General features: G+C 37.2%; 2 protein-coding genes across 5 annotated transcripts; one reads left to right on the forward strand and one right to left on the reverse strand.

Moving 5' to 3' along the window:
- Window positions 1-21,353: 21,353 nt before the first annotated feature.
- Window positions 21,354-47,675, forward strand: LOC127422289 (protein NipSnap homolog 2-like). Of its 4 annotated transcripts, none has more exons than XM_051665711.1 (11): window positions 22,405-23,915; window positions 25,271-25,531; window positions 26,078-26,217; window positions 26,320-26,365; window positions 29,577-29,671; window positions 30,260-30,330; window positions 42,245-42,385; window positions 42,672-42,703; window positions 43,118-43,212; window positions 45,835-45,918; window positions 46,014-47,675. In XM_051665711.1, the coding sequence occupies exons 2-11, from the start codon at window positions 25,443-25,445 to the stop codon at window positions 46,076-46,078; spliced, it is 858 nt and encodes a 285-aa protein (XP_051521671.1). In that variant the 5' UTR covers window positions 22,405-23,915; window positions 25,271-25,442; the 3' UTR covers window positions 46,079-47,675. The 4 variants fall into 4 exon arrangements, with proteins under 4 accessions (XP_051521672.1, XP_051521671.1, XP_051521670.1 ...); XM_051665710.1 differs by lacking the exon at window positions 22,405-23,915 and adding an exon at window positions 23,993-24,012; XM_051665709.1 differs by lacking the exon at window positions 22,405-23,915 and having other exon boundaries at window positions 24,620-25,531.
- A 623-nt stretch (window positions 47,676-48,298) lies between these two features.
- Window positions 48,299-54,929, reverse strand: psph (phosphoserine phosphatase). The gene is made up of 6 exons (XM_051665717.1): window positions 54,729-54,929; window positions 54,133-54,359; window positions 53,902-54,036; window positions 50,805-50,950; window positions 49,222-49,370; window positions 48,299-48,812 (listed from the first exon to the last, which is right to left on the reverse strand). The coding sequence occupies exons 2-6, from the start codon at window positions 54,270-54,272 to the stop codon at window positions 48,702-48,704; spliced, it is 681 nt and encodes a 226-aa protein (XP_051521677.1). The 5' UTR covers window positions 54,273-54,359; window positions 54,729-54,929; the 3' UTR covers window positions 48,299-48,701.
- Between the last annotated feature and the right edge of the window lie 6,019 nt (window positions 54,930-60,948).

Raw genomic sequence — 60,948 nt, forward strand, 5'->3', positions numbered from 1 at the left:
GATGGTGGCGCGGGGGATGTCAAAGGCCCTGGCAACAACACAGTATTATGTGAAATGTGAAAAAGAAACATGAGTGTCTCCACTACAGGACCCCAACCTTGGTCACACTATTTTCCCAGGGCTGTCATCAGACTGTGGAATGACCGCCTTGACAGGCGAAAATCTGGGCAGAGGTCACTGACACCATCAAAATATGTGATGCATAGTGATGTTCAGTTGGGTGTAGTTGTGTGGTCTGTCCTTCTATAAGTTAATAACAAATAATGTAATAAATGCAATGTCACATTTATTGGTTCTTTGTATGTTTGCGTTCACAATAAATATGTGTTCTTTGACCATGTTTTTCTACTTTTAAAGTATATATAATATCACATTAATGAAGTAGAATACAATATTCCAACAAATTAAATACAATGCTGTTTGACTATTTAGCTTAGGCTGTCAGGGTTCTGCCCTTAGTTTTGAGGTTTTCCCCTTTGTGGCAGAGCCCTGACATGTTCTGTCTGTTTTATGTCTTGTGTCTGGATTCAGCCACTTCAGTTGGTTTGATTTATTTACTCTGTGGCTGAATCCAGGCACTTGTGTTTTGTCTCATACTGTGTGAATGCACTTGGGTTTGTGTTTTCTCATTCCCTTGTGCATTTGTGTCTGTCTTCAGTGATAACCCTACCCTCTCATTTGCCTTGTGACCTAACTAATTATTAGTTGATTGTTTTCACTTCTCCTCCTCGTTATCTCGTTGTTTTCCCTCCCTATTTAACCCCATTGTGTTTTTGTCTTGTGCCAGTTCGTTGTGGATGTTTCCCGGTTAGGTATCTGTTAGTCGGTTCCTGTCCTGTCCTGTTTGTCTTATTCCAGCCTAGCCCATCATCTGGTTTGTCACCCTGGACTGTGTTTTTCCCCTTCAGGGCAGTTTTTGTTATATGTTTTTGTATTAATAAAAGCCCATTTCGCTACTCTGCATTTGAGTCCTGCCACTTCCTCCACAAAACCTGACAATGGCCTTGCCAACAGCCTCTACACAGTACTGTATGGTGCACCAGTGCCATCTAGTGGGGCAGCATGGATGTTTTTATGAGTTTAATTAATTTGAGCGAGACTAAACTTCTGACAAAACATAATAATTTATAATACGTTTTTTTTTAATAATTTTATTTATTTATCACACATTATACATTTGCACATATACAGTGAAATTCTTTTTTTTCACATATCCCAGCTAAGCTGGGGTCAGAGTGCAGGGTCAGCCATGATACAGCGCCCCTGGAGCAGATAGGGTCAAGGGCATTGCTCAAGGGCCCAACAGTGGTATCTTGGCGGTGCTGGGACTTGAACCCCCGAGCCTTAACCGCTGAGCCACCACTGCCCCATATGATTTATATCATGTGTTTGGTGATTTTAACACGAAGACAGCCGAAACTGAGCATATATTGTGCAAGTAAATTTCGTCTGCGGTGACAAAGACGCCTCCACCTGACAGTGATTGAGGACATGGTGGAGGAGAGAGGGTACATTAAAATTAACAGTACATGTATAAAAATTTTTTTAAAAAAAAACCTTTTGGGAAATCACATCGATTTTTTAAGGAGCGTTGCTGACTGGTTGTCAAGGCTGTTGTAGTATCTCATGCGTTTAAAACGTCATTTATGTCAGCTGAGAAAGACATCGGCGAATTCTTCCATTAAGTATAAAACCGTTAGTGTTCCACTTGGGAGAGTACTACACTTTGAAAATGTTTACACTATATGGCAGAGTGCGTAGTGTATAGTGTAAGTGCATAGTGTATAGTGCATCATTTGGGACACAGCTATATTGTTTGTTTTATTCCCATGTCATTAAACATAAGCCTACAGTCCACAGCAATCCATTTTTCAATCAAGTTCATCAAAATGTTTTGTTCTTATTTTCCATCTGCTCTATTTTAAATTCTTTTAATGTAATCTTTAAATCTATGTACAGTACATATGCGTCAGACAGATGCTTTTTGAGTGCTTTGCTAGTTTGTGTCATTAACGCCATATTTTAGGATACTGTGTCAAGTTAAAAGTAGTTGCAACTATGATAATCTCATCTCGAGATTCCTGCATTCTGTTGTGCTTCATCTACAGTAGCTGACAAGAATGCATCCTGTGTGAGCAGCTCTCATTCTGTGGCTGCGCTGCATATGAGGTTTTATGAGGCGCTCTTGACTGCCCCCTGCTGAAGCAGCTCGTAAATACAGAAAGTTACATGTACTTTAAGCTTGAATTTCTTAGATTATAGGAAAATACGCATGGAATGTAAGTACGGGTCAGGGTCAGAAACATTTTTTATATTAGTAATGAATTACACTAAATTAACATGTTAAATCGACAGCCCCACATTTCAGTGTCAACTATAAGCGAAATCTTGTGTGGCTAGATGCGTTTTTATTCACATACTTATGTTGGATAGACTGCATGCTTAAAGCCAAATGAACTTTACTGACATTGTGCATGAAACAGTGTTTTACCCAGACTGCAAAAGAGTGTTATATATCTTTGCAGTTCTCGTGAGTAACTCAGGCCAAATCACTCCCAGGTCCAGACCCGCATGTTTTCGGAGCCTTCAGTGGACCCATATGCCCAGCTGCACGCTGGGTTCAACCCGTGCCAGGCTCTTGATTGAAGCCTGCGGTTGCATGTGCCAACAATCACAACTGCAGGAATGCCACTCTGGACGGTTCTGCTCATCCCATTCCTTACTAAGTGACCATAAAAGGCTGAGAGGATGGTTCAAAAGAAACCAGAGTGCATACAGCAGGAAAGCGTTCAAAGCCGATTCTTCTAATCTAAGGTAACACGAACAAGGGTTTAACAGAGGCCCACTTCCGAACATGACATGTGAGTGATTCAACACTCCATTTTGATCCCACCATGAGTTGAAAGGTCGCAAAATGTGGAAATACACATTTTATATGGTTTTTGTTGCCAGAAAGGTGGTTTAGAGGGAGGCAGTTCATATAGCAGTGCCACAAACTGATCACCTCCATGCCACGCCAAATTGAGGCAGTAATTAAAGCAAAAGGAGCCCCTACCAAGTATTGAGTACATATACAGTAAATGAACATACTTTCCAGAAGGCCAACAATTCACTAAAAATGTTTTTTTTATTGGTCTTATGATGTATTCTAATTTTTTGAGATAGTGAATTGGTGGGTTTTTGTTAAATGTGAGCCAAAATCATCACAATTAAAAGAACCAAAGACTTAAACTACTTCAGTCTGTGTGCATTGAATTTATTTAATACACGAGTTTCACAATTTGAGTTGAATTACTGAAATAAATGAACTTTTCCATGACATTCTAATTTATTGAGATGCACCTGTATATGCAACAAATATTTCAACCAAGGGTTCAAGTTTTATCTGGTTAGCATGGACCAGTTAGCCCCTGCTGGTAGATGTCATAACTACACCATCTAGACCAAAAAAAGACTCTTTCTCTATTGACAGCTTTTCAGAAGTAGCCAGATATTCCGATTAAATTATTATTATTATTTTTTTTTTATTATTATTATTTTTTTGCAAGCAACATATTAATTGATATTAAATATTTCATTATATTATAAGAAATATTTTACAAGTCCCTTTTCTTAGGGCTCTTAAAACAATGAAATAGTATGAAATGGTGATTTATAATACAGTATATAGCCAATCACAGTGTACAGTGGCGCCAAAAAGTATTTGGACACTTTAAGCAAACTTAAAATTCTGAAAGTGTAACTTAGAGTAAGCATCAAAATACTTTTTGGGCCCACTGTACATTTCAAAATAGATATTTTTATCTTCAAAACAAAGATAAATAATGACTGATATAAGATATGAGAAGAATTCATACTGTAGGTAAATAATGATAACGTTCACACCTGATTCACATTTCTCCACAGTTCTATTTTTATATTTCATTTGTGCAGTCTTCTGATATAGATTTACCCTTCTGTATACATCTGCAGTGCATCTTCACATACGGCTGTGATGCAGATGTTCTGTAAGATGAAGTGGGTCACCTCAGTTAACTCTGGTGGATTTTTGGGCTGGTGCCGCAATTTTTCACATTCAAATTTAAAAGCTCACCATTCACACATACTGTGGACTAATTGCAAAAAAAATTGTCTAATTTTTCAGAAATCCCTTCAAATAATAATAATAATAAAGACTCCAATTATTCATAAACGATATTGTATGTTTAAAAATTTTTTGGTTGTTGTCCTAAATTTGTAAACATGTAATTCTTTTTTTCAGTCCCCTTTTCTCCCCAATATGGAATGCCCAATTCCCACTACTAAGTAGGTCCTCGTGGTGGCGCAGTTACTCACCTCAATCCGGGTGGCAGAGGACAAGTCTCAGTTGCCTCCACTGCTGAGACCGTCAATCCGCGCATTTTATCACGTGGCTCGTTGTGCATGACACTGCGGAGACTCCGCATGTGGAGGCTCATGCTACTCTCCGCGATCCACGCACAACTTACCACACGCCCCATTGAGAGCAAGAACCACTAATCGTGACCACGAGGAGGTTACCCCATGTGACTCTACCCTCCCTAGCAACTGGGCCAATTTGGTTGCTTAGGAGACCTGGTTGGAGTCACTCAGCATGCCCTGGATTCTAATTCGTGACTTCAGGGGTGGTAATCAGCGTCAATACTCGCTGAGCTACCCAGGTCCCTAAACATGTAATTCTGGTTCTGTTCACTCTACCTCAAATTGAAAAGTCTTATTTAATTCCACTAAAGGGCAGCAAGCACTAGAAAAAATAACATTTTCTCTATCAAATTTCATCACAATATACAGATGTGAAATATAGGTAGCGCTCTAAGGCATTTTAACCCCTTAAAGATGTGCTTGTCCATAGACATTCAGTCTAATTTGCACCACCCTTGTTGTTTCACAGAATATCTCAGCCTCTGAGTGGACTAGAAGCTCAATCTAAGTGTCATTAGTAAGCTGCAATTATATAGGCATATAACATTTTATCATCAATAGTCGAAAACATATTTTTCTGATGATTTGTTTAGCTTGCTTTTCCTGCTGGATGCCATATTTTGTTCTGGACATCTAAGATATAATGTTGAATTATTTAGCCAAGCAAGCTCCCAGACAAGTAAAATTGCTAATTTTTTAGAAAACTGCCTAAGGTACAAGCAGATATAAAGTTTTTAGCTATTTGGGGCTTACAACAGCAGTGATTGGCACATAAAAGGGACATTTGTATTTGATGACTTACAGAAATCATATTTCACTTTGTGATTCTTTTGAAAATCTTTTGAACTGTGGTATTAGGACAACAGAATTAACTATACAGTCACATTCATGAGAATGAGAGCTTTCATTTGATATATGACTTGTCCATTTAGGTGCTATGTGAAAGACTTTGATTTTCAGCTAAATAGTTCAACTCCATTACCTCTAGGGGGCGCTAATTTTCAATGCAAATGTTTTGAGGCCTTATTTTGTTATTTTTTAGTAACATAAATGCAGAAGTTATGGTTATCTCTGAAAAGTTCAGATTCTAAGATTTCAAATGATACATCATATGCCTGACTTATGTATACAGAGACTAATGTTTTAAGCGTAAATATTTTTCACATTATAGCGCATGCCATAATGCCATAAACATGCCATCTATAGGCTTATATACACTGCAAGTTTGTTTGTTTTTTACTCGTTTTCCAGTATAAATATCTAAAAGTTCTTAAAACAAGATACATTTATTTGAAAATCAACAGTGCATCATTTTTTTAATTTTTTTTCAGAGAATATATCTAAAACATATGTATATTTTGTCTTACTGCATTGGTAAGTTTAGTCAAAACTGCTTTTACTGTATAGACAAATGAAATGAATGGAAAAATCTATCAGTGCAGTAAGACAGAATACAAAATAGTAGTCTTTAAGCACTTTGCTTCTATGTTACTTTATTTATCCCTCAATGGATCACATTATGAAATAAATAAAAAAAAAAAATAATCAGCTGATATTCAACAACATCCCCAAATTAATATGAAAATATGTTTGTAATATATGACCTTTGACCTAAGCAAATTTCTTTAAAACATGATAATGGACCATAAATTATTAAACATTTTAATGAACATTGCATATTTTCAAATGCCTCATTTATAAAGAAGTTCATAGAATGATCTTAAATGTGAACATATATCAATTTCCTAATTGTTCTTACGAACGATTTATAAAATGTCCATATGCGTGAACATTTTTTCCTAAATGCATTCCACTTTATAAATAGCAATTCATCTTAAAATCATACGCACACGAAGAAGCACCTAGACTCCACCTAAAGAATGCGCATAAATATCCTAATATGGTGAGACAGAATTTTAAAAAGCACCTGCGCAAGTTATTCATTAGTTCATTCATTCATTCATTCATTCATTCATATGGAATGTTTTTGTGCAGTTGGCAAGGTTTTCTAAAAAAGCGTGTGCAGCTAACAATTTCTGCCCATATAATGTAACCTATTCAACAACTCATCAACAGTTATTAATTTTAATTTTCAATGATAAAATGTATTCATTCACCACGTTTACTGTAATTTAACATTATTCTTTAACCAATGTCCATATTCTTGCTAAACCTTAATTCCAAAAAGATGTTTACATGCTCTTTTACATACAGGATAATGAAATATGCATAATCTACATGGCAGTCATGTTCTATATAAACTACATTGTAACAAGGTTAAGGTTAGGAAAGGAGGAGGCGGGAACTGGCTGAACAGTCAAAATAATATTTAATTTAAACAAAAAGACATACAACACAAACACAAATGGCAGCTGCATGTGGCTCTCTCTCTCCCGAACTGCCACGTTCCACCACATTTATCCCTCTCCTCGGCTGATTAGGCCAGTTGAGGACCAGGCGTGCGTAGTCCCCCTCCCCAAAAACATTCCATATGTATGAATGAATGAATGAATGAACTAATGAATAACTTGCGCAGGTGCTTTTTAAAATTCTGTCTCACCATATTAGGATATTTATGCGCTCTAGAGAGGAGAGGGATAGGGCAAGGCGGAGCAATAGTGAAGGAGAGAGAGAAAAAAACTTGCACGCCGGTTTCCCAGACACGCCGTTGCCTGGTCCTCGATCACTCCTCCACCCTCTGGCAGATGACAGCCGCTCCTCCCTGGGCAGACCGGAGCCAGTCCTCCAACCCCTGGTGGATGGAACGCCCCTCCGCCTCTCTAGGGCTGGGGAGGGGGATGAGGTGAGGTGAGGGAAAAAACAAAAACAAAAGAGAGGATAGGGAAAGGGAAAGGTCAAGGTGGAGCGACAGTGAGAGAGAGAGAGAGGAGAGAGAGAAAAAAAACTTGCTCGCCGGTTTCCCAGACACGCTGTCGCCTGGTCCTTGATCACTCCTCCACCCTCTGGCGGATGACAGCCGCTCCTCCCCGGGCGGACCGAAGCCAGTCCTCCAACCCCTGGCAGATGGCCGCGGCTGCTCCTTTGGATGGATGGCAGGGTTGAGGACTCCACAACAGCGCATCCCTCCTCCTTCCCGGGCTTCAGCACCAATATAACAAGGTTAAGGTTAGGAAAGGATTAGCCGGGAACCTGCTGAACAGTCAAAATAATATTTAATTTAAACAAAAAGACACACAACACAAACACACATTGCAGCTGCATGTGGCTCTCTCTCCCCCGAACTGCCGCATTCTGCCGCATTTATTGCTCTCCTTGGCTGATTAGCCCAATTGGGGGCCGGGCGTGCGTAGACACAGCCCGGCCCCTCCCTCCTCCTCATCACATACATACACGTTCTTTTCCCACTATTCTCTTCTGCTTGCTCTTGCCATTGATTACGCTGCATTTTATTATTTTAGTCAAATTCGTTTTTTTAGGTCCTCAAAAACAGCAAACTGAAGGATGAATCGATAAAAATATTGGCGAGTTTTAAATATGAGACTGTCGCAGTTTTACAACAATTTACAGCCGTGCCTGATTAAAATGTAATCGTGTAATATATACAAAAGTAATTGTAATCTGATTATGAGTATTTTAAATGTAACTGAATCTAATTAAAAGTCATTTATTTTGTAATTTGATTACATAATACAGATTACATGTAATCTGTTACTACCCCACATTGATAAGAGGGCACTACAAATAGTCCTTTTCCACCTACATGGTTCAAGGATGAGTTTCTGGGCCGGTGTGGATTCTCTAACTTTTCTACACGTTTCCACCACTGTAAAGGCCATTCCGGGGTGGAAAATCTGATTCTGCTCTGGCCGCAAAAGCTTGCTTCTACACAGGAACCGATTATGTCAGAGGGTGGAAGGGCGTGATTCTGTTTCATCACCAGTAGCTGCCATCTGCAGCAAGGAGTACTTTTTCGATTCAAGGAATGCAAAAAACTTTTACATCAACGGAAGGTCGCTTTTGCACTGATATTCCCGGCCAAATTGAGAAAAGATGCTAAGGATGGCCGTAAAACATTCACATGCCCATAAATGTCCTTCATAATGTCAATGGAGTGAGTGGGTCGTATTGTGGTGCTCATGTTGTGGCCGGGTGGAACGGCTCACTGAACATTCGCTTGACTGTTTGAAGATTCTGCGCGCTCTTTTTGTGCTTATTCTGCCTATCGGCTGAAGTTTATTTTGTGGAGTATTTCTGCCAAAGTCATTGGAGTGAGTAAGTCATTTGCTTACACTCATGTTGCAGCCGAATGGGCCGGCTCACTGAAGATTGGCTTGAAGTTTGAGGAACCTGCACGTTTTATTTATTTTTATTTTTTTTTGCTGGTGCCGCCTATCAGCTGGAGGTTATTTTGTGGAGTATTTCTTGCGAAGTCATTGGAGTAAGTCATTTTCTTGCACTCATGTTGCAGCCAAATGGTCCGGCACACTGAACATTCATTTGACTATCTGAAGAATCTGCTCTTTTTGTGCTGGTTCCGCCTAGCGACTGGAGTTTATTTTGTAGAATAATATATCTTTAGGACAGTTTTATGGATGAAGCTACACACTCTTTATGTTTATTCTGCCTATTGGCTGGAGTTTGTTGTATAGATTATCTTTTGCTGTGTAATTCTATTTCACAAAATTTGTATAGAATCACTGGACTTGAGCAATCCGATGGCAAATTTGCCGCGGAGGTTCTCGTAGGTGTAAATGGACTGTTTGAGTTTGGAGGGATGGACGACAGTTGGCGCTGTCGTGTGCGGGGTAAATGCACGTTTTTCTTTTTTCTTTTTGTTTGGTTCTAGGGAATGTTTGGGGTTTGACTGTTGCACTAATGTTGGAATGTGGTCTTTATAAACCTGTTTTTGACACACAATCTATTTTTTCTTACATGTCAAAATGTCAAATGTTTTTATGAGTGGACTGTCTCTCTCCATGTGGAATGTGAATGGGTTGGGGTATCCCATAAAAAGAAGGAAGGTTATTTTTCTTCTTAAGCGTAAGAAATATGATATAGTGTTTCTTCAAGAAATGCACCTTTCTCCACAGGAAGCTGAAAAATTTGAAAAGATTTGGGATGGGCATTTTTTTATAGTGCTGGCTCGATTAAGAGCAGGGGAGTCATTACACTAAGTAAGCATCTACAGTTCAATTGTCTCAAACAGAGTAAAGATAAATTAGGAAGAGTCATTATTGTTTTAGCTCAAATTCAGGGACAAAGCGGAAAAATTATTTTGGTGAATATTTATGCGCCTAACGTCGATGATCAGGGCTTTTTTATAGATCTTGAAGGGATGTTGCAAGCCGCTGGCACCCCTCATGATATAATATTGGGAGGAGATTTTAATCTTTTTATGGACTCAGTCCTTGATCATAGTGAAGCAAAAGTGTGCAAGCACCCTAGAGCAACAGTGACGCTTCATATGATCACTATCCTTATATAAAATCACAATCAGTCATATTTTCAAAATCATATATATATATATATGATTTTGAAAATATGACTGATTGTGATTTTATATAAGGATAGTGATCATATGAAGCCATTTATCATCACATAGTTGTTTGGCTCCTTTTTAAATCATAATGATAACAGAAATCACCAAAATGGCCCTGATCAAAAGTTTACATACCCTTGAATGTTTGGCCTTGTTACAGACACATAAGGTGACACAAACAGGTTTAAATGGCAATTAAAGTTTAATTTCCCACACCTGTGTCTTTTTAAATTGTAATTAGTGTCTGTGTATAAATATTCAATGAGTTTGTTAGCTCTCACGTGGATGCACTGAGCAGGCTAGATACTGAGCCATGGGGAGCAGGAAAGAACTGTCAAAAGACCTGCGTAACAAGGTAATGGAACTTTATAAAGATGGAAAAGGATATAAAAAGATATCCAAAGCCTTGAAAATGCCAGTCAGTACTGTTCAATCACTTATTAAGAAGTGGAAAATTCGGGGATCTCTTGATACCAAGCCAAGGTCAGGTAGACCAAGAAAGAATTCAGCCACAACTGCCAGAAGAATTGTTCGGAAAACAAAGAAACACCCACAGGTAACCTCAGGAGAAATACAGGCTGCTCTGGAAAAAGACGGTGTGGTTGTTTCAAGGAGCACAATACGATGCTGCATGGTCGAGTTGCCAGAAAGAAGCCTTTACTGTGCCAATGCCACAAAAAAGCCTGGTTACAATATGCCACGCCTTGACACACCTCACAGCTTCTGGCACACTGTAATTTGGAGTGGCGAGACCAAAATAGAGCTTTATGGTCACAACCATAAGTGCTATGTTTGGAGAGGGGTCAACAAGGCTGTGGCAGCGGGGGCGTGGTCAAGCATCTCTCCGGAGAGAGAAAGCGGTAAGGGCGCTTACTCCTGAGCTAAATTATGTCTAACACCTGTCTCTAATTTCAGTGAGCACGGGGAGGGCGGCATAAAGAGAGTGACACAACGCTCAGGGTGGTGACTGGATATGACAGAGCTGAGCCAGAGTGACCATGCCCGAATAGTGGAAGTTATTTGTAGAAGCAGTGTGTGTGTTAGTCCTGAAAGAGTGTATAAACGTAACTATAAAGTGGTGTCGAGGAAGAGGGGAAATAAAAGCGTCACCTGAAAAAGGAAAACTGCTTCTCGCGTCCTCTTTTACAAAGGCCTATAGTGAAAAGAATATCATCCCCACTGTGAAGCATGGTGGTGGCTCACTGATGTTTTGGGGGGGTGTGAGCTCTAAAGGCATGGGGGATCTTGTGAAAATTTATGGCAAGATGAATGTAGCATGTTATCAGAAAATACTGGCAGACAATTTGCGTTCTTCTGCACGAAAGCTGCGCATGGGACGCTCTTGGACTTTCCAGCATGACAATGACCCTAAGCACAAGGCCAAGTTGACCCTCCAGTGGTTACAGCAGAAAAAGGTGAAGGTTCTGGAGTGGCCATCACAGCCTCCTGACCTTAATATCATCAAGCCACTCTGGGTGAGATTTCAAATGTGTGGTTCATGCAAGATGACCAAAGACTGCATGACCTGGAGGCATTTTGCCAAGACGAATGGGCAGCTATACCACCTGCAAGAATTTGGGGCCTCATAGACAACTATTACAAAAGACTGCATGCTGTCATTGATGCTAATGGGGGCAATACACAGTATTAAGAACTAAGGGCATGCAGACTTCTGAACAGGGGTCATTTCATTTTTTTCTTTGTTGCCATGTTTTGTTTTCTGATTGTGCCATTCTGTTGTAACCTACAGTTGAATATGAATCCCATAAGAAATAAAAGGCTTTTAAATAATTCTATCTTGATCTTTATAGTTCCACATCTTCGTCTACTGAAGAGGACTGAATTAGAAACTTTGTGGAACCATTAGAACTTCCTAAACTTTTGGCAGAGCAAAATAATTCTCTTGATTCTGAGATAAAATTGGAGGAGCTTGGTGAGGTAATTAAGGCATGGTTGGTGAGGTGCCAGACGGTTTTGCCGCTGAATTTTTTAGACCTTATGCTACAGAACTGGCTCCACTCTTGCTAGAAGTTTATACAGAATCATTAAAGAATGGAAAGCTTCAACCAACCATGACACAAGCCCGGATCAGTCTGATTCTTAAAAAGGACAAAGATCCAAGCGAGTGTAAGAGTTACCGTCCAATTTCCCTGATCCAGCTTGATGTTAAAATATTGTCAAAAATTTTGGCTAACCGATTAATTGAAGTTATGACATCTCTTATGCATATAGATCAGGTGGTGTTTATTCGGGGCAGTAGCTGTTCTGATAACACTAGGCGTTTCATAAATATCATGTGGCCAGTGGGGAATGATCAGATTCCGGTCGCTGCAATCTCACTTGACGCCGAAAAGGCATTTGATATGGTAGAATAGGATTATCTTTTTAAAATTTTGGAAATGTACGGGTTCAGGAATACTTTTATTGGATGGATTAAGTTACTTTATAGACACCCGGTAGCAGCGGTACAAACAAAAGGATTAATTTCAGATTATTTTACTCTGGATAGGGGAACCCAGCAGGGTTGCCTTCTTTCTCCATTATTGTTCTGTCTTGCCCTGGAACCATTAGCAGCTGCAATAAGAAAGGAGGATGATTTTCCAGGGGTGATGGCAGGAGGTGTGGAGCATAAGCTATTGCTTTACGTAGATAATATTTTATTATTCATCTCCGACCCCGCTAGATCTATGCCTTGCCTCCACAGAATAATTCCTTTTATTTCTCTTCAAGATCTATAAAAAAGCTCTGATTATCAGTTAGGTTCGTAAATATTAGCCAAAATCAACCTTTTCCCCTGAATTTCTGCTAAAACAATAATGACTCTTCCTAATTTATCTTTAATCTGTTTGAGACATTTGAATTGTAGATGCTTACTTATCAAAGTAATGACTCCCATGCTCTTAATCGAGCCAGCACTAAAGAAAACATGTCCACCCCATATCTTCCTACATTTTTCAGCTTCCTGTGGGGGAATATGCATTTCTTGAAGAAACACTATATCAAATTTCTTACATTCAAGAAAAGAAATAACCTTCCTTATTTTTATGGGGTGCCCCAACCCATTCACATTCCATGTGGAGAGAGACAATCCACTCATATTAACATTTGACATTTTGACATATCAGAAAAAATAGATTGTGTGTCCAAAATAAAATTATAAAGACCACATTCCAACATTAGTGCAACAGTCAGACCCCAAAGTTCCCCCTGAACCAAATGAATAGAAAAAAGAAAAAAATGTGCATTAACCCAGCGCACGACAGCGCCAACTGGCATCCATCCCTCTAAACTCAAACAGTCCATTTATGCCTACGAGAGCCCCCATGACCACTTTGCCGTTGGATTGCTCAAGTCCGGTGTTTCTATACAGATTTTGTGAGACAGAATTACATAACAGAAAATAATCTACAAAACAAACTCCAGCCAATAGGCAGAATAAACACAAAGAACGTGTAGATTCATTTACAAAACTGCATCGAAGGTGTGTTCCTCCACAAAACAAGCTCCAGCCGCTAGCAGAACCAGCACAAAAACAAAAAAAAAATCTGTTCAGTTTCCTCGGACAGTCAAACGAATATTCAGTGAGCCGGCTGTTCATGAGTACAGCAGATTACTTAATCCTTCCAGTGTCCTACAAAAAATACTCCACAAAACAAACTTCAGCCAATAGGAGGCATAAGCACAAAGATCGAGCAGTTTTATCCACAATTGTCCCGAAGGAGTGTTATTCCACAAAACAAACTCCAGCCGCTAGGTGGAACCAGCACAAAAAGAAACAAAACTGGCACCCAGTTTCCTCGGACGGTCAAGTGTGTTTTCATCAAGGCAAGTTCACTTGGAGGCAATGTGGGAAGCACACCATGACTTCCTCAGTCCATCAATTTTATGAAAAACATCGCTTGTTGTGGGCATGTAAGTATTTTGCGACCATCCTTAGTATCAATTCTTAATTTGGCCGGAAACATCATTGCAAAAGCAATCCTCCATCGATGCAAGAGTTTCTTGAAGGAGAGTTACTACACAAAACAAACTCCAACTGCTAGGCGGAACCAACACAAAAAGAAACAAAATGGCGCCCAGCTTCCTCAGACAGTCAAGTGTATGTTCAGTGAGACAAGCTCACTTGGGGGCCACTTGAGAAACACCAAATGGCTTACTCACCCCATTGTCTCTATGAAAGACAATGCTTAATGTGGGCATGTAAATATTTTGTGGCCATCCTTAGTATCTATTCTCAGTTTGGCCAGAAACATCAGTGCAAAAGTGATCTTCCATTGATGTAAGAGTTTCTTGCATTCCTTGAATCGATCACGTTTCTCTCTTGTTGAATTCGCAAAGTCTGGAAACAAGAAAATGCTGCGGTTCTTCCAAGAGAGCCTTCTTTTATTCCTCGCCTCGCGTAACACGAGATTTATCGGATGATCTTAGAAATTTGACCAGAATTGATCAGGGCCTGTCTCCCTTATTGGATCTCCGAGCCAGGACTCTGTGAGCTCACTCGATTTCCAGCTTATGGCTTGTTATGTCGAGCAGACTCGGCAAGAGCTCGTCTAGGAACTTCACCATATCTTGGCCTTCCTCATGCTCAGGAATTCCAACAATTTGGACATTGTTTCACCGATTATGATTCTCAAGGTCTTCCAGTTTTTCTAAAATGTGCTGCAAATCTGTCTTGGTCACTAGTGGATTAGCAGCTAATTCCCTTTCCGATGACTCCAGATAATCGATCCGTCTCTCGATGTCCCCGATTCTTGTAACCAACTCAGAGAATTTCGCCTCCATTGCCGTAATCGATAGACATATTACAGCCAGATCTTCCAGGTCCACTACGACTTTCGTCAGCATTACAGACATGTTGGAAAGTTGCTGTTGAATTTCTCCCACCGCACCATCCATACTGAGTCCCTGGTCTGCGGCCCTGTCTGAGGTATCAGCTTGAGTATGTAAGTGTCTTTTAATATCTCCAGAGCCCGAGGATTTTGAATTCTTTGACATGCTGACTTCTTGGAACAGTTATGTAGCAGGGTGTATCAAATCTCACCGGTTTATGATATAAAAAGAATTAAAAAGCTAGCAAAGTGCGCAGAGCTCGTCGTTCACATGTCCGACCCCCGCACGGTGCCACACGACTCTCCGAGTTTTGGTGATAGTTAAGATTTGGTGTGCTTTTGTGGTAATGAAAATGTGCCTTACATAGGCTGAAAAATACTTGATTTCTATCACAAATCCCATCTGGGCTTGTTTTGTACTTCAAATAGTTCAAAGAGCTCCTTTCTCCATAATTTTATCACAGACAGGGAAGCACTGTCAGAGATTCTTTTATTTATTGAGATAACCTCTGCGGCTCTATCATAGGAGAGAGCGTAACAGTCAACTAGCATGTTAAGACATTTCTGCCCACAGAATGTCAATGGGACCATCGCTTATGCTATTTTATGCTATGCTTGTAGGCTCATCCTTGGTAGAAGGACTCTGGCACTGTGGCATGTGCATCAGTGTAATGACTCCGGGCGGACATATTACAAAGGTTCTGCCCTTACCCCAGTGTTTATGCTGTATTAACGGTAAAGGCGTTAATCGCATTTAAGAAAAAAGTAACACGTTAAACTTTCATTAATCGCATGCGTTAATGCATTTATTCTGACAGCTCTAATTTATTTATTTACTTACTTTGACATTGTTTGTCTTGTTCCAAATAAAGAGGAAGTTGTTTTAATTTATAAAGTATTTAATTCACTGAATGGTGTTACAAAAATAGGCATTATAATATGGTTATTTTATAGATAAACCCATTTTTATTTATTTTTACAATATTGTGAAATATATCGTTATCGTGATATAAAATTACTCATATTGTGATATAAGATATTGGTCATATCGCCCACCACTAATGCAATGGTGTAACCATCTGCTACACCAATTTTAATAATGATTACACTGTTACATTTATAGTACTTAGCAAGATAAGCCACTTTAAAAAGTTTATACATAATAATGTAATTACATTACCTGTCATCTTGGGCATAGTATCATCTCTGGCAAGCTTGTTGAGTAATGTAATAACGTTGGATCGCATTTCTCTGTATGTTTAAATATTTCCTCAAAAAAAAAAAAAAACAGAAGTTAAAACGGTAGGCTACACAAACACTGTGACATGCTATATTTGTTTATGTTTGAGGTAGTCACGTAAAACTACCACATAGCCACATAACCCATTACGTCACCGTTCGGCTTTCAGGTCAGTGGAAAAGTGCGGCCTGTTTACGACAGTGAACCAGCTGAGCACACGGCTCAAGAACCATCGCCATTTCGGTGGAATAGGGCTACAAGTGTACTGAAAACTGGCACTGCCTGGATGCTGATACTTGACACGAGCTCCAAGATGTTCCAGAAACACCTGAATCTAACGAGAATACAATTTGAGCAGAACATGGAGCTTTTGGATTGGATGATGTTGTTGGCACCAGCGGTGGTTCAGAAAGAGTTCCTTTCATCAAAAAGGTTCTGCTTTTTCTTTGGTACCTGGCAAACCAAAAATCCAATAAGAGAAATTGCAAACAATTTTGACCTGTCTCAAGGAGGTGCACATTAAGAACTTATTTAAGAATTAAATGTGGCATTTAAACTCTCTCAAACTTCCAGTGGCCAAATTCTGTTAGGAAGCAGAACAGCGCAGAGCACAATTTGTAAGGATCTGTGGCATTGCTAAAGTTGTTGGAGCAGTAAATAAATGCCATTTCAAAATGAGATAAATGGACTACATGAACAGAAAAGTATTTTACTCTATTCTTCCGCAAGGAATAGTGTATGACCATTGCAGGTTTATGGGTGTTTTTGTGGGAGCACCTGGCAATGTTCATGACTCGAGAATGTTGTGGTCCTCTTCCCTTTTTCACAAATTGGAAGATAAAATGTAACAACACAAATAATTAGGAGGCACAGTGTATATTGGAAACATGTACTCCTTTATTGTCACACCAAAGCGTGCAAATTGGGCACTGAGTAATGAGGATCAATGCTACAATAAAAGACTGAGCCAAGATTGAGTAGTTGTTCAGCATGCATTTAGACATCTGAAATGTCAGCGGAGAAGACTAAGAGACATGCAGAAAACCATGCTAGACGTTAGTTGTTCAGGAAATTCTAGCTGCTTGTGTTCTACACAACTTGTCTTCGGGTCCCATCATTGGTGCCTGTGAGGACCATCCTCTCGGATGCCCCAGAGGAGGAGATGAAAATAAATAGATGAAGAGCAGATGAGTAGACTTAATGAATAATGTAACAAATAATATGATATTGTCCATCATGTAGAGATGTCAGACTTGCTGTCACAGTAAACTAAAATTTGTATGTGAAGTCTCCTTGGTGGTCTCATAAAAAACCAATCATTGTTTTTTATTCTTGCTTTGATTTGATCTGGAAATTATTTGGAAGTCAGACTTAAACACAACTGTTGCCACATTGACAATACTATGGTATTTAAATAAAGAAGTTAATTTTCTAAATAGCTGTAGTGTTTAAAATAATGAGGCACTACGTTATATCTAATATGAAAGATTAAAATCACATACTACTCCACTATGTAATGGGTAACACTTTACAATAAGTTTACTTTTGTTAACATCAGTAAATGCATTAGGTAACATGAACAAACAATGAACAATATATTTGTTACATTATTTATTAATCTTTGTTAATGTTAGTTAATAAAAATACGATTGTTCATTGTTAGTTCATGTTAGTTCATAGTGCATTAACTAATGATAACTAATACAATCTTTGATTTTAAATATGTATTAGTATATGTTGAAAGTAACATAAATATTAAATTACATTAATAAATGCTTAACCCTTGTGCATCAATTTAAAAAAGTTACTCAGAAGTCCTTAGAGGACAAAAATATCCGCGTCAAATAACTGCCATAAAAAATAGTATATATTAATAATATTTTCCACTTTCACTGACTTAAAGTTTTTAACCAACATCAGTCCTGATCATAACTACCAAATATTCATTAGTTCAGGATTTTAACACTTTAAATGCCAGTTTGTTTACATAATGCCACTGTTGTTTTTTACACACACACACAAATTTCTCAATACATACATATAAAAAACACTCCATATCAACACACCCACACAATTTTAGCTTCATCATTTATTCAATTGGCCTGCAGTGCTCTATAATACAGAAAACAGAAAATAGGAAAAAAGCATGTATTTGCTTCATAGGTTAAACATGAGAAAAATGGTGCCATCTGGTGGAAAATATTAAATTTAAATTTTGAAGCCAGGGCTCTGGAATGAAAGCATAATATCATAGAATTCATGATTTTATGCTTTAATGGCACTGGGATCAAATATTGCAGTTTTAATGGGTTTCAATGGGGACATTTTTGTCCTTAAAGTCCAGAGTGTAACTATTTTGTGTACACAGTGTATTATAGATGTATTACAGAAACTGAGGTTGAAATATCAAAATTCCCCCAAAAATACACACCTTTGGCACAATTTATGCCGTTGGCATTTACAAAGCCAACATGATCGAAAAGACAAAAATGAAAAAGACAAAAATGTCCCGAAAGTCGCACAAGGGTTAATAAGTATTGTTCATTGTTAACTAATGTTAACTAATGTTGTTAATTAATGTCAACAAATGGAACCTTATTGTAAAGTGTTACCACATAATTTAGCTTGGATGCAAATGCTGATTCTTTTCCCAATAACACTCAAGTTCTTGGTTCCTTCTTGTTTCCACTCTGGATATTTAGTCACCTTTAATCTTGACACTACTGCCACCCCGGTTAAATATACCATTTCCACAGATGTAATATCTTTAATTGTATGTGTTACAGTTGTTATTCCATCTTTCCACACACAGAAAGTCAGCAGCTGAGGGAACTGCAGAATGGAAGAATCAGAAGACTCTGCCGTAAGGTTCCACATAAAACTTCAGAGAGGAAAATGTTATTGCACAGAGATTGCTCTTTCATAGTTCATGAGAGTTCTCAGTTAGGTTTCATTTAAGTATTAACTTTGCCTCAACTTTTGTCTCACTGTAGGTGAAAATAAAATACACATAAACAAGTTTTTTAAAAAAATGTCTCTCTCCTTTTCTGCCCAGTTTGGAATGCCCAATTCCCAATGCACTCTAAGGGTGCTTTCACACTGGCAGTTTAGTTTGAAAACAGCACGGTTCGTATGAAAAATTGGTAATGTGAAAGCTGTCATGCAGACCGGGGAGCATACCGCAGTACCAAACCCGAGACTACCTGTAGGATGTGGTCTGAGTTCGGTTGCAATGGAACTGTAGCGCAATTCGCGTGAATGTGAAAGCAACTCGGACTCGGGTGCGCACTCGTTCAGGAAGTAAAGTAACCTGTTCATGCGTTTTAGCCGATGACGACATCTATCTATCTATCTACACACCTTATAAATACTATATATAAATACTATTATAGGTTATAAATATAGGGTATAATAGGAGATGACAGTGGTGATAACTTCACCTTGGACACGAGCGTAAGCGTGCAGTGTAAACAAAGATGCAAATGAATTCCTTGCAAATCAGCTGTCTCCTCAAAAAAACGCCGTTTGCGAGCAGCAGCAAGCCACCTTCCCCTGGACATCTGATGAGTTACACCGTGAAGCGCACATATACGCAGCTGTCGTTCACTCTGCTGTGCATAATGGCACCAAAAAAAAAAAAAAAAGCATGATGAGTCGCGTTGTGTTCTCCATGCGTGTTTGTGATGACGTAAGATGAACGCAAATGGACCGGGGTTCGATAGAATCAAGTGAGTGTGAAACCAGACCAAAGCTGCGGCAACAATCGCACTCGGATTCGGACTGCAGCAAACGTGCCCAGTGTGAAAGCCCCCTAAGTCCTCGTGGTGGCGTAGTGACTCTCCTCAATCCGGGTGGTGGAGGACGAATCTCAGTTGCCTCCGCGTCTGAGACCATCAAGCCGCGCATCTTATCACATGGCTTGTTGAGCGTGTTACCGCAGAGACATAGTGCGTGTGGAGGCTTCACGCTATTCTCCGCGGCATCTATGCACAACTCACCACGTGACCCACCGAGAGCAAACCAAATGATAGCGACCAAGAGGAGGTTACCCCATGTGACTCTACCCTCCCTAGCAACCGGGCGAATTTGGCTGCTTAGGAGACCTGGCTGGAGTCACTCAGCACGCCCTTGTTTCGAACTCGCAACTCCAGGGGTGGTAGTCAGCGTCTTTAAATAAGTACATTGTTGATATAAAGTATAGAGCATTACAATTGTTGTAGATGAGAAATGTTTGAGTTCGTGTTGAGATTTCTTACAGACTTTGGTGTCTTGGCACTTATGAGATCTCTTGTGAAATTCAGCAGGAGACTCTACAGGATGTTCATCAAATGATCTTGGATCTGTCTGAGGTAGTGAATGTGCTCTTTTATTTATTTTTTTGTGTTCTATATTTCTTTAATCCGGTAACCTGCTTTATGAAAAATATGCTCTTTTTATTTTTCTATTATTCATTGCTTATATTATTTTCCTTTCTGCTTCATTAGGAAAGCATTGTGTCTGCTCAATGTTTGGAAAAGGCAGGCAAAATAGTTAATTCAATTATTTGAATTTACTGAGAAGGACATGGATGGTATAGTGGTTGCCAGCCTAATCTCATAAGCTATTTGTACATAACATTTTAACATACATTTGTGTACGTTTGGATAGAAGCTGAAACATCTAAAACGTAAACATTTGTACGTATTTACAGCTTTCGAAATGTAAAATATTTATGAATCCATAATAAACATATTTGTATAAGTGATTTGTAACATATTTATACCAGTTAATATATCTGTACATTTTTATAGTTATATATATATAATATTAGATCCCTAAACCTTACCCCCACCACAAAACATAACCATTTTTCAATAATATAAAAATATGTAACAGGCAGATTGATGTACAGTGACAATAATTTATTGGTCGCAATCGGTCACGAGACACCTGAGAGCCAATGAGCATTTGTCATCACTGCAGTAAAACCCTTGTAGTAACCAGGGGTTGAATTGGGATTTTTCAGGACGGGGGAAATCTAACACCTCACCACTTTACTTTTATGATTGTTTTATGGTACTTTTTTGGTGTTCTTTTTAATGTTTTGGGTTGTTGTTTTGTGTGTGTGTGTGTGTGTGTGTGTGTGTGTGTGTGTTTGTTGTTGTTGACCCGCAGCATATTCTGAAAAATTATTTTGTGTCCCATGGCAAAGAAAATATAAATTGAATAATTAATAAATGATTAAACAAGTACAGAATTTTTATTTATTTTATAACATTTTAAAGTTAAGTCTTGGTTAAAGTGATATAATCCTTTAAAGCAGATATGTATGAAACCATTACAATGTCATATTAGGTAAGTGCATCAAATGTGTAAAAGAAATGTCAATGCATTTGCCATTTAACTAATCTTATTAATTATAAATACAATACAATTAACTGATTAATTCCAAGAGTTCAACACTGAGTTCAATCAGTACAGGTAAGCATTTGTACATTTCTAAAGGTGTTAATACGTAAAAAGATTACGTTTTAAATGCTGTCAATACGGCAGTATTGTACGTTTTAGTGTTAATGCAAACATAAGCAAATGTACGTTGGCTAAAACCACACTTTACGTAAGAATACATATGAATTCTCATGAGATCATGTTGTGGTTTTATACTAATTACGTCAGGGGGACAAACTTGAGTCAACAAAAAAGAAAACATACTACTTCAAATTTAGTGCCATTGTTCTGGAAGACAGTGAGATTTAACCAACTGAACTGACATTAAGAAAAAGTCAGTTACTAAATTGTTATCCATCCATCCATCCATCTTCTAAAGCTGCTTGTCCTATATAGGGTTGCGGGTAGTGCTGGAGCCTATCCCAGCTTACTAAAATTGTATTTTCCATAAAAAAGTAACATAATTAGCTACTCTTGTTAGAAAAAATGCAATATTGTAATGTTACTTTTTACAAGTAATTGTTATGGGTTAGATCAAGTTGAGGTAACAATCGCAGTTTACCACTTTTCTCAATGTGGCGTAAATTATTCTAAGTTCAGTCATGAAAGTCTATATGGCACAATGTTGATTTGTCCTTTAACATGTAATCTGTTAGCCAATCAACATGCATACTCTCTCTGTCTATAAAATGTCATATAAATCGCAGGTACGTTTCATCGTCGTGCACTACGAGTGTATTTTTCTCTAAAAAAACTGTGCTGAAGCAGCAATGCAAGCAAATCTAATCTGCCAAGACCAAACCTAACAACTTGTCATATCCAGTATAACACCTTAAATTTTTTTCAGAGAGTTGTCATGACTGAACTTAAATTCTACATGTGTTGGACTTGATACTGGTCAGACATGATATCAGAAAAGGACAGTAGAGTGCCTCCTCTGCCTGCAGAGAAATCCTCACGTAGTAAAATGTAGATCCCCTCACAGGACATGCAGTCAGGACTATGGCACATCTGGAAACATATTCAGCATGAGTGATGTTCTGCACTCTTTATATTTAGTCTATTAGTCGTGATCATCATTGTGTTCTTGTGATGCTAGATTTGTTTTCCCGGTGGATATTGCGATGAATGACTGCAGTGGCTGTAATGGTTGCTAAAACACTGTTGCAGGAAGTCCTCCACTCGCTGTGAAATATCCAGACTAGACTGATAGTGTTCATGGGACACATTTCACTGGCAAAACTTTTAAAATTGCAATGAAACAGCTGGGTATAAAGCACAAACTCGCATTGCTCAAAGTAGGAGGCAGCTGAGACACAAAATGAATGTCTGAAGACTTTACAGAGAGCTCTTGTTGAGAAACATGGAGCAGGATGGACCCCCCATTTAATCAGTGTTTCACCAGAAGTACTGGATCACAAAATAGTGCCAGATTTTTTTCTTGTTGAGGCTTTTTATCATTTCATTTGTAAAGGTTACTGCTGAACTTTCAAAAAAATAAAAAAAAAAAATTAAAAAAGTACCAGGACTGTAACCACCATAGACAATGATACCATCGTAGAGGATGCACTTCCCCCAGATTACTGGTCGGCAAATATGGTTAAAAAAAAAACAATTACTGCATTTTCTCTTCTGTAACATGCCTGTCGGGGATCAAGACAAACCCTGGGCTCCTCATTTCACCTACAAGCACTGCAAAAAACTCTAGAAGATAAGATGGACAATTATTGCTCGGAATGTTATGTTACAACATTTTTTAATTTTTAAAATTGTAAAAAAAAAAATAAAAAGTTTTAATGTTTTACAATTTTCAATGTTATTGAAAAAATATATCATATATGAAAAATGTTTTTTGTAGGATGGTACAGAGGGGAAAAGAGAGCCATGAAGTTCGCTGTCCCAAGAATTTGGCGGGAACCCACTGACCACTCAAGCAACTGCTACTTCTGCATGGTGGACCCTTCCAAATGTCGGACTGGCAAGAATGCACCTGCTATCACGTATCTGGACCTTCCTTCATCCATCGCCCCGGTGCCACACTGCTATGAGCTCCCCGTACCCACTCCTCCGGAGAGAGAACAGCCGTCTTTAGAAGAGAGCAGCAAGTCAGAGAGCGAGGAAGATGTTGCAGATCAAGATGACAATTTCAGAGGTGGAGCTGAGGAGAGAAACCCATACTACCCCAACCAAAAAGACCTCAACAACTTGATTAGAGATCTTGGTCTCACCAAGTCCAATGCTGAGCTTTTGACGTCTAGGCTCAAGCAGTGGAACTTGTTGGATGAAAGTGTGCAAGTCACAGATCAGAGGAAGCGTCACCAACCTTTTTCCAGCTTCTTCACCTGTCAAGATGGGCTCTGCTTCTGCCATAATGTGACCAGTCTATTCGAGGCAATCGGAATTGCCTGTAACCAGAATGAGTGGCGCCTCTTCATAGACAGCTCATCCAGGAGCCTCAAAGCCGTGCTGCTTCATAATGGTAACAAGTACCCGTCTCTTCCCCTGGCTCACTCGGTGCACCTCAAAGAGGATTACAACAGCATCAAGACCTTGCTGGATGCCTTGAAATATGATGAGTACATTTGGGGGGCTGATTCGTGAAAGTGATTTACAGTATAATCATAAATCTTGAAAAATTACTGACTTCTAAATCTTTTGTAGTCATTTTTGTATTACTTTAGTATAAATACATGTTAATTTGGATTCATATGTTGTTTTTTTCTGACTTTATGTGAACGAAAAGACACAAATTCACCCGTTTTCTCATTGGAAATAGGTACATTTCAAAATATCACTGTCCTGGTCACAAAAACAAAGTTTATGGGGAATAATAGCCATTTTCTATACTTTTGAGGCATTAGCAATTAGGACATAACACTTACTACCCAGGAACAAAAATTGTGTTACATAATGAATGTGATTTTTACTGTCAATCATGTCATAAGTCATGGGGACACAATGGCACCATTTCATGAACCATAACAATTAAAAATAAAAATTACTTTTTTATTATAATTCTTAAATTAAAAGTAAATAAAGATATTAAATCAAATATTAAAATATTACTACATTAAAAAAAAAAAAAATATATATATATATATATATATATATATATATATATATATATATATATATTTTTTTTTTTTTTTTTTTTTTTACAAAGTTCTATTAATTTAATTCAAATATTTTAAATATAATACAAGCACAATTGATTTTCCACAATATTTTGCAACACCAAAAATTTCAGATTATATAAACACACTTTATTTAGTGCTGGTTAGCATCTTTACAAGGCCATTGTCTTGAAGTAAAAATGTTCTCATATTTAACCTGTAAATTATGTGTAGAGACCCCTAATTTTACTTAATAATTTTACATAACACATAATAATACCCCTTAGTACTTTTCAAATTCTATTGCTGGCAACTGTCAGATGTGTATTTAAAAATAGTTTTTTCCTTGTCATTTTTTTGCCCATTTTACCTTACAAAAATGGGTAAAGCGTTCATTAAGAAAATACAAATAACCTCTTCATAAGTGTTTCCTTAATGTATGGTTTTACCTATTTTTGTAAGGTAAAATGTCAGTGTCTGACTATTGTCAACCATTAAGCTGTTGAAAATATTACCACAAAAAATAAAAGTTGTAAGATTTCCAGTGGAGCCTGTATCACTTTTTGATATAGATCAACATACAGTTTGCTCTTTGACTTTGAAGTCACAATACAAAAATGTTGCTCTTGAAATGTGTTTTAAGATGGCAAAGTTCTTTTTAATTTAAGAAAAAGTCAAAACTAGACAATTCAACAGTAGCCTCTCCTTTTAAAATACAAAGGTGAAGTTCTGGCTCCATCTCCTGGCGGCTCTATGAATCGCATGCGATTGTGACGCCCTCTACCGGCAGTGCTTTGAATCGCTCGATGTTCCGGCGCCCTCTGCTGGCAGCTCCGTTGAACAGTCGAAGCTGAACCCTTTGCTTCCTGCAGTGCGTCTGCTATCAGTGGAAGATGGCGACCAGAGTCCTTCAGAGCGGTTGCTCCGGCCTTTATCAGGCTACAAACACCGCCCGGACGAAAGGACATACTGCTGTTATCAGGTCGGCCGGTTTTATCTAAATAACATGTTGTAAAGCTGCGCCGACACTGCATTAATAAAGCATTAGTGCGCAGGGTCAGTGCTGCAATGCTGTATGTGAGATTATGAATGCATTAGTGCATTAATAAAAGCAAAGCAAGAACACGTTTACTAATGAATACATTTTGTCTGCTTAACCAGTTAAAATAGTTCATTTAAACACTGTAACGTGAAGCACAGACCAGTGTAAACATCTTATGTTCTCAAGGTCATAATTAATCGATGAATCATTCCATTATAAAAGTGTTGTTATGATAAAGAAAATATTAAAGTATTTCATTTCTGCATTGTTAATTAAAGCTTATGAGAGTTCTCTTATATGCCCTGATGTTGAACTGTCATGTTCACATCATGTCCTCTGACACTCAACAACACTGACTACAAACACTCTTGCAATGTCAGTTGCTGTTGTAAAATGTTCTGTCATTGTGTCTATACGTATATAAGTAAGTCTATGCCTACAGTATAAGGTATGATGTGACATAATGTGTTTATTGTCTTGTTTCAGGGCTCTGTCAGCATCTAGTAATCGAACTCGAGAAGACAGCTGGTTTAAATCTCTATTTGTTCGAAAGGTGGACCCTAGAAAGGACGCTCACTCCCATCTGTTAGCCAAGAAAGAGGATAACAACTTATATAAAATACAATGTAAGTCATATCGACCATTTGTCCTCGGCTAGATAGTATAATGTCAAAATAAGGTCACGAAGAGGTCCATTTGTTTACTGATTCAGCTTACTTGTGTTTTAGTTCACAATGTGAAACCTGAATGTCTCGAGGCGTACAACAAACTCTGGTAAGTCAAAGTTCTGCCACATGGATGAAAAATGTTTGCCGTTAATTACACAAAGCGAGCTGTTTTTAACGTGCGAGTCCCTCGAGTCTGAACTGATTTGACTGCAGCAGTTTGTGAAGTTCAAATGAAATGTCCTGCTTTCTATTCCTGTCTGTGATTGGCAGCAGCATTGAGAGGAATCTTCTAAAGGCCATTCCTCAAGTGTTTACTGCCCTGTGACATGTTGCGCAATGCGATCGTGAAGACTTCAATAAGACAGATTGTAGACACTAAGGATGCATAGATTCTATTGAAGTATTTAGACACTTAAAGGGATACTTCACCCAAAAATGATCTTTACTCACAGTGTGTATGACTTTCTTTCTTCAGCAGAACACACTTGAAGAATAATAGTAAAATATCTCAGTTCAGTAGGTCCTTAAAATGCAAGTGAATGGTGATCTGACTTTTGAAGCTCGAAAAATCAGAGACAGTCAGCATAAACGTCATCCGTATGACTCCAGCGGTTAAATGAATGTCTTATAAAGCAATATGATCGCTCTTGTTGCGAAAGACTATCAATATTTAAGTACTTTTTAACTATAAATCTTTGCTTTGGTCAGCAGCAGTATGCGCATTCATGAGAGGGTGGAGTTCACACGGTATTCACGTTGGGATGTAATGACACGTTCTTTTGTCTCGGTTGAGACATCCAGGATGAACACGCCCCATTAGCTTAGTTTCCATCCAGTTTTCGTGCTATTTTGTTATCGACAAAGTGAAAATGCATTAAAAAAAATGTGGGAAATTTGCCATCTTCTACCTGTTTCCATTCAAATGGCCTTTTATTGATAAAAACGGTGTGCGTGATGATGTCATGCCTAAAAAAAAAAACACTTTGTCGCATAAGTTTTGGTTTATCGCGAAAGAAATCTGCCCTTAAGCCGTTTCTATACAGAAATGTGTGTTTATCGCTAATTGTGTACCTTTCATCTCCCTAATCTTTTTTCCTCCAAAGTTTTGGTAAAATGGGGAGAGTTTTGAGACAATTCATTGAAATTAACCAGCATACTGTCATTTTAATTTCACAGATAAACGCAATCAGAAAACGAGGAATTGCAATCAAAAGGGAGCAGTTGCCCTTCTGATAGGACTGTAATATTGGTCCTGATGTTGTGCCTATCGTAGGTTGCCATCGGTTCCGACCCAAAAGCGAATCGTCACGGCCCTGTTCAAGCTGGCAACCTGCACCAAGTAGTGGGGGAAACTTTCAGTCTTAGTATAAGGAGCATCCATCCATGTGTATATGCTGTGTGTACAGCTATTAAAGAAAAACTGATGTGGTTTTTGAAACAATTTACATTTTCTGAAGAAGCTCAGCAAATGTGATCCGAGGTAAAGAGGGTTAGATTGAAAATATTTAAACATTTTAAAAGGTTCAAAAGCTCGTTTTCTGAAAGTGAACTCTGCACTGGACAAATAGTTCAGATAATTTATAGTCTTGAAGTGTAGAAAATGTCATTCAGACGACTTTATTCATCTACAGAACAGGGTACGGCTAATTTAAGTTTGTGTAAAGAAAAGGCATATATAGGTCTAAACATATAATATACTAGCATTGTGTGCACAGAAATATGTTTTTTGTATTTTGGTGTAATTCCATGACTGCCGTCTATTATTTTGAATGGTGTGGAAAAGTAACTTTAATAAATAAACGGATGGATTAAATTAATCACAAACAGTGACCATTAATTTGTTCTCCGTTCACTTGTCCATGTGCATGATACGAGATATTTGTGTTGGTACTCCTGGAAGTGACATGTTTGCAGTGATCGGATCTTTATGCCGTTCAGATCAATCCATAATCACGTACAATAAATTGGCTTTCAAGGATGTATACCGTCGTCATGATTAACACAGGTTAACGATTGGGGTAAATTCTGTCATGTGACACTATATTTTTGTGTTAATGCCAATTTCCTCGACAAAAAGTGTTTCCAAACCAGTTTTTCATAACATTTGATTGATTGCGTTTCCATCAGCTTAATTTTGATGCGCTAAAACTTTTTTCACAAAACATCCTTGGATGGAAATGTAGTTATTGTGAGTAAACATACAGATACAAATACAGATCTACACAAAACCAACAGAGCTTATGTACAGCGTTCCTCCTGCTCAGTTGTAAACAGCACCACTCTTCCGGGTGTGTCACACGTGCTTCTGTTCTCACGTGAACATGCCAACGTGATTACATCACATGTACTGCTGCTGACCGGAAGAGATGATTTATAGTTAAAAAAAAATCTTAAATATTGATATTTGTTTGCAAGAAAAGGTGATCGTTTTGCTTAAAAATACATTGATTTAACCAGTGGAGTCATATAGATGACGTTTATGCTGACTGCCTGTTCTTTTTGGAGCTTCAAATGTCGGATCACCATCCACTTGCATTTTAAGGACCTACTGAGCAAAGATATTTTACTATTTTTCTTCAAATGTGTTCGGCTGAAGAAAGAAAGGCATACACACCTGGGATGTAATGAGGGTGAGTAAATGATGAGGGAATTTCCCTTTAAGTCATCAGGATTTTTGGTTCATTTTCCTGGAAGAGACACACTGTACATTTTAAAAGTGAATTTTGTCCATGTTTAGAAGTAGCATATAGATGGATTAAAAACCACAACACTCATAGGTGCACTCAGTAACTTCTGTATCATCTTGGACTTACACTGACACCTAGTGGCTTGGATGCAGCATCATTTAAAATCAATAGTTTTCAGTTTCAGATGTCATTGTAGAAATGTAGTATTCACAGTCAGCCATGATTGCTTTAATCACTGAGTGAAAGTGTCCAATAACAGGACAGTTACTGAGATTAAGTGAGTAGTATTCAGCTGGTCATGTGATTCTAACATGGCAGCCCCCATGTGCGGACCCACTCTATGTAGAATAAAACAGCTTTTATAATGTCACTGATATGACTGGAGTCTTCATTTTAATGTGAGTGCTCATGATTTTATACATATATTGCAAAATTACAATTCATGTCTTTAGGAGTTAAACTTTTTTAATGAGGAAAAAATTACTGAGTGCACTTTTAACACTGAATAAATGTTTGTGTGTAGTCCATATGAAAGTGGTTTGGTTCTGCTTCACATTTCATAGTTCATGCATATCTTTCACTACACTATTTTACAACAATAAATACTGAAAACAATTACTGTGTCCACAGTGATGAGGTGTTGCCATCCATCCATAATGATAAGCATTACCCGTGTGAGCTGGTGGGCACATGGAATACCTGGTATGGAGAACAAGACCAGGCTGGTAGGACACATCACATAGAAATATTTCAGTAAACACAGACATAAATGTCTCATATCTGTCTTTAGCTTTTCCTAATCAGCTTATTCAGTTTTGTGTTGTTGGATGAATGTATCTGCATGCTGTTATTAAACAAAAGTCTGCATTTAAATGTAAAGATTATTTACTCACCTTCATGTTGTTCTAAACCTGTATGTGGTTGTGGAACACAGAGTGCAAAAAAAAAAAAAAAAAATCATGCAGCAGCATTTCATATTTTGTGACCATGTCTTTCAAGCTCCTAAAAGGTCTGCTAAAACCTTTTTTTGCTAAAAAAAAATGTTTTATTCTTTTTGTAAGGAACAGAGAAGTCGTTATTCACTTAAAATCTTCTCCTAGGACATGAGTGTGAGTAAATAATGCCAGACAGAACTATTCCTTTAAATAACGCTTTAATAACTGCATTTAAATGATATAAATAAATGTTCTGTCTGTAAAGGTTTTGAGAGCTCTGTCACTAATGGGTTAAAAAAAATCAACAAGATATTGTATTTTTATATCTGTATGTTAGTGCTGATGGACTGTAATATTTGTATGTGGTTGACTATATAGTGCACTTGTGGCGGTACAGAGGAGGATATCCAGCTCTCACTGAAGTCATGGGTAAACTGAGGAAAAACCAGGTACGATTTATTTTGCTCTTGGATACACTCATGTTGTTCCAAACCCATATGACTTTCTTTCTTCCGTGGAACACAAAAGGAGATTTTAGGCAGAATGACAGCATCAGTCACCATTCCCTTTCATTTTATGGAAAAAAAGATGCAGTGACAGTGAAAGTCATCTTTTGAGCGTGTTGTGAACATACACCAAGAATTGCAGGACATTTATGTTTATATTAATAATTACATTGTTACTAGTGCAAATATCCATTCCTGATATCAACCATTGATATCTGTAAATTAATTTGAACACATTAAATTCAGTATCTCAGATGTCTGGAAATGGATTTCAAAGAGAAACTAAAGATAACTTAAGAGGCTTTCTTACCAGGTACAATGGCATTACAGATATCTGAAATTAACATTGCAACTATAGTGAAAGCCAAATTACAGATATCAAAAATGAGCATTTTTACTAGTTGTAATTCAGTTGTTGATATAAGGAATGGAGATTTGCTCAAGTAACAATGTAATTATTATTTTTACTAGTAAGAAGTACATTGCTGAAATGTATATTTGTAATTCCAACTAGTATGAAATTAATTACAGATATCTGTAATTGCATTTTGAACAGGAATGAATGACAGATCATTGCGAAATTTTACTAGTAAAAATGCAGTTACAGATATGAATAATTACGACTTTTACTAGTTAAAATGTTTATTTTTGATATCAAGAATGGACATTTCTGTAAGTAATAATAAAAAAAATTATATCAAGAATTAACGTTTTTACTAATGCAAACTTATTCGCTAAAATAAGGAATTAGCATTTTTACTAGTAAAAATGTAATTATTGATATCTATAATTCATATCCTGCATGGGGTTAAATGTCGAAAGGGCATGCGATAGTACATTTACATTTACTATTCACAGTCAATATGAATAAGACATCTCATATACTAGTGTTATGTAAAATAGATAAAAACATATACTTTGTTGATTTGAAGTTGCACTCAGTAATTTTAACTCCTAAAGACATGAATTGTAATTTTGCAATATATGTATAAAATCATGATCACTCACATTAAAATGAAGACTCCAGTCATATCAGTAACCTTATAAAAACTGTTTTGTTCTACATGGAGAGGGTCCACACATGGGGGCTGCCATGTTAGAATCACATGACCAGCCGAATACTACTCACTTAATTTCAGTAACCGTCCTGTTATTGGACACTTTCACTCAGTGATTAAAGTAATCATGGCTGACTGTGAATACTACATTTCTACAATGGCATCTGAAACTGAAAATTATTTTGTTTAATTTATGCTGCATCCAAGCCGCTAGGTGTCAGTGTAAGTGCAAGATGACACAAAGACAAAAGTTACTGAGTGCACCTTTAAGACTGTGTTAAGAGTCATTCAGCATTGTTCTTTATCTTATAAAAACCTTTAATCAACACAGTTAAGACATTTCACACTCATCACTGTGATTTCAAGAGTTTTAACAAATTGTATTATGTTGAATAGTTAAAAAGTTGGTTGATTAAATATCATTTGCAATTTGATCAATAAAGCTTATCACCTCGCAGTTAATCAGTTTGGAATAAATAATGGAATATGACACAGTCATCAAATCAGCCCATGTCGGCAGGTGGCACAACTGTATTTACACTGAATAATGAAATGTACTGGCTACTCCTAGAAAATGTTACACAAAAGATATCCATTCCTTACATTTTATTATTGGCCTTTTTGGGACAGGATATGTTAGAGTGACAGGAAAGTACTGGGGAAAAAGTACCATTCTTCTTGGTGCTGCTGTGCCACGACTCTGACTATATTTAATATTTAAACAAATGAAAAATACTATAATTTACTATTCATAAAGTTTGCTAATTTTATCCCAAAATTAAGAAGGTTCTAGAGGTTCTAAAGGTTCTTTAGAGCTATCAGTCAAAAAATATTTATCAAATTAATTACATGGTGTGCCAATTAATTAATCGCAATTAATCACATATATAAATAGCTGAAAAAGCCCCTCAAATAACAATAATTCAATATATAATGATGAAATAATTATAAATAGTTATATTTAAATAATTACAAATAATATATATATATATATAATAAAAAAACAATATATTCAGATAATTAAAATGCATCACATTATTGTGGCAGAGGAGTTAAGCATTGATAAGACTATACAAAAAGTGTCTTTAGAATCCAGTGTATGGTTTATTTGTATATTATTGAACATAAGCCCATCATTGGCCTACAGTTCACAGCAATCCATTTTGCAATTTAATTTGTCAGTCATTCAGAGATTTATTATTAGGGGTTGTTTAAGGATGTGTCAATGTACACCTGCGTCAGACGGATGCTTTTGGAGCGTCTCACTTTGGTTGCGTCGCATTATAAACTTACCATTTTAGGTCACTGTATGGCAAGCCGAATTCACTTTTATTCAATTGCAGGATATGAATTGTTGATATCAATAATTACACTTCCACTGTAAAAACGTGAATTCTTGATATAAAAAATGACATCACTCGCAGAAATCACCTTTTTTATATCAAAAATGGAATTTCAACTAGTAAAAAACATAAATCTTGATGTCTGTAACTGAATTCTTACGTGTTAAAAAGGAATTGTTACATGTTGAAATGTAATTTTTACTAGTTAAAATGGTCATTTCAGATATCATAAATTCCTTTTTGGATATGTGCATAATAATGAGGAGTACTTACGAGTTCCTTACGTACCTTATGAATATTTAAAAAAGAAAGGTGTGGAACCTGGCAGGGGATACGCAAGCAGAAAAGAGAACCGCTAATTCATCCCCACGATCTGTTTCCTCTGTCCTTTATAAACCACACTTTCATTTTTCACATCAACACCACAAGGTGTATATTATTTTTATATGTAATAACATTGTATGATTTTGTAAAGTGTATCTAGATATGTCCATCTGCAGAGCCTCAGCAGTCTCAGGACCAATGCAGTGTTAGTGCCATCTGTAGTTTGGAGCATCATTTCTTACGTTTGTTTGCTTTTTTTAGATTTAAAATGTGCTGTTTTACATCGATTTTGATTTGATTACTATCTAAAACATTTAATGGTAGCCTTTTCAACACTTTTCAAAAGGTTCCATGTGTAGTTAATGCAGTAGGTTTCATGAATTAACAAAGAACATGTTTTTTAACATAATTTATTAATCTCTGTTAATGTTAATGGATTAAACATTGTTCTTTGTTCATTTATATTTTATGAACTAATGTTAACATTTACAACTTCTATAATTTTAAAAATATTTTAGTAAGTGTTGAAATTAACATTAACCAAGATTAACAAATGCTGTTACAGTATTGCTCATTGTTTTTCAAGTTAACAAATGAAACTTTATTGTAAGATGTTACCCATTTGACTATATTATATGTGATCATTTGATTTCCTTCCTGTTCATAAAGTTACAAAGAGTACTTAAAAAAGACACAAAGAATGGGCATTTAATGTCATATGTATTTCATCATATCAAATTCAAAATAAACATTCAGTTACAAAGTCTAACAAAACATGTACACTACAAAATAAAATAAAAATCAATTACATCATTGATAAGAAATTGAAATAATAATAAATTAAACTAAAATAATTATTTAAACAACAAAAGCTTGAGTGATTCAAAACCAAATCATTTTTAAAAAACACAACCCGATCGACAATCGAACTGTTTCCAGAATACTGTTTGTTATGAAATACATGTATACAGATCCAGTAGTTAGCAGATAAATACTTAGCTTAATAAAGTAATTGTTTACCAGAAATGCTAGATTTAATAAAACTTTACATAGACAACAACTTACCGTGCTCTCCGGCATGATTGTTCTGTCATTAGCTCCACCCGTAACATCAGTCCGGAGACTGCGGGCCTGAAACTGCTGTGACTTAAGGCCGATTTATACTTCTGTGTCAAACCTACAGCTCTGTGGCTCAGCAGATGGATATTATTGTGTCTAATGTATCTGTGTGCTCTTGATAAATGTATGAAAATGTGTTCCATCGCTTTGCATAAAATCGTAGGCTAAATTAATTTTTGGATATTAGGAACAAAGAGGAGTAGATATAAAAATCAAACAAACATATTACTATGTACGTGAACTTGATTGAGCTCACCTGGGCCTCGTTTCCCAATAACGATTGATCTTAGTGATAAAGAGCGTTTTCTACGAGTGATTTTATGAACGTTCATTATTTCTTACATTCCTTTCCCAAAACTGCACTTATCATGAACAGATGCGCTTAAGTGATACTTAAGAGACAGTGTCCATGAATGCAAAGTGCTGAAATGTGACCGTATAGTGCTGCTCGTCATTGTAACTTTATTATATTTGTGTGTAACTTTACAATCATTTGTAATTTGCCTTGCTAATATTTCTTTACAATATTTGACCTAATTAACTACATATTTACATATTGTTTAAAGGGGTCATGAATTGGAAAATCAAACTTACCATGATATCTTGACATATAAGAGTTCATAGCACTATAAAAACATACTGTAAATTTCAGAACCGAAAACTTCTTCATTAGTCCAAAAAAAGGCTTTATTGAAATCAAGGTGCCAAAACGATTCGTTCTCTACTTCCTCCTCACTAATAAGTCATAGTGAGGTTTTACATCAGAACAGGCCAGCCTCAGCATAAACAGATCAACACCTACTTTATCATTGACACTGCTTAGGCCCGCCCACCGGTCTTGTGGTTAGAGTAGAGCGGTGAGATTATTTTTGGAGCAACAGGAGGTGTCACGATGGCCACGAAGATATCAAGACGTTGTGCAGTGCCAGGTTGTGGGAAACAAGATTTCTTGCATTTGCTTCCCAAGGATCCCAACATTAAGAAAGAGTGGTTGACGTTTATTTTTAATGAAGTCCCGGATCACGTCGGTAAGAACATGTTTGTTTGCTCGCTTCATTTTACTGGTTATTCTTTTACAAATAAGACACAGTTGCACGGTAAGTGTATCCTTTGACAGTTATAAATATGATAGCACCATGTATTTACACTTTATTTGGTACTGTCATGCGTTACTCAGCATTTGTAAAATGCCCCAACTATGTAACAAGATACACGCCGTTGTGTCGCATCTTGGTTTAAACAACAATAAAAGTAATACCTATTACACAAATAGACAAGTAAATTACAGTGATTACTTACCATGCTGTCACACACTGCAGTATCCGTGGTGTTTGTGGAGGGGGTTAATTCGGGATCAGACTCTGGCTCAAACATGTATGGATGAATTCCTCCGGTTGTCATTTTTTTAACCATCCGAAGTTTTCAAAACAACCCCACATGCGCGTAATGGCAGGGGCGTTTACACTTATCCTTACCCAATCACAGCAGTGGGCATTTACACTGAAGTCTTCAAGAACACATGCCCCAAAAAACTGAGCATTTGAATCAGAGGCACAAAACTGGATAGAAAATGACAAATTATTCCTAAATTATGACTACTTTTAATGAAAAAATCACACCAACATTATAAGTGAACCTCAAGGAACATTATAAAATAAAATAAAAATCCAATTCATGACACCTTTAACAATAAATTTGTGCAGAACAATCTATTTATTTTACACAGTCTGCTTCCATAATTAGGTGTGCATGTGTAATATTTAGTTTTCACAAATTTCTCTCGATATGAAAGCTTCCATGATTAGTGAAGACAGCGGAGGCCTTGTGTATGTGGTTCACTGTGTTATCATGCAGCGCAAACTAAGGAGATGTTTAGAAGATGCGCTTTAGGGACATTCACCAATAAAGCAGAGGTCTGCTCTTTACTCCCAAAATTGATAATGGTGACAGCAATGCTGCATGTGTTACACAACTTGTAGTGCTGGCGAGAGCACCTATAGGTGTCAAATAGGAAGAGGAGACAAGGATAATGAGGCAGTATATACTGATTTTTTTCTAGTCTCGGAATTTAATTTATAAAAGTTGTCTACATCAATCATGCCACCACTTTTCTGTTACCAACTAGTCCACACAAGGAATTTTTTTTGTTTACTTTTAATCTATTCATCCATTTATATAGACTCTTTTATTCAACTATTTTATGCATTTAAATTGTATCAGGTGTCATTTTGCGTCTGTGTGTGAAAAGTCTATGTGCTTACGATGTTCTTAGTGGTGCACGATTACGCCAGAGCACTCGTTATCTTGTACTTCTACTGACTCTGAAAAACACCAAAAGAAAGATGCCCAGGGTCCTGCTCATCTGCGTGAACGTACCTTAGGCATGCTGCAGGGAGGCATGAGGACTGCAGATGTGGCCAGGGCAATAAATTGCAATGTTCATACTGTGAGACACCTAAGACAGCGCTACAGGGAGACAGGAAGGACAGCTGATCATCCTCGCAGTGGCAGACCACGTGTAACAACACCTGCACAGGATCGGTACACCCAAATAACACACCTGCGGGACAGATACAGGATGGCAACAACAACTGCCCGAGTTACACCAGGAACACACAGTCCCTCCATCAGTGCTCAGACTGTCCGCAATAGGCTGAGAGAGGCTGGACTGAGGGCTTGTAGGCCTGTTGTAAGGCAGGTCTTTACCAGACATCACCGGCAACAACGTCACCTATGGGCACAAACCCACCTTCACTGGACCAGACAGGACTGGCAAAAAGTGCTCTTCACTGATGTTTTGTCTCATCAGGGGTGATGGTCGGACTCGTTTATCGTCGAAGGAATGAGCGTAACACCGAGGCCTGTATTTTGGAGCGGGATTGATTTGGAGGTGGAGGCTCCGTCATGGTCTGGGGCGGTGTGTCACAGCATCATCGGACTGAGCTTGTTGTCATTGCAGGCAATCTCAACGCTGTGTGTTACAGGGAAGACATCCTCCTCCCCTTCCTGCAGGCTCATCCTGACATGACCCTCCAGCATGACAATGCCACCAGCCACACTGCTCGTTTTGTGCATTATTTCCTGCAAGACAGGAATGTCAGTGCTCTGCCATGGCCAGCGAAGAGCCCGGATCTCAATTCCATTGAGCATGTCTGGGACCTGTTGGATCGGAGGGTGAGGGCTAGGGCCATTCCCCCCAGAAATGTCCGGGAACTTGCAAGTGCCTTGGTGGTAACATCTCACAGCAAGAACTGGCAAATCTGGTGCAGTCCATGAGGAGGAGATGCACTGCAGTACTTAATGCAGCTGGTGGCCACACCAGATACTGACTGTTACTTTTGATTTTGACCCCCCCTTTGTTCAGGGACACATTATTCCATTTCTGTTAGTCACATGTCTGTGAAACTTGTTCAGTTTATGTCCTAGTTGTTGAATCTTTTTATGTTCATACAAATATTTACACATGTTAATTTTGCTGAAAATAAAAGCAGTTGAAAGTGAGAGGACGTTTTTTTTTTTTTTTTGCTGAGTTTATATATATGATTTACACATTTCAATTTCATAACACAATAATTGAGTGAACTTTAGATAATATTAATAAAACTTACATTTACTAAAGTTATATTGATTTAGTATTGTTAAGGATTGCTAACTATAATGTTATGAAATTAAAATGCGTAATTATAAAAAGTATATATACAGCTCTGGAAAAAATTAAGAGACCACTCCAAATGTTTCTTAAATTAGCATCTCTACATGTATGGCAGCCATTCCATTCCAGTGTCTGTTGAATTCCTGCTTGAATTTTTGCGCCAGGAGTGGCAAAAACTCACCCAACAGCATTGTGAAAGACTGGTTGAGAGCATGCCAAGTTGCATGAAAGCTGTGATTGAAAATCAGGGTTATTCCACCAAATATTGATTTCTGAACTCTTCTTAAATTAAAACATTCGTATTGTGTTGTTTAAAAATGAATATGAACTTGTTTTCTTTGCATTATTCGAGGTCTGAAAACACTGCATCTTTTTTGTTATTTTGACCAGTTGTCATTTTCTGCAAATAAATGCTCTAAATGACAATATTTTTATTTGGAATTTGGGAGAAATGTTGTCATTACTTTATAGAATAAAACAAAAATATTCATTTTACTCAAACACATACCTATAAATGATAAATCCAGAGAAACTGATAATTTGGAGTGCTCCTTGAAACAATCACACCATTTTTTTCCAGAGCAGCCTGTATTTCTCCTGAAGTTACCTGTGGGTTTTTCTTTGTATCCTGAACAATTCTTCTGGCAGTTGTGGCTGAAATCTTTCTTGGTCTACCTGACCTTGGCTTGGTATCAAGAGATCCCCGAATTTTCCACTTCTTAATAAGTGATTGAACAGTACTGACTGGCATTTTCAAGGCTTTGGATATCTTTTTATATCCTTTTCCATCTTTATAAAGTTCCATTACCTTGTTACGCAGGTCATTTGACAGTTCTTTTCTGCTCCCCATGGCTCAGTATCTAGCCTGCTCAGTGCATCCACATGAGAGCTAACAAACTCATTGACTATTTATACATAGACACTAATTGCAATTTTAAAAGCCACAGGTGTGGGAAATTAAACTTTAATTGCCATTTAAACCTGTGTGTGTCACCTTGTGTGTCTGTAACAAGGCCAAACATTCAAGGGTATGTAAACTTTTGATCAGGGCCATTTGGGTGATTTCTGTTATCATTATGATTTAAAAAGGAGCCAAACAACTATGTGATGATAAATGGCTTCATATGATCACTATCCTTAAACAAAAGACAGTTTTTTTTCATGATCAGTCCTATTTTAAAAATCAATGCCAAAATTTCACAATTTCTGCCAGGGTATGCAAACTTTTGAGCACAACTGTAGTTTACAGTGAGTGGTAGTCCGGGACAATATTTAATTAAAATTAAGCCAAATATGCAGAGCGGTACCAACTGTTATTCTGGCTAAAAGGATTGAGGCAGTACAGAAGACGGCACGGGTTGGCCAATCAGATGAAAGGGGCGTTGCAGTGGCGCCCAATTATGCCAATCTAATATTGTTTTTATTTTTAACAGTAAACAAAAAAAGACAATTTTAAATTAATTCTCATTTTCCATTTCTTAAACAAAAATAAAAACTTCAAAAAAAAAAAACAAGCTGTTTTTCCCACATGGAAGGTCTCCCTCCATTTTTTAACCTGCTACTACTGGCGCCAAAAGGGGATTCATGGGAAAACCAGGTCTCATTAATATTCATAAACTCATTACCATAGCTATTTTTACCTGTTACAATTGTATTTCTAGATATCGATAATAATATTTTTAATAGTTAAAATCATATTTAAGATATCAGTAATTCACTAGTTGCAAAGGCTATTTTAGATATCATGGCAATAATTTTTACTAGTAGAGCTCCCTTTCCTGATATCAATAATGATATTGTTACTAGTAAAATTTTCATCAACAATTGAATTACAACTAGTGAAAATGGTAATTTTTTATATCAGTAAATTAATTTCAACATGTTACATTTGGTATTTCTGATATCTGGAAATTAATTTTAGATATCAGTAATGTGGAGCGTAATTAATGATATCTAAAAAGACTTTCTTACTAGTACAATTACATTACAGATTTCAGAAATGAAAATAGTCACTAGTGAAAACTGAATTACTGAATTACTACATTTTTATTAGTTGAAATTCAGTTGTTGATATCAAAAATTGCCATTTTCACTTGTAGAAATTACATTATTGATATCAAAAATTATATTTTTACTAGTAAGAAAATTATTGTTGATATGTGAAATTGGAATTTCAGCTTGTAAGAAACTAATTTTTTATATCAATAATTGCGTTTTGAATAGGAGTAAATAACAAATCTGTGTGAAATGTTACTAGTGAAAATTTAATTATAGATATAAAAAATTTGGAGTTTTACTAGTTGGAATCCCATTTTTGATATCAAGAATGTGATTTCTGCAAGTGATGATGAAATGTTTTTTATCAAGAATTCACATTTTTATTAGTGGAAATATAATTACTGATATCAACAATTGCCATTTCCACTAGTAAAAATGTCATTCTAACTAGTGAAAATGTAATTGTTGATATCAACAATTCATATCCTGCGAATTAATACAATTCGGCTTGCAACAGTATCAGAGATCATTGTGAAATTCAACTAGTGAAAATTAAATCACAGATATCAAGAATTATGATTTTTACAAGTTGAAATTCCATTTTTGATATGAAAAATTTGATTTCTGCGAGTAATGATGTCAATTCATGTTTTTACTAGTGGAAGTGTAATTATTGATATCAGCAATTGGCATTTCTACTAGTGAAAATTACATTCTTGATATCAAGAATTAGAATTTTAACTCTTGAAAATGTAATTGTTGATATCAACAATTTATATCCTGTGAGTGAATAAAAGCTAAAACGGCTTGCCCTATCACTGTGTCAAGTTAAACGTAGTGTAATACTTCGAAAAACATGTCTTGAGATCCCTAAATTCGGATTTGCACTCCGTCAAGCTGTGTTTTGAACACAAGAACATGTTCTTATCTTGTGTTGTTTGTAAGTGTGGTTTGTTCTTTGTATAAACTGCGTGTTGCCTATACAGCTGGAGTTTCACTTACTGCCCCCTGGAGAAAACAGGTGGTACTTCAAGATTGAATTGCTCAAGAATATTCCTTACTGTGGTCTGGGGACATGATTAATTGTGTTAATTTTATAACACGTTATTTTTTTATATAACTAATCACACTGAATTAATGCATTAAATCGACAGCCCTACTGGAAATTAAATAAAACTACACCAGACTGAAAATTACAAAATTAAATATTGCTATATTAATTTCTTCTGAAAGAGATTGCAGTTAAAAAGTAAACTTGTGCATAGATTTTGAGCCCTAAACACACATTTTGTTGCATTATAAATGAACACTTGAGTGATTTAGTGTTTTAAGTGATTTTAATTTTGAAATTGCTGAAAATGTACTCTTTAATGGTTTACCAGATCAGAAATAGGGCCATAATTTTAAGAAATCATTAAAGAGTGGGGCTGAGGAGGTCCTGGATAGCTCAGCAAGTAGAGACGCTGACTAACACACCTGGAGTCAGGGCGTGCTGAGTGACTCCAGTCAGGCTTCCTAAGCAACCAATTGGTCCGGTTGCTAGGGAGGGTAGAGTCACGTTGGGTTAACCTCCTCGTGGTCGCTATAATGTGGTTCTCGCTCTCGGTGGGGCACGTGGTGAGTTGTGCGTGGATGCTGTGGAGAATAGTGTGAAGCCTTCACACGTGCTAGGTCTCCACGGTAACGCGCTCAACAAGCCACGTGATAAGATTGACGGTCTCAGATGCGGAGGCAACTGAGATTCGTCCTCCGCCACCCGAATAGAGGCGAGTCACTACGCCACCATGAGGACTTAGAGCGCATTGAGAACTGGGCATTCCAAATTGGGGAGAAAAGGGGAGGAACCCCCCCTCCCCCCCAAAAAAAAGAAACCATTAAAGAGTACATTTTCAATGCAACAAAATCATGTTTCCATCCAACTTATGAATTTAATTTATGCAAAACATTTGAATATAGCAAAAACAATGTGAATAAAGTAACGTTTTCATCCCATGTGTTCAAGAGAACAAAACGTCACTTTTGGGGAATTCGGCGGAAAATAGAAATGAAAAAGGAATTTGAAGCCACTGTGGCTCTTTTATTAAATGTAATGAATTATTTGCCATTTGGAGCATGCAGACAAAACGCTCTGACAAACTTCATGCCTTTTTATCGAACAAAAAAATGTATCCACCTCAAACAAGCGTACAGGTTTTTTACTTTATATGCATGTTGGTGTTTCCATCCAGCAGTTTTTATGCAATATCCCAAAAATGTGCATACAAATTTGTGGATGGAAGCCCAGCTACAGACAGATGTGGTTGTTTATGCAGTTGTAAGGCAGTAGACTGTTGGGAATAATGTATGTGGTTTTCTCTATACAGGAATTCATGGATTACAGAAAAGAGAGAGGAAAGATGCTCCTCTCCCGCAGAAATCAGCTGCTGCTGGAGTTCAGTTTCTGGAATGAACCGGTTCCCAGAGACGGACCCAACATATATGAGCTGCGCTCCTACCAGCTCAGAGTGAGTGTCTGCATTTTAACTGTATGATTTCTCATGTTTCTTCAAATTTCAGGCCATTGGTAAACCAACCATGCAATCAAACAGCCACTTGGTTAGCATCTTTTCTCTGTCTTCTGTATGGGTTTCAAGCTATTGTTGGTGTTGTCGTAGTTTGGATCTCCTAGTGCAGTCATCCATCTGTATGACTAAAGTAGAGGAATATGAAATTGATGGGCTTTGTTAATACATTTTTTTCATTCACCAGCAGCTAAGATTTACAGTTGTTGCTTTTTGTGTTTTCTTGCAGCCTGGGACCATGATTGAATGGGGCAATTATTGGTAAGATTTGTGACCTGTTGTTATTACATACATCTAAAGAATCCATTTTTAGATGTATCCAGGAACATTTGTCATGTGACTCATCACTTGTCAGTGACAGCAGATACATTTTTTTTTTTTTTTTTAAACAATCACACTTTTAAGAGTCCCCCCAAAACAAACTGTCCGTGAAAAAAACATCTACAGTGATATAATGAAACACTATAATTTGGTTGGACATATAAAAACACATGGCCGTCAAGGGAGAAAAATGCTTTTTGCCATTATAATGGTGTTGTTATAGCATCTACCATTCCTAACCCTCTGGGTATGAGCAGCCCTTAATAATTTAGAAACATAACAGTTTTTAAAGACTTTTTGCTTAACAAATTCTAATGTCAGTATAACTAACTGATGATTAGAATTGTTCCTCAGGGCTCGAGCGATTGGCTACCGGCAGCACAACCGTGAGGCTGTTGGCGGGTTCTTCTCTCAGATTGGAAGCCTCTATATGGTGCATCACCTCTGGGGTAAGAGTGTCAACACATTACAAGTACTTAGTAGGAAACTGTTTAACCAAAGGGAAAAGACTTCATCGGTTTGTTGTAGTATCCTGATTTCATCAATAATCAAGTGTCAGAATCATTAGATGGTGGGAAAATGTAACTGGCTGGCTTTGATAAATGTGGCTCTATGTATTACATACACTATATGGCCAGAAGTGTCTGAACACCGGAAGATCACACCCATATGTGTTTGTCGAACATTTCATTTCTTCCACATTCTGGTTGTGCTTTTTTACTAGATGTTGAACATAGCTGCAGGGATTTGCTCCCATCCAAACTCATGAATGTTGGGTGATTTGGTGTGACTTGCATTCGACATTTTCATGTTCACTGGGTTTTGCAAAGACCCTTAGAGGACAGGGAGGGAATTTCTTTTCGGGATAGTTTTGCATTCCGTCACAATATTTTTTGTGTTCCCTTGAAATAAGTTGTGTGATCTTGAAATAAGTTTTGTGATTCCACTGAATAAGTTTTGTGTTCCCTCGCAATAAAATTTGTGCCCTTGTATTAAGTTTTGTGTTTCTTAGCAATAAGTTTTGCATTCCCTCACAATTCGTTGTGTTCCCACGCAATTAGCTGTGCTCCCTCGCAATACGTTTTGTGTTCCATCCCAATATAATTTGTACCCTCACAATATGTTTTGTGTTATCTTGCAATAAAATTTTTGTTCACTTGTAATAAGTTTTGGTTTCTTAGCAACATGTTTTGTGTTCCTTCACAATAAGTTTTGCATTCTCTCACAATGTGTGTTGTGTTCTTTAGAAATAAGTTTTGTTCCCTCATAAGTTTTGTGCTGCCTTGCAAAACGTTTTGTGTACCCTCGCAATACATTTTGTTTTCACTCGCAAAAAAACGTGTTCCCTTGCAATAAGTTGTGTTCCCTCACAATACAATTTGTTCCCTTGCATTAAGTTGTACTCCCTCGCAATAAAATTTGTGTTCCCTCACAATACGTTTTATTCCCTCTGTTGGAAACTCTCAGAGAAGACCAGGAGACTCGGGTAATGCTTCAGTAGGATTCTTTGTTGTAAAAGATCATGAGCGTCAGTCTATACATCAGAAGGTGCTGTCTCGCGCTGCAGTCATCAAGTCTAACTTAGGGAGGCAAACATTGTATTTTATAGGCATTCAGGGGGCAGTATTTCCAGGTGTTTACAAAGCATTCAGGATAAACCAGAGCATCCAATGGGTGAATAATCTGAATTCTACTAGCCCTAATATAATTAGCACAACTACATTACACAACTTCATTATCATAGAAATAAGGAAGGGTCCACACCTATATCAGTGCATTTACATTTGACTCAGACATTGATCAAATCATGAACCATGGCCACCAAGTCAAAGAATGGGACTGAGTAATCAAGAACCATCACAGGCAAAAAGAGGCTAGATCTAGTTAGCATGAGAAACATGTCTTCATTCACATATACTCTGTGCCAAGTGGAAAAACAATATGGCAATTGGGAGATAATCTCACAGTCACGATACCAAATACCTTAAAAGCCAAATACAGTGTACATCACCTTAGTTTTTCATGTGATGTTATATGAAAGACACTCAATAAGTTTTGAATTCTGTCCCAATACCTTCATCCAGTCAAACTATGATATTTATATATATATATATATATATATAACATAGCGCTTATGGTTGTGACCGTAAAGCTCTGTTTTGGTCTCGTCACTCCAAATTACAGTGTGCCAGAAGCTGTGAGGCGTGTCAAGTTGTTGTCGGGCATATTGTAACCGGCTTTTTTGTGGCATTAGTGCAGTAAAGGCTTCTTTCTGGCAACTCAACCATGCAGCTCATTTTTGTGCATGTATCGTCGTATTGTGCTCCTTGAAACAACCACACCGTCTTTTTCCAGAGCATCCTGTATTTCTCCTGAGGTTACCTGTGGGTTTTTCTTTGTATCTCGAACAATTCTTCTGGCAGTTGTGGCTGAAATCTTTCTTGGTCTACCTGACCTTGGCTTGGTATCAAGAGATTCCCGAATTTTCCACTTCTTAATAAGTGATTGAACAGTACTGACTGGCATTTTCAAGGCTTTGGATATCTTTTTATATCCTTTTCCATCTTTATAAAGTTCCATTACCTTGTTACGCAGGTCTTTTGACAGTTCTTTTCTGCTCCCCATGGCTCAGTATCTATCCTGCTCAGTGCATCCACATGAGAGCTAACAAACTCATTGACTATTTATACACAGACACTAATTGCAATTTAAAAAGACACAGGTGTGGGAAATTAACCTTTAATTGCCATTAAAACCTGTGTGTGTCACCTTGTGTGTCTGTAACAAGGCCAAACATTCAAGGGTATGTAAACTTTTGATCAGGGCCATTTGGGTGATTTCTGTTATCATTATGATTTAAAAAGGAGCCAAACAACTATGTGATGATAAATGGCTTCATATGATCACTATCCTTAAATAAAAGACAGTTTTTTTGCATGATCAGTCATATTTTCAAAATCAGTGCCAAAATTTCACAATTTCTGCCAGGGTATGCAAACTTTTGAGCACAACTGTATATGATTTTGAGGTGATTTGGTTTAGATCTTATTTAATTTGTCTGTTTATGGCAGCATACAAAGACCTGCAGTCCAGAGAGCATACGAGAAATGCTGCGTGGCAACAGGAGGGCTGGGATGAAGCCGTCTATTATACTGGTAAACACTTGTCATCATTCTGCCATCATCAAATACATTCAATACATTTAAAGTACATGGAAACCTTGCCTTTGAATCTCTTGTTGTGTTTTAAGTTCCCCTCATTCAGCACATGGAGTCCAGAATAATGATCCCGTTGAAGGCGTCACCACTGCAGTAATGAAGCCGACGACATCGTCACCGTTAAAGCTAGGGACCGGACCACGACATCGGACACTGCCGTGATCGGTTTCATTTTCATGATGCCAACCAAATTAATTTACAGAATGTTCGTTCTGATCTTAAAATTACCCAAAATTTGAACCAGCAAACTAAACTTAATTTGTGGCTATAACTGTTTTGTGTTGTGATATTTGTTTATTAATGATTTTTGTCTCTTCTGTATGCTTATCTAAAGTAAGATTTTATATAGTCACTATGGCAAGCCAAATTGACCTTTAATCATGTGCAGGATATATGACTTATTTCACTCTTGTTCAAAACAGAATTATAGATATCTATATTTTCTTACTAGTTGAAATGACAAATATACATATCAGCAATGTACTAGTAAAATATATTTAAAAAAAATTATCAATAGTTACATTAAGTGCAAATGTCCATTCCTATAATCAATCAATAATGAAATTACAACTAGTAAAAGTCTAATATCAGTAATATGGTTTTCACAAGTGGCAATCTTAATTTCAGATTCCTGTATTGTGATTGCAACCAGTAAGAATGCCTTTTAATATCCATAATTACTCTTCAAAATCCATTTCCAGATGTCTGATATACAGATGTTAAACTGAAAATAGCATTTTTGATATGAAGAATTGGTATTTCCATCAGTAATGAGTTACTTTTGATATTTAACTTTTAACTAGTGAAAACCTAATTACTAATATCAAAAAATTAGCTTTCTGATATTAGTCAGTAATACCATTACTGATTTGAAGTATTAGCATTTTAACTAGTGAAAATTGAATTGTAGTTTTCTATAATTCATAACCTGCACGAGATTAAATGTCAAAAGGGCTTGCCATATAGTCACAGCCTATTGGTAAGGTTTGAAAAACAAGCAAGTTTTAGTTGAAAGATCTGAAGGATATAAAAGTATTAAAATATATCTAATTGCCATAATATAAGAGTGCAACGTGTTATTTTTGCATCCTACAGTTCAGTAGACTATTCCTCTTGGATTTAACCTTTCAAATTTGCAAAATACGGCTTGGCTTTGTTGAATATTGTCAGAAAGCAAACGCACACTACTGAGAAAGCACTTTGAATGTGCTTGACGTTCACAGAGGCTAATTTATTCATATATATTTATTGCATATTTATTTGCTGTAAAAATAAATTGAGAGGAGAGAATTTCAGGTTTTAAAAACCAATTATGACAGCCAAATCTATGCTACATACTTAATGTACATTAAAAGATTCACCATACAAATGTACCATGTTTGTTAAGAAAAATATCCAAAAGATGCATTCAACCTCAGTATTTGTTTTGTATTTCTAATGCATCACTTTCTAAGTAGAAAATGTCTGCTTTTGAAATGCCATTTGATTTATTTTTTTGTCTTGTGTATTGTTTCAGGTTTATCCTGATTTGATCAGACTTGTATCTTACTAACTGATTTTGATTGTTTTCTCTGTGATTGTGACATGTCCCATTTACTGTCCACTTCTGCCTTGCAGAAGTAACTGACTAAAGGGCATTTGACAGCACAATATCTTTAAAACAAAATAAAAAAAAAAACTAACTATTCAATAAATCATGAATGATACATTCTGTTACATATATTTTGTCATTAAGGGTGACTTATGAAACCTGCCAAGAAAACTGTCATATTGTTTGCATAAAGAAAATGAAGCCTACACTTAGAACCATTGTGACATTATTTTCAGGACACCTAAACACATTTTACTCCCCAACTCTCATTACTGTAACACGTCTGGATGTTTTACTTTTACTACCCATTGTTTTCAATAGGACTACTAATAACCGTAACACAGTCATGTTTTGCTGTATTACTATAAAAATAAAAAAAGATGTTATTGTACAATTATTTCTTTAAATCAGCAAAAATGAAAGGCAGTAACAAGGCAGAACTACTACGATGTATACTTTATGATTTACATAGTTTTTTTTTTTCATGTTGCGGTAATGACAACATTATAATTACCATCTTTTTTTCGCATTGCAGTAATTAGGGGCTAAAATTTGCCAAACTGTCATGAAAATAATGTCACAAAACATAATTTACTTTCTATATACACAGGTATAATTTTTTATTCTAATTCCTTTAGATTTTGTAGTAAAATATGACCAGGACAGGTTTCATGAGAATCATGCATAAAATTCATACAATAAAAAGTAAAATAATCACACAACACCTGTTAATTAAAATGTTTATAACAATATTATCTGTGACAATATTACAATTTTATGCACAAATATGCATACTGCACCTATAAGAAAAACATTAGTTTTTAAATAATTATCAAGAAATTCTGTTTCTATCAAAGCCTCACACTCCAAATGTTAAGGTCATTACAGTTAAAATCAGAACCGTACAGTACAATGTTGCATTAGAAACAAAAAATAAACAAAGCAAACTGACTTGTTATCTGTGGTTTAGTGTTACTTGCGCAGTACGCTTTATGTAAACAACAGCATATTTAAAACACAAACAAAAAAAAATGTGCATTATGTAAAACTTGTAAAGGCACAATGCTAGTACCATAGATCAAGGATGCTATGCTCTTTTATGTTCACATCAGAATAGCAGCCGTCATTGTTAAATCTTCTCAAGTTCTTCTAGCACCTCCTCAAAACTTGTGACGTACCATGAGGACTTCTCCTTCACCTGCTGCCGCACGACGTTTCCACCGAATCCAATGAATGCACTCTGAAAATACGATGTATTAAATGAACTAAATATTTTCTCACTTTTTTCCCTTGTTCATCAAACCTTCTGAAGAATCCCAACAAGATCCCTGTCTGATCTTAATGGGAAAGTGATACAACATTCACTCTGAAGGGTGCAGCGCATGCAGACTATATTTATAAATTGCAGCCTTTTGCAATTCACAAATCTATCAAGAGACTTTGATGATAATTCACAAGTCGTGTGGACTATTTTAATGGTGTTTTATGTCATTTTTGGACCTTGACACTAACAACCATGACTAATACAGTATAGGATTTGGATCTGGCTTGTTAGACTGATACCCAATCTGTATATCGGATCGACGCATCCCTACCTGCTGTTCCACAATGCTTCTAACTTATTTGAAGGTATCATGAGGAGTACTCACAGCAGGTGGACAGGCCTCAAGATCAGTAGCTCCGTCTCCAATCATCACCACACAGTCAAAGCCGTACTGTTCCTTCAGCATACTGATGACTTTCCCTTTCCCACCCGACTCCGCTGTGGGCTGAGACTCATCGAAACCTGCGTATTCCCCTGACGCACACAAACACACAACAACACATGAGCCACAGCCTATTGTAAACAATCTGATGAGCTCACAGAGCAGTTAGGGCTGCCCCCGACCAAAGATTTTCCTAGTCGACTTGTATTTGTTAGTTTAAGCCATTAGTCGACTAGTTGTCGCACGTTTATGATATTCATCTAATTACTTAAATATATATACAGTATGTTGGAGGGCATCAGAAAATGGTTTGAGTTCCAGGGCTGAGAAAGAATGTTATAAGTAATATTGCTAACACCATTCTACATTACAGAGAAATACTAAACCGTAATAATGAGCCTTTAAAATATCGATTTTACAAGCGCATGTATGAAGCGAGCCACAGCGACACCGGCAAAAGCGGTAATGATTCTGAATGTGTCGGAAAACCAGCAAGGAGACTGTCTGAACATTGTTAATTTATAGAGAGAAATGCACATTAGGACTGTGCCGACAGACGATGATCTCGGGGATCGACGATGGTCAGAGTGATCACCAATAGCTGATGCCTTTGACCATGTCAAGATGATATTTGGCTCGTTTTCCCATTAATGTATTAAATTATTATTAGGCTATTCAAATTAATATTACAAATAATTTGCCCGTAGACACACAGACACGCGCTTGAAGAAACACTTTATTATATTATTAAGAACAGATGACAGAAAAGCCGTCTATGCGCGTGTATGTTTGTACTGCGCCGTGCAGTCTCGTGAAACACGCTTGTGAACGGTTCTCACTCTCTTTGTTTGTCTTCTGAATTTTTTTTTGCAAGAACGTCTATGAGTGCTGCAAATGACCTCAGGAGGTGTTTTGAGTTCAGTTCACTTTATTTCCACAGAGCAGTTCATTGTGAACGCAACTCTGCAGCTTATTTATCTGTGATTAAAACATAAAATACAAAAACACGTTCACCTCCAACCATGATTTATATTTCAGTGATTATTATCACCATTATAATTATGTTTACATTTAGAATTGTTTTTATGTCTTCATTTGTGTAATTTACACAAATTTCTCTACCGACCGGTGCACAGATGAAGTAGGTTCTTTGCCAAAGAGATGTTGCCCTTCACAACTGTTGTAAAGCCATCTTTCAAAAAGTTGAACACCACACATTTTAATTGCACTTAATTTTTTTCCAGTTTCATTTGAATTTCTAGTTAAAATAAAGTTCAAAGTTTGAAATCAAGGTGTCTTGCTTTATTGTGTAGGCTTAACCCTAAACCTGCTTAACGCAAATTATCCCATAGTACAACCTAGTGTCCAACCAGCGGTAATACCGGTGTTCGTCGGTTTGAACCACTTCCTGTGGGTTTTTTTTGTCTGCGACCAACAGACCAATCAAAACTTAGTCATCCAAGACTCTTCTCATCGATTAACATTTGGTCGACTATTAGGGGGCAGCCCTACAGAGCAGGTCTTACCATTAAAGTAAAACTTCAAGCGGTTTGCATAGACGTGGTGCAGAGGAATGTTGAGCTGCGACGCCACGTGTTCAACAATACAGCGGAAGCCGCCTGAGATGAGGAACACCTTCACGTTACGCTGATAAAGCTTCTCAACAAGCTCCCTTGAGGAGAGAACAGATCACCAATGGGAAGTGAAGACTAGCAAAGGCAAGCCTTTTTGACATTTAATCATGCACAGTATATGAATCAGAGATATCTATAATTCAGTTTTCAATAGGTAAAATGCCTATTCTTGATATCAAAAATGGAATTACTACTAGTGAAAATGCTAACTTTTGATACCAGTAATTAGGTTTACACTTTACTGTGCAGCACTGTATTTGACAATAATATTAAAATAAAAACAAAAAACTTCAATTTTGGGTTTTGGATTGTGCTGTGAAGATCAGTATAGACCAGTGTTTCCCAACCTTTTTTTGCCACGGCACACTTTTTACGACTAAAAAATTCTGCAGCACACCACTATCCCACATAGGCTAACCATCGTCAATATTTTTCCTTTCAAGAACTTGTCCATGTTTTCTGTCCGTCTTAGTAGCAGGTTTACTTGTAATGTTTGAAATTCGGCTAAGCAAAAAACAAAAAAACAAGTCACATAGGTAGGCTATGCTGTGTGAGGTCACAGGTGGCAAGAGCACTAAATGGGTAATGAAAAAACAACAAATTTGCTTCTTTTCTAATTTGTAGATTTGTTCTTGCAATGCCACAACAAATTACAGGGATGCAAACTCATGAGGGGTGAAAAAGGTAAGAATCACTGGTCCACGAAATGTTTTTCTGGGGATATTTTTTTTTTCTTTTTTAAGAATAAGCTAAAAGCACCAATTCCAGCTATTTTAGTGATTCAAGTTTACATTTGTGCAGAATTAGCTGCAAAATAAAGAGTATTTTGGTGAGGCTTGCTTCTGTTTCACAAATTTGTTACATTTTATTAACTGATTAGTTCAGTGACCCCTTCTGGAAATGTCACTAGCACGTCTTATGTGCTATGAGTGAGTCAGCGAATCATTTTGAGTCGTTCATGACTGAAATCTACCAAGAGACTTTATAGTGTTTAAGCATATCTATAGTCTTCCTTCGGTCTGAGCACTATTTTTCATCCAAAAAGACAACAATAATAGTCTAATAATAGTGAGTTTCAATAACGTCCTTCTCCTTTATTAAAACTTGCGTGTCTACAAATCTACTGACTTCAGTATAAGAATTAGAAACACAAAGCAGATCTATGGTATCATTTTCCTACAGTAGCCTATTTAAACAGCTGACCATGACTTTTATCAGAAAAGTCCACAGTAATAGACAAATAATAATAATTTTGAGTTTCAATAATGTTCTTTTGTCATTGTAAAGCACATCTCACATGAGTTGAGTTGAGTCGAGGCGTCAATGCTCCGTTCAACACCAGCGTCAAGCGCCGCATTGCCCTCCACATGACAAGAGTTGCAGAAAGAGTTACAGAGGGGCGATTTTACGAGTTTGTCACGTAAAAAAGCGGGAGGTGTGCACAATAAACATTGAAAACATGTATTTGGAAGAGAGAAAAAAAGCTTGCAGTTGCTTTGATAGCAGAAAGTAATAAAAAGACTTGTTTATGTTTAGGTCTAAGCGTTTTCTCGGTGAATTTAAATGAGTTCAGTAACTGGGGTCTCTGATATACGTAAACAATAAGGTAATATTTAATTAAAAGAAATTATGAGACATTCAATGTCTCCACAAATTTGGACAGTTTTTAAATATTTCTTGTTGCTTAGTACTCTCAAAGACATTATTGGTGAAGCAAAAACGTGTGTGTGAAAAACACTTTGGTGTAAAGTGGCGTCACTTCATAGACTTCAATGTATTCTGCAGTGTTGACGCGAGTCATGTGAAAGACCCTTAACGCGTATAAATATCAGTCACTTTTGCACATTAATCATTGCTCTTCACAATCAGAAGTGACGGATTATGGTTTCAAAATGACGAATTTCTCCAAAATGTGAGGGGTTTGGATCCATGAAATTATTATTTTTTTCATGCATTTATTTATTTTGTGGAATTGATAATTTTCCACGGCACACCTGACACTAGTGTTCCGCGGCACAGTGGTTGGGAAACACTAGACGTTCTTCATTTAATAAAAAGTCATGCAATGGTATGTTGAAAAGGAATTGTTCTGTTTTCATTTGCTTATAACTATGAATTCAGAGAAAATAAAATGGAAAACTTGGGATTTGGGAAAAAAAAAAAAAAAAATCAAACAGATTTCAAAAGTCCTAGAATGGTATTTCTGCGAGTAATGACGTCATTTTACATTTTAATTTAGAATTAATGTTTTTACTAGTGACATATAATTACTGATATAAAACAAATTAGCACTTTCTGTTTTCTTTCTATCCATTATTCTCTCTCCCTCTTTTTTCTCTCACTTTCCTCTATTTGATCTATTATTCATTTTTTCTTTCCTCTTTCTTTCCTCTGTTTTCTCTATCTATATATTATTCTCTCTTTTTCTTGCCTTTTCTTTCTTACCTCTATTTTCTCTATGTATTATTCTTTCTTTTAGCCCTCTATCTTATCTATTATTCTCTTTTTCTTTCATTTATTTTATCAATCTATTATTCCCTCTTTTTTCTTTCATTTATTTTAGCTATCAGTTATTCTCTCTTTTTCTTAATTTTTTTCCCTCTATTTCATCTATCATTTTTCCTATCTATCCATCTTAAACTTTCAGGCCAGGTTTTGCCAAGCCAACATCAAAGTTTGTTTTGACAAACTTGATCTATCTAGTTATATAATCACTGATATAATAAATGAGCATTTTCACTGGTAGTAATTCCAATGCTGAAATGAAAATGTAGTTGATTGTTGATACCTATAATTCATATCCTGCATGTGATTAAATCTCAAAAGGGCTTTATGTTAAGACCACTACAGAGTGGTCCAGACTAGTAAACCACTGTAAAGTAGACTCCAGTAGTACAAAGCAAACAAAAGAAAACATGTATTCACGTGTTCACTTGTAAATAAAGGCAGCATTGTTATAGTTGTCTACACAAGATGAACAGCAACTTACTTAATCCCTGGCGTGAGCTGAGGGGGGTGATCAGTTATCAGTTTGTTGACCTGTTCCCTTGAGCACTTTATAGTGGACAGGCGCTCGCTCAGAGCTGTTTTAAATGAGACAGATCCCCCCATGGCCTTACGGGTCCTGAGGACAACATACAACATTTTCACATATGGATTTGAACACTTAAAAACAGACAGATATATCAGACAGACTTTAAGTATTGATTTCGATTGTTACATTTCAGTGACCGCGTCACCGACGCCGCAGAATTTGGCGAGCTCGTCGATGCCCTCCTCGCGGATCACGGTGCTGTCGACATCGAAACACACCGCTTCCGCGCGGCGGAACAGCTCTTTAGTTTGAGCGACGGTTGCCATGGTGAACACTGAGAGACCGGAAGCAGCGCTCGTGAAGTTCCTTCAGTAGAAAATTGAAGTGTCGCGTCACGCTCATCAGCACGAGACCTGAACATGTAACACAAAGTCAGCAGCGCTCTGACAACACAATATTACCAAAGACGAGGGTGCATGTTTAGTATGAGACCTCCCGACATTTGCACAACACCAGCTAAACTCAGGCAGTGATGCGTTACATTCATGCATCATTTAACACTGGGTTATTGCATCACCCTCACCGGGTTTTAAGCGCCCTGCTCACAAAATGTACCTGACAACATTAACAAACATTTGTTTTTTAATTTTAAAATAAATAATTCAGAATTCTGTTACTACTCGCTTATTTTCAGTAATTATAATTATACATACATATACAATATTCGGCAGGTTTGAATGTTGTGGCTTCTTTGCTGTTATACGGTTATTAATTCCTCTTACCTTAATCCACAAGCGAATAAAATATACTTTTAGATAACGTTGTAAGATATCTCTTCAACGACGCGTTGGTGTTAATGTCCGATATGCAGGGACGCCGCAGTTTCACTGGTTTAATCTCTCATCTCGCCATTCACTGCCAGAGCCAATCAGATGGCAGTTTCAGACTACTCTGATTGGTCAGAAGTTTTAGAGAATTTTTAGAAGAGACGGGTCACTTCTATTGAAATTAACGAGAGAAATTGGATCGCTCAAAAGAGGAAGAAAGGAAGTCCCGCCTCACAGGTAAAAGAGCCAATCACCTTTTAGATACAGACATCACCTGTCAATCAACTCTGAAACGCGCATGCGCTTTAGTTGTATAAACCGGGAAAATTGCGTTTTGTTTTTTAGCGTAATATGAGGCCAAGAAACACAATTTATGATTGCAATGTTGTTAGGTTTAATTGCTGATTTGAAATATGTTCTTTGATCGTAATCTTGACCAACCGTTTTTGAGATTTTGGTCTTTCTCCATTCTGGTAGATAGGAGCTGCACTGGCATGACTGGAAATATTTCATCTCAAGCATGCTCCTCATTGACACTTTTGTCCACTTGGTTAACAAGTATACTAACTTTTGAAAACACTTTATTAGGGGCAAAATTGTTTCTGTATGTTCTGTATGCTTTGGGTGAGAATGGCACAGCCTGCTGTCATACTACTCTTAATACAGTAGAAATGGTCAGATTATACTGTACCACCTTATTTTTCAGAGAAACTAGGGCGCCGCCATTATCAACCTTGAATGTGGACCACTTCCGGTATAAGCCGCTTCCAGCTATTTTAGCTATACAAAGATACTACATTATGCTGTTTTATATTACAAACTGGCAATATATGTTGTCATATTATTATCATTAATTATGATTTTCATAAACTCAATGGTTTTGAGCGCATATAGTTTTACCGTTTATCACATTTTGCCATCGTTTGACTCTGGCATGCATCAATTTAAAAAAGTTACTCAGAGGTCCTTAGAGGACAAAAATGTCCGTGTCAAAAAACTGCCATAATAATATTATATATTAATATTATTTTCCACTTTCAATGAGTTAATTTTTTTTAACCAACATCAATCCTGATCATAACTACCAAATATTCATTTATTTTCAGGATTTTAACCCTTTAAATGCCAGTTTGTTTATATAATGCCACTGTTGTTTTTTTATGAAAACACACACACACCCACAAAAAAAAAAAAAAAATTTATATATTAAATGCTAAAAAAATTTTTTTTAATTATTTTTAATTATTTTTGTGGGGATTATCACAGTCTGGGATATGTCAATGATTAGCATCAACATTGATTTTGATGCATTATTATTTTTTGTGCAGTGTAAGATTAAAAAAAACAAACAAAAAAAAACACACCCACACAATTTTATCTGCATCATTTATTCAATTGTCCTGCAGTGCTCTATATTACAGCGAACAGAAAATAGGAAAAAAGCATGTATTTGCTCCATAAGGTAAACATGAGAAAAATGGTGCCATCTGGTGGATAATATTAAAAATGTAAATTTTGAAGCCAGGGCTCCGGAATGAAAGCATAATATCATAGAATTCATGATTTTATGCTTTAATGGCACTGGGATCAAATATTGCAGTTTTAATGGGTTTCAATGGGGACATTTTTGTAACGAAGGTCCAGAGTGTAACTATTTTGTGTGCACAGTGTATTATAGATGTATTATAGGAACTGAGGTTGAAATATCAAAATTCCCCCCAAAATACACACCGTTGGCGACATTTCTACATATATTACCCCTAAACCTAACCCTCACAAAAAACTTTCTGCATTTTTACATTTAAAAAAAAAAAAACATAGTTTAGTATGTTTTTTAAGCAATTTGAATTATGGGGACACTAGAAATTTCCTCATAAACCACATTTATAGCACAATACCCTTGTAATTACCAGTTTGTAACCTAAAAAAATGTCTTTGTAAACCACTCAAACCCGCACGCACACACACACACACACAGAACTGACAAAACAGATGTTACAAACATAACAAAAAACTATATCAAAGGAAAAACTGCCTAAAGGGAGAGCAAGAGCAAAACTTCAAGCATACATAGTCTGAGTTAGGGTTGAAGGAAGAAAAGTCCACATTTTTCTCTCCGCAGTCTGATCTGATAATAATCACACATTAACATTCAGCAGTTCATGATATAGACCAGTTCTTTCCGAGTCTGCTCGACATAACAGGCCATAAGCTGGAAATCGAGCGAGCTCACAGGGTCCTGGCTCGGAGGTCCATGTAGGGAGGACAGGCCCCGATCAGTTCTGGCCAAACAGAATACATTTTATTCAAAAACATTGTATACGGGGGAGTCATGTGATTCCATGCGAGGTGTGAATGGCAAGCTTTGTGCACTTTGCTAGTTTTTTCTCTCCCCTTTTCTCCCTAATTTGGAATTCCCAATGCGCTCTATGTCCTCGTAGTGGCGTAGTGACTCGCCTCAATCTGGGTAGCGGGGGACGAATCTTAGTTGCCTCCGCGTCTGAGACCGTCAATCCACGTATCTTATCACGTGGCTTGCTGAGCGCATTACCGTGGAGACGTAGCGCATGTGGAGGCTTCACGCTATTCTCCACGGCATCCATGCACAACTCACCACGCGCCCCACCGAGAGTGAGAACCACACATTATATCAACCACAAGGAGGTTACCCCATGTGACTCTATTCTCTCTAGCAACCGGGCCAATTTGGTTGCTTAGGAGACCTGGCTGGAGTCGAACTCGCGACCCCAGGAGTGGTAGTTCACTTTGCTAGTTTTAACACTTTTAATGTCATAAACCGGTGAGATTCTATACACTCTGTTCCATGACTGTTGTCAAATAATTCAAAATCCTCGGGCTCTGGAGACATGAAAAGACACTTACGTGCTCAAGCTGATACCCCAGACAGGGCCACAGATCTGGGACTCAATTTAGACAATGCAGCGGGAGAAATTCAGCGGCAACTGTCCAGTATGTCGGTGATGCTGACAAAGGTCGTGGCGGACTTGGAGGATAGAATAGAATTGCGAATAGATACTAAGGATGGCCGCAAAGTATTTACATGCCCACAACAAGCGATGTCTTTCATTACGTCACTAGAATGAGTAAGCCATGGTGTGATTCTCACATTGCTCCCGAGTGAGCTTGACTCGCTGAACATTCACTTGTCTGTCCGAGGAAGCTGGGCGGCTTTTTTTTTTTTCTTCTTTTTTTGCTGGTTCCACCTAGCGGCTGGAGTTTGTTTTGTGGAATAACACTCCTTCGGAACAGTTGTGGAAGTATCTGCTCGTTCTTTGTGCTTATGCCTCCTATTGGATAGATTTTGTTTTGTGGAATATTTTTTTGCAGGACATTGGAAGGATTAGGTCATCTGCTGCACTCTTGAAACAGCCAGTTCACTGAACATTTGTTTGACTGCCTGAGAAAACGGAATTAAAAAAAAATTTTTTTTTATTAATATTTGTGTGTGTGTGTGTGTGTGTGTGTTGGTTCCGCTAGAGGCTGGAGCTTGTTTTGGGGAGGAACACACCTTCAGGACAGTTATGTGGATGAATCTACACATTCTTTGTGTTTATTCTGCCTATTGACTGGAGTTTGTTTTATAGATTATCTTCTCTTATGTAATTCTGTCTCACAAAATTTTTACAATTTGCACCAGATTTGAGCAATCCGATGGCAAAGTTGTCGCGGGGAGTCTCGTAGGTGTACATGGACTGTTTGAAGTTAGAGTGATGGATGCCGGTTGGCACTGTCATGCGCATGTTTTTCTTTTTTCTGTTTGTTTTGTTCGGGGTTTGTTTGTTGCACTAATGTTGGAATGTGGTCTTTATAATGTGTTTTCTAATATGTCAAATGTTAATATGAGTGGAATATCTCTCTCCACGTGGAATGTGAATGGGTTGGGGCACCCCATAAAAAAAGGAAGATTCTTTTCTTAAACGTAAGAAATATGATATAGTGTTTCTTCAAGAAACGCATCTTTCCCCGCAGGAAGCTGAAAAATTTGGGAAGATATGGGGTGTGCATGTTTTCTTTAGTGCTGGCTCGAGTAAAAGCAGGGGAGTCATTACATTGATAAGTAAACATCTACAATTCAAATGTCTCAAACAGAGTAAAGATAAATTAGGAAGGGTCATTATTGTTTTAGCTGAAATTCAGGGGCAAAGGTTGATTTTTGCTAATATTTATCCACCTAATGTCAATGATCAGGGCTTTATTATAGATCTTGAAGGGATGTTGCAAGCCGCTGGCACCCCTCATGATATAATATTGGGAGGAGACTTTAATCTTTTGATGGACTCAGTCCTTGATCATAGTGAAGCAAAAGTGTGTAAGCCCCCTAGATCAACACTGACGCTTCACAGGATGTGTAAAAATCTTGGTCTTACAGATATTTGGAGACTTTTGAACACATCTGATGGGGACTATACTTTTTTTCATCAGTCTATAAGATTTATTCTAGAATAGATTTTTTTCTGATATCTAAGCCCCTCATTTCATCTGTTGTTGATTGCTCAACTGGAAATATCTTAGTCTCAGATAACACCCTGGTGCATTTAGAGGTGTTGCCACATATGGAGAAAAGGAAATCATATAGTTGCTGCTTTAATGTATCCCTTTTGCAAAATCCTGAATTCCAATAAATGTTAAAGGCTGAAATCAGTGTTTATATGGAGACCAACTGGTCCTCAGTATCCTCTGTGGGCATGGCTTGGGAGGCACTTAAGGCAGTTCTTAGGGGTCGGATCATACAGTATGCCTCATTCATCAAAAAATCTAAAGCACGAGAACTCGTGGAGTTGGAAGGGAATATAAAAAATGCAGAGGCAGAGCTGAAGCCCCGAAAGTCGTCTGATGTCCTCAGAGAATTGACCTGATTGAAATGCAGATATAATACTATTTTGTCATGGAAGGTGGAGTTTTGGTTTTCAGGGCAAGACAGTCATACTTTGAGGATAAAGCAGGGAAGCTTTTGGCTAGATATATAAAGCAGAGAGAGTCTTTTTCTACCATTCCCTCAGTGAAATGTGCTAGTGATGATATATTTACCTCGGCCATTGATACTAACTTATTGAGTAAAGTTATGATATCTCTTATACATATAGATCAGGTGGAGTTTATTCAGGGCCATAACTCTTCTGATAACTTTAGGTGTTTCATTAATGTCATGTGGGCAGTGGCGATTGATCAGACTCCGGTCGCTGCCATCTCACTTGATGCCATAAAAGTGTTTGATATGGTAGAATGGGATTATCTTTTTAAAATTTTGGAAATATACGGGTTCGGAAATACTTTTATTGAATGGATTAAGTTACTTTATAGACGTTACAAACAAATGGATTAATTTCAGATTATTTTACCCTGGATAGGGGCACCCAGCAGGGTTGCCCTCTTTCCCCATTATTGTTCTGTCTTGCCCTGGAACCATTAGCAGCTGCGATAAGAAAGGAGGATGATTTTCCAGGGGTGGTGGCGGGAGGTGTGGCGCATTAGCTTTTGCTTTACGCAGATGATATTTTATTGTTTGTCTCCGACCCTACTAGATCTATGCCTTGCCTCCACAGAATTATTAATTCCTTTTCTAAATTCTTGGGATAGAGAGTTAATTGGTCTAAATCCGAAGCTTTGTCTCTGACAGCATACTGCCCGATACCGGCTTTTCAGGCGGGCCCAAACAGGGCATTAAGTATTTGGGTATTTTATTCCCAGCAAATTTGTGTGATTTAGTTAGAGTAAATTTGAACCCTTTAATAAAAAGGTTTTCGAGCGATGTGGGCATGTGGGCTTCATTACATTTATCTATGATTGGGAATGTTAATGTTATTAAAATGAATTATTAAAATGCTACAATCTCTCTCTGTAGATGTCCCCCTCTCTTATTTCAAGCAATTTGATAGCATAGCGAAGTCCTTCTTTTGGAATGGTTAACGTCCCAGATTACATTTCAGGAAGCTGCATAGGCCGATTGACAAAGGTGGGCTGGGCCTACACAAGATTTTGTTTTATTATTATGCATTCGGTCTCAGACATTTGGCTCATTGGTCGCTTCCACCTGAGAGAGCCCCTCCCTGGTTTTGTATTGAACAGGAAGTTCTTGCCCCTATTTTGCCATTGCAAAGCCTTTCTATCAAACTAACCGGAGAAGTTAAGTTACACCCCGTTATCTCGCATTTGT

This window comes from Myxocyprinus asiaticus, chromosome 31 (assembly GCF_019703515.2).
Source record: "Myxocyprinus asiaticus isolate MX2 ecotype Aquarium Trade chromosome 31, UBuf_Myxa_2, whole genome shotgun sequence".
Lineage (NCBI taxonomy): Eukaryota > Metazoa > Chordata > Actinopteri > Cypriniformes > Catostomidae > Myxocyprinus > Myxocyprinus asiaticus.

Bases quoted from the DNA above. Each gene is read 5' to 3' on its own strand.
- psph (XM_051665717.1), bottom strand. From the start codon at position 54,272: ATGGCAACCGTCGCTCAAACTAAAGAGCTGTTCCGCCGCGCGGAAGCG. The intron at 54,037-54,132 runs GTAACAATCGAA...TGTTGTCCTCAG, and splicing joins GGTGACGCGGTCACTGAAAT to GACCCGTAAGGCCATGGGGG. The intron at 50,951-53,901 runs GTAAGTTGCTGT...TCTCTCCTCAAG, and splicing joins CAGCTCACGCCAGGGATTAA to GGAGCTTGTTGAGAAGCTTT.
- LOC127422289 (XM_051665711.1), top strand. From the start codon at position 25,443: ATGGCGACCAGAGTCCTTCAGAGCGGTTGCTCCGGCCTTTATCAGGCT. The intron at 26,218-26,319 runs GTAAGTCATATC...CTTGTGTTTTAG, and splicing joins CAACTTATATAAAATACAAT to TTCACAATGTGAAACCTGAA. The intron at 43,213-45,834 runs GTAAGAGTGTCA...TGTTTATGGCAG, and splicing joins TATGGTGCATCACCTCTGGG to CATACAAAGACCTGCAGTCC.